We start from the raw sequence: 72,089 nt of genomic DNA, 5'->3' as shown, positions 1-72,089 counted from the left end.
TTGTGCAAAATTTCAAGACCCGAGACTAAACGAGTAATTATTTGTGCTAAAATGAACATAAAAACAAATATTTAAAGCTTAAAACGTGTAAACCGGCAAAACTCGCATAAGCGAGCTGACTGGTATATAGAAACCTAAAAATGAACCATTTTCATAAAACTAAGTAAAATAAGTAAAAATAAATCATCCGAAAATAATTTGGATAATTTGGGTAATTTTACCCGATTTTACTGTTTCCGGCACCTAAATGACGGAAACGGGCCCCGCGGCCAAACGGGGTGTCAAACCGAGCTCTAAATTCATCACTTTAACTAAAATAACAGTCAAACACCATTTTTGGGTTAAGTGTGAATAAATTCATTTTTTAAACTAAAAACGGATGACCGTGCTAGGCACGCAAATCAAGGAAAACATAAAAATGATAATTTTGGCCGTCCGACTCTAAGTAGTGGCACAATCTGAGTCCTTAGGAGTGTCACGGGGTTAACATTGTCCCCGGATCGAGTACAGTACTGGGTTAACAATGTCCCCAGATGTACCGATTAATACGGATTTAGTTTATGGGAATTATATAGTGACGACTAGATATTATATTACAGATCCAGGCACGTAGCTGTTCATTGTATTACCCACAAACTCACAAAAAGGTGAGTTTTCACGAGCCCCTTTTAATGAACTGTTTTAAATATTTTCCCGGGGCGGAAAGCATGATTGTGTTAAATTATCTAAGTACATACCGATCGTATGGAAACACTTGTATATTTTTATATATATATATGGTATGATGCATAGAATAGATAATTTGTTTATCGGGTGGAATTGTTCTGGGGTAACTTAGTTCCCAGAGGGTTATTGGATATATTTCTGGGTTAACAGTGTTCCCAGAGGGTATTGGATATGTTTCTGGGTTAACAGTGTCCCCAGAGGTTATTGGATATGGTTCTGGGTTAACAGTGTCCCCAGAGGGTATTGGATATGGTTCTGGGTTAACAGTGTCCCCAGAGGGTATTTGATATGTGCTGGGTTAACAGTTTCCCCAGGGGTTATTTGATATGTACTGGGTTAACAGTATCCCCAGGGGTTATTTGATATGTACTGGGTTAACAGTGTCCCCAGGGGTTATTGGATATGTTCTGGGTTAACAGTGTCCCCAGGGGTCATTTATTGTGTTTTTGGCTTTATAGAGTTTTCATTAACGGGCTTAGCATAATTTCATCATTAACATATGATTTTTATACTGATCTATGGTTTATTTAAATTAGTGAAACTCACCAACTATTCGTAGTTGATCCGTTTTCTTTACATGCTTTCTAGGTATGCCCAGGTTGGAATGATTGATATGTGCTTAACTATCTGTGCTACCTGTTGGAAGCTTGCTGCTCTGTATTTTGTAATGAATATATATTAATGTCTTATTGGTAATATATGTGTGTAACACCTAGACAGTAACGCAACTCGCAACAATGTAATATGTTATAAATTAATGTAGTGGTATTTTCTTTATAAGCAATGCTGTTGATATCAGATGTGTCTGTTGCATCCCGTGTACGTTTCCGCTGCGGTTACGGGGTGTTACACATTTTCTTCTCTTCTTCTTCCATCTCTTTGTATTTCTTGATCTGATCACGACCCTCATACTCAGCAGTAGGTGGAATGTAACCATCTTGTATGCACACCCACATCTTAGCATCTTGGTACTTGACATATTGTTCAAAACGATCTTTCCACGCTACATAATCAGTTTTCTTAAGCATCTTAGGTGCCTTTGTAGCCGAACCCGCTTCTACTTCCATCTTTACCAGTTCGGTAATGTTTATCGAAGACATCTTTCACAAAACTCAAAGAAATCCGAAAATCAAAAATTTTATTTTCAAACACCACTGTAGGCGAAGTTGTGGATAACTTCGCTTAAGACTTAACTTCGCGTGAATTTGTAACTTCGCTCACTTTCTTTAATTCGCCGGGTTGGCGAAGTTGAGAATAACTTCGCTTAAGTTGAGCGAACTTGGGAGGTAGGCGAAGTTGTGGGTAACTTCGCTTGAGGTAAGCGAACTTGAAGAGGTAGGCGAATTTGTGGATAACTTCGCTTAACCTTATATCTTCGTCGAAACCCTACTAACAGTAACGGCAACTTCACCTGATGAACACGAACTTTCTGCAGATTAGATTTCTGGGTTTTTCGAGGTTTGTGAAGGTGTTATGGGTTGTTTATGATTGTAGGAGGTGAGTATAGCACAAAAACTCAGAAAACTCGTCCCGCGAATAGTCGAACGGAACGATTTCTACACCCGCGTGATAATCCCGAACCACACAATCGAGCAAATGCTCTGATATTAAAAGTCTTAAACACCCGATTTCAAACTTGTTATTACGTGATAGTAATTTACTTGAACGTCAAAAACTTCATAAAATCATGTGTTACGGAGTCCTCGATCTCCAAAATCATCATCTTGTAAGTCCACCGCCCCGGGGCGTCGCCGATCGATACGAGATCCGCACGAGGTCTAGGAGTGCGGAATCCTCCTAGTCTCGTTTATGGTGTAGAAGATGAAGAACACGATTACACACAAACACATACACGAACAAACACACGAATGGAATAAACACATCTGCAGATCTTTTATAATAACTGAAACACTTACATACCAAACATGAAAACAAAGACACGGCCGACCCGAGGTGAGCTCTACCTCGGGTCGTCCCACACGACTCTCACTCTTGGTTTCTCTCTAGACAAATAAACTGATCACTAAACTCACTCAACTTTCTGGATTACCAACCTAAACAAGACACAGCCGATATATATAATCACAACTTCACGAGCTTGGGCTTGGGCCAGTAGGCGAAGTTGTTACAACTTCGCCTATGGCGAAGTTGTTCTAACTTCGCCTATGGCAGAAGTTGTTACAACTTCGCCTATGGCGAAGTTGTTACAACTTCGCCTATGGCGAAGTTGCTCTAACTTCGTACTTCCACAACGCTGAACAGAATTGCATAGCGACGGTCACAAAACATGCACTAACAGACTCCCCTTTGACCGTTGCTCTCAATTCTAACAAACACAAAAGATCATCTGTTACAAAACATGCACCAACAGACTCCCTCTTAACTGATGATCTTCTGTTTGTTCTTCAACCAGCCGTGTCTGAAACTGTCTTGTAGCTTCACAAATCTACCAATCACCCAGCGTCTTCCATATCAGATCTCCCCTTCAGTGTAAGCTTCTCCGACAATATAGATTGAGGTCTTTGAGATGCATGCATCCTCGTGCCTAATTAATCATCTCAACCAATCACGTGAGTCCTTCTGACTTCACAACACGTGATGTTCTTCTAACTTCACCAACACGTGAAGTTGGGCTCCCTCCACAACTTCACCAACAAGTCGGCATACGATAAGGTTTAATCTTCAACTACTAAACATCAAGTGATCAATTTCATCACAAAACCACCTTGACAGAATCTAACACACATGACCATTAATTAATCCGAAGCATCTTCAATCACCAGGGATAACGATCAAGAACATAAACACTTTAATTCCCGATTAAATCCAACTTGTTCCAGAATTTTCACTTTAATAAATAAGCATCACGTTTCAGGATCCAATTCTCGAACGCCTTGAAAATAACATAAATAATATGCTCTGACCGCAATCCAGTAATGACGAAAACCTTCAGTTCAATTTGACTTTCTTCAGTTGATCAACCTCGAACAACAACAATTTCATTGCCCACAAACACCCAAATATGTGTCAATATCCAGTTTCAATCAATATCCCATTCACAAACTCAAATCCATATCCAGAGTTGACACGTATTTGTTCACACGTAAGACCCAGAGATAACAAGTTTCACTCGTTGACGGAACAACATCTCCGGTCTCACAATAATCGTGTACACCTGGCCATACAGACGAAAACTCCAAAACAATTTTTTTTTTTTTTTTTTTTTTTGTTTTTTTTTTCTCGTTAACTTCGCCTAAAGTCAACTTCGCCTGTCAATAACTTCGCCTGACTGATAAGCGAACTTGTGAGGTAGGCGAAGTTGTGGATAACTTCGCTTAACCTTATATCTTCGCCGAAACCCTACAAACAGTAGCGGCAACTTCGCCTGAACCCCATAACTTCGCCTGCGGCCCTGATCGGCCAGAAACGATCAGAAACGTGCCAGAAACACCAAAACGCAGATCTCGAACCATAGCATAAGAGCCTAAGGCTCTGATACCACTTGTAAGTTCCCAGCCGGATCTACACGAGATATCGCGTTCTACATAGGTGCGGAATCCCTACGTAAGACGTTACGAGTATAGAAAACAATACGAGCTAACACACGATACGATAATCAAACACACGTTGTATTCCAACCGTAAACACGTGATACTATGATCAATGAATACAAACTCTCTGACTCGAATACACGAATAAACTGGAATTCTTATGAATAAGCCGTAAACAAAACAGCTTATATAGACACGACAACTTCGCCTGGCATGTTCAGGCGAAGTTGTCCCTAACTTCGCTTGTCTAACAAGTTCGCCCATATAAGCGAACTTGTTAGCAACTTCGCTTACATACAAAACTCAAATCTAACTAACACGATTACAGACACTCGACACTGAACTACTGACATCATGCACCAACACTTCTCCTCCACCTAAGACGGGAAAACCATCATCTCCACCACCAGAGACTGAAAAACCACCATCTCCTCCTCCGACAGCCATTCAATCCGATGCTGCGCCGGGTTCCAAGGGAAAGGAACCTGTTAGAGATGCTGACATGCCACTATCTCAGGAGCTGCCTCATCCAACTCCGTCTTCTCCCCCACTGCCTCCTCCTCATTTCACCTTTTCTTCTCTTCGCCCGCAAGCAGGTAGTGGGGAAACTTCTCGCTCCCCGTTTTCAAGTGAAGATTATTATGGGGTACCCAATCCTGGGGAGGATGACCACCTCTACATACCACGTTGGACTTTGGCGCAAGGGCCCCGATTCACAGACCCAGATGTTTGCGCTGAATTCGTCAATCGTGGTGTGCCACTGACGAGCGTGCTTTCCAGCGCGGTCATGCTCGCCAAGATGTTGCTTTTGATTTTAATTCTGCCCTAGCCAATGCTGTAGCCAGCGGGAAAGAAATTTTGAGGGAATGGCGGTCGATGGTGAAAGGTGGGGTGAAATGTCCCGAGACACCGACAAAGCCAAGAAGGCAGCCGAGAGCTGTGATGTGCTAAAAACAGTCAATTAAATATTAACTAATTAAACAAGTAATAAAAACTGGACCTAAGACTCAACTAAACAAAACACCGGCAAGTGAACCGATCAATTGTATTAAAGCTAAGTAAGTCCGGAATATCGAACCCACATGACTCTATAAATTACGTAAATTAACTAATTAGACTCGACTTACGACACGACTATTTATTATTAATGTTTTAAGGGGGTTTTTAAACTAATATTAAACTAAGAAATTAAATAAACAAGTAAACTAGAAACAAGCAATAAATCACAAGATCGAAACCAATAAGAGAAGGAATCTACCTATGTAAGAATCCCATGCATCAACAATCATCAAGCAATGGACAACTCACATGATATGGAAACTGATTTCTAAATATATTCATCTAACAAACCCTAAAGGACCCTTGACCAAATCAAACTAAATCCCAAAGAATAATTATTAGATTATTAAGAAATCAGTTGGATTGATTTCCTCAAAGTCGTCAATTAGAGTTAATTAATAGTATCATAGGCAAGCAATCTCACAAAACACTAAACCCTAGATAACTTGATAAGCTAAACACGACATCATGAACAAGGATCAACACTCTAACCTAGAATGCGATTGACCAAGACACATGAATAACTCCTCACCTCACAGCTATTGGAATTTAGCAGAACGTTCAAAATCCTAATCAACGATCAACAAACTTCTATGATCTAGTAGGCCTATTCAATCACAATAATCAAAACACCAAGTAATTGATTAAACATGAACCCTAATATCTAAAGAACACAATCAATAGAAAACAAGACCCATGTGAAGCAATAGTTAATAATCAACCAAGATAATAAACACTCATATGCATCATGAAAGCAAAATCAAGTCTTTACTATTAATATAACAAAACCATAATAAAAACAATCTTCCAAAGCAAAAATCAAGCGTCAAACATATCAAACCTAGGTAGACATGAAGTCTAGCCTAGAATCATTCTTAAAATTAATCCCAAACAAGTATTAAAAACAAAGAAGAAAGACATGATAGAAATAATGAACAAGGAATGAAAGTTAGAGCTATAAAACCCTTGGTAGTTGATCCTTGAACACCTCCTTGAAAGACTTCTTGATCCTCCTTCTTCCTAGCCTCTAAAACACCTTCAAAAACCCTTTTTCCTTCTCAAAATCCGCTGAAATAGTTGATATCCTCGTTTAGGTTTATTATAATATGTATTTATAATGCGAGTTTGGCCTTAATTTGCAAAAACTGCTGAACAGAAGGGGTAGGCGCTGGGCGGAGCGGCACACACAGGGAGGACTCCACGAATTTTCTTTTTATTTTATTGCTAAATCATGCTAGATTTCTTTCTTGAACTCCAAGCAACGATAGGAAGCTTCTAGGCCTTTTTTTCCTTGACTCACATGCCACAATCTATATGAAAACAAATCACAACACTAAGTGAACCAAATCATATAATCATTGACGAGCAAACACGAACTTTAAACTTCACATGAAATGATAGAAAGAATTAGATTTAACATGAAAGACACCAAAAGATTTTAAAACACGATAAACATATAATAAACTTGAATCAAAACCTAAATTAATAAAAGATAACAAAACACGAACTAAACCGAACTCAAAACATTAAATATACACAACTTTACAAGGGATTCGAGATGTATAAATAGATGTATATCAAGCAGCGTCTAAAAGATAACACTACAGAGTGGAAGCTGAAAGACGCAAATATTGCCCTCAAAGCTTAAAAAGATAGACATACTGTTGTTGCACACCAATGGGAAGAGGCGTGCAAAAAACATAATGTCATCCTTGAAGCTGCTCGGGCTGAAATGCAACGTAAGGGGGAAGATCTGGCCAAAGCTCTGGAAGCAAACCCTGCCTTGGAAGATCAAGTCACCCTCCAATGTGTTATTGTTCAAAGCCACGAGGAGGAATCCAAGATGCGAAAGGAGTAGGCAGAGGTGATGGAGCAAAGGGTTGTGGACATGAAGGCCGCGCATGATGCCCTCTTGAAAGATCATGAGGAATCGAAAGCTCGTTCGGCCAAGTACTTAGAAGACAACTTGAAGATGGCCGACGGGTACCGTGAGCTTCAAAAGAAAACCAAGCAGACCGAGGAAGAGCGCCAGTGGATCTTGGATGAAGGTCTTGCCTTGGTAATTTTTCTTCTTTTTGTGTTATGTTTTTTGCTTTGCCGCTAAACCTTTTACTGATGTGTATGACTGTTTTCACCTTTACAAGTTATCAAGCACATCAAGGAGGGACCCGAGTAGACGGATAGCTTGGCTATTCTGCTCAACACTTTCTCTCAGTCTGGTCGCTTGATTGGCTTTATGCAAAGCATGGAATATGCGCAAGCCAGTCGCTCAATGGAGGAGCACCCGCTGCATGGACTGGACGTCGCAAAAGAATATGAGATGCGCCTGAACGAATATGACAACTTGTCATTTCCTCTTCAGGCCATGCTCCCTGAATCCGCGGAGGCGGGTGATGGCGTCCACCGTTTGAAGGAATACTTGCAAGATACATCTGAAGAGACACCATCCACTCCTCTTTACTCTCCTATGCTAAATACTCCAACTTCCAAGTCTCAAGGCCTCAAGGACACATCTGCCCCAGCTCCATAGAGTAGTTTAAGATATTTTTGTAATTCATATATTTTGTAATCCTCTTTTGATGTATATAAGAAGTTTCATCTTTTACACTTTGTCTTATACATAATATAAGTGTTAGCCTGTGGGATCTTTTTAGTTTTCAATAAAGGATTACGCTAAATTTATTTTAAGGACACGCGGGTCCCTTCTGGCATGCAGACCAGGAAATTTTTTTTAAGGACACGCGGGTCCTTTCTGGCACGCAGGCCAGGAAATTATTTTTAAGGACACGCGGGTCCCTTCTGGCACGCAGGCCTAGAAATTTTCTTTAACGAAAAGCGAGTCCCTTCTGGCACGCAGGCCAAGAAATTTCTCTTTTACACAAGACTTGTACATAGGTTTAATCCAGTTCTTTAATAGAAAAAACATGCAAGCCTAAGTATATTACAAATGATGACATAAGATGTCTTTTCTACTAGTCTATCAGGGCACGCAGGCAAAACGAAAAGTAAGTAATAAAGGATCTTTGCTTAAATGTAGCATTTCTTTAGTTGTGCAACGTTCCAAGTTCTAGGAATTTTTGTCCCAATTAATTTCTCTAACTTATATGTATGCTTTGATAATACTTCTTTTACTTTATAAGGGCCTTCCCAAGTTGGGGCCACTTTACCCAGAGGTTCTTGATCGGACACTACGTTATTGCGGAAGACAAAATCTCCCGCATCGAAAGTACCCTTTTGAAACCTTGAGTCATAATATTTTTGTAACTATCGTTTATAATTATGCTCTCGGATCAAGGCCAATTCCTTCCTTTCTTCAAGGAGTCTAAGTTCATCCGCAACTCTTTGTCATTGTTATTGTTTATCAACATTTGTGCGGATGGAACTCCAATTTCAGCTGGAATCATGGCCTCAGTACCATAGGTCAGACTAAACGGTGTTTCAGAGTTGCTTGATTTTTTCTGGGTGCGGAAAGCCCAAAGTACATGGGGCAATTCGTCAACCCATCCTGTTCGTTTAGTTCCCAATCTAGCCTTGATTCCATCTTTAATGGTTCTGTTGGCTCTTTCAACTTGACTGTTGGCTTGCGAGTGGGATATAGAAGTAAATACTTGGGTGACCTGAAGTTCTTTCAGCCACGCTTGTAAGCCTTTATCCGCAAACTGTGTTCCGTTATCACTGAATAGCTCTTGCGGGAGGTCGAAGCGGCATATAAGAAACTCCCACAAAAATTTCTTGATGTTTAATGCAGTGATGGAGGCAACTGGCTTGGCTTCTACCCATTTAGTGAAATAATCAATAGCCACAATCAGAAATTTGAAGCTTCCTGTGGCTTCTGGGAATGGACCCATGATATCAATCTCCCACTTCTGGAACGGCCACGCAGATGTCACCGGCACTAACTCATATTTTGGACGCAAGGTATTGGGGGCATGGCACTGGCATGAATCGCATTTCCTGATTTCTTGCTCTACGTCCATGTGCGTCCTCGGCCAATAATACCCTGTGTTCATGAGTTTGGCCACAGCCATTCTTGGACCCGCGTGAAGACCACAAATGCCTTTATGAACTTCCCTTATCAAGTAGTTTGCATCCTCAACGTCCAAACATCTTAGGAGTGGGCCAAGGAGGGATCTGCGGTATAAGATACCTTCTTGTACCTGGTAGTTCAAGGCTTTGTGTCTGATCTTCTGGGCCGCGGCTTTTTCTTCCGGGAGAATTCCTGATGTTTATTTAAGCCATGATTGGCGTCATCCAGGATTCAACACCGGTTTGTATAACTAGGACTTGATGTTGCGGGACAGAGGGTCGATCAAGAACTTCACTGTGGATGTCTTTGCAAAATGTTCGAAATTTGTTGAGGCTAATAGAGCATATGCTGATTTGTTTTCACTTTGTTTGATGTGGATGACTTTTCAAGATGAAAATTGAAGGATCAAGTTCTTTTCTTACGATAAGTACGAAGCCATCACATCGTTCTTCACTTCGTATATCCCATTAATTTATCCTGCTATCAGCATGGAATCCACTCGTGCTTCCAAATTTTTTACCCCAAGTTTCTTAGCCATTCGAAGGCCTGTTAGGAAAGCTTCATACTCTGCCTCGTTGTTGGTACTTTTGAAGTACAACTTTATGGTATAAGCAAATTCATGGCCTTCAGGATTAACCAATCTGAGGCCTGCGCCTGACCCTTCGTTGCTTGAAGCCCCGTCTGTGAACAGGGACCAAACTTGGTCTCGTTCAGGAGGTATCGGAGGTTGATGTTCAATCGGTCATTCCTCCTCTTTGTTTTGCGGGACTTCCATAGCAAAATTAGCCAGCACTTGGCCCTTGATCGCGGGTATAGGTCTATACTCAATCGCATGCTCTCCCAATTCTATAGCCCCCTTGGCTAGTCTCCCGGACAGTTCCCGTTTGCTTAACACATTATTTAACTTGTAGCCTGTTAGCACATTGATGGGGTGACCTTGAAAATATCTGCGAAGACGCCTTGCGGCATAGACCAGTGCCAGAACCAGCTTCTCAAGCATTGAATATCTGGTTTCTGGTCCTGTCAACGTTCTACTGACATAATAAATTAGCGTTTGTAGGTTTTTCCTATCTGTTAGTAGCACGGCCCCAATGGCAATATCAGATGCTGACAAGTACATTGGCAAAGGCTCTCCCGCATGCGGTGTTGTTAGGGTAGGAAATTCCATCAAACACTGTTTAACTTCTAAGAACGCTTTTTCTGCTTCCACAATCCACTCGAAGTGTGCTTTCTTAAGACAATTTCTCAAGGTTGACACAAATGGGTAAGACTTAGCTGCGGGATTGGCTAGTAATCTGTTTAACGTAACAAGCCTTCCATTAAGTGTCTGTACTTATTTGAGGGAAGAAGGTGAAGGCATGCGGGCCACTACCTGAACCTTGTCTGGATTGGCATTGAAACCTGCACCCGTGACTATCACGCCCAAGAATTTTCCTTCTTCCATCCCAAAGGAACACTTGCTGGGGTTGAGTTTCATGTTGATCTTTCTCAAAGTATCGAATGTTTCTTCTGTATCCCTCAGCATCTGGTCTTACTCGATGCTTTTTATGACCAAGTCGTCCATGTAGACTTCCAAGTTTCGCCCGATTTGATATTTGAAGTCCTCATCCATCAATCGTTGATACGTAGCACCCGTGTTCTTTAATTCAAAAGGCATCATTTTGTAACAGAATGTGCCCTGATCAGTGCGGAACGCTGTTTTTATCCTAATCACCTACCGCCATGCGAATCTGGTGGTTGCCTTTGTAGGCGTCGAGGAAACATTTGAACTTGGACGGGGCTATTGCATCAACTTTGAGATCAATCTCAGGTAACATATAACAGTCCTTCGGGCATGCTTTGTTTAAATCTTTGAAATCTATGCACATCCGCCATGTTCCATTGCTTTTGGGAACAATGATCGGATTAGCAACCCAAGTCTGATACTGGATTTCGCAGATGATTCCAGCATTTAACAAGTCTTGAACCTGTTCATTCATAGATTTGGTCTGCTCAGGACCCATCTTTCGTTCCTTTTGTACAATTGGCGTGAATGCTGGATTCACCCACAACTTATGTTCCGTAATTCTCCGCGGAACACTAGTCATGTCCGCGGGTTGCCAAGCAAAAATGTCAATATTTTTTGTTAATAGTTGCTTCAAGAATGTCCTTACTATCTCGATAGCAGGCCCAATTGTTATTGTTTGGTCTGGAAACTTCTTGTTCAGCATCCACTTCTCTGGTTCTGTTCTTTCGACTTGTTTCGGTATCTTACTTGGTTTTGAACTTTCCGTTGCGAAGCAATGACGGTTTATGTGGATGATTGCAACCCCAGTGCGAGTCGGGACCCCTACCGCACCATGAGCTGTGGAGGGGTGAGCATTGAAGTCACCAATTGCCTCACGCCCCAAAATAATGTCATGCTTTGACTTAACCGGTAAAACCAAGAATTCAACATCTTCAGTTCGTGAATGTTTTCCGTCACTGAGTGTGATAGAAAAATAAATTACTCCTCGTGGATGCATCACTTCGCCTCAAAGCCGGATACAGGTGCATGAATTGGTTTCAGCCTCACCTTGTCTTCCTCGTCGAGTTGTTCAAAACACTACTCGTACATTATGTCTGATGTACTTCCAGTATCAAAGAATACATAATGTGAACGATAATGGCCAATGAAGGCAGTGATTATCAGTGGGCTTTTGTAGCATGGTCCCACTCTGACCCGCGGGAAAACTACGGGATCACTCTTCCATTCTTCTTCATTAATTTCTCTCCTCTTTCCTCCAACTACACGCCCTCCTTGAATCATGTGAACATTCAAGTCTCTGACCTGCTTTTTAGGCTGGCCTAGGTTGTCTTGGGAGGAAGCTTTATTAAACCCTTGTCTCAAATTTTTGACTAAGTGTCCAAGCTTTCCAGACTTGACTGCTACTTCAATTTCACTTTTTAAGGCCAAACATTCATTCGTATTATGACCGATGTCATCATGATACGTGCAATGCTTCTTAGGATTGAGATATGATCTTTTCATGATTGGCTAAGGCCTTTTGAACTTCACGTTCTCAGTAGTTAAGATCTCAGAGGGAGTCTTTGTCAACGAGGTGTAATTGTTGTTATTCTGGGATGAAGTACCTGCTTTGTTCTTGTTACCAATCAGTGACCTTGCATCAAACTGTTTTGAGTTATCCGCAACGGGCTAAAGTCTTGACCAAATTGTTCCCTTGACATGTCTGTTCGCCCACGGATTTTGAAATTCCACCTTTAAGTTTTCCTTCGGGCTGTCAGACCTTAAGGTCTTTTCAGTTCTTGCAAACAATTTCGCGGTAGACATGATTTCATCCCAGGTCTTGGGCATTCCATCTCTACTAGTAAGTGTGTGGATCAATGCGTTGCTCCGCACATTCTTGCGGAAGGCTCCCCTCAGCATGTCTTCACTGATTCCTCCAATGTTAAGACTTTCATCGTTAAACCGAGAAATGAAGTCTTCAATAGACTCATTAACCCGCCTAACGACATCCAATATCTCAGAAGGATCACGGATATGTTTCTTTTGCTGACTGAAATGTTGAGAAAATTTGGCCACCAAGTCATCCTAACTCTTGATTTGCCCATCTGGCAATTTTTCAAACCATTCGCGTGCTGCCCCAAGTCAATGTTAACGCAAACATGTGGCACCAGTAGGGGAGAGTCCAGCCGCTGACTCCTCTCACTGCCACAAAATTCAGCAAGTGATCATTGGGATCAATCATGCCATTATATTTACCTAAGGAAGTAGGATTTTTTGCGTTAACTGGGAACTGAGTTGTGGCGATATGCGCTATGAATTTAGACTCCTCGGCAAATGCTGCGGGACGATACGGTTTTGTAAAGTCTTCTTTCGCATCACTGTGGTACTCAGTATGACGAACTACCGAACGCGGGCGACTAGTTCCCCCTCGTCCATGAACTCTGTTATCTCCACTGAAATAATTGACTTCACTTGGACGGTATGTTGGATCATAACTTTCATAATCATCTCTGTAGGAGGGCATGCGAATGATCATGTAGGGACGATCACACCTCCTCCATTCAAATTTTTCCCCAGGAAGCCTCTCTATCTGAAGGCTATCGCGCATCTGACTCCTCCGCACCGTTGTGGGAGGAGATGGAGATCTCCTGGGAGTCTCGTCATAGGCCAAAGTAAGGGCATGAACTCGCTCTTCACGAACTATGCGCTCCTATTCAGCTATCGCATTTGCTTGTTGAATCCGTAACCATTCCTCAGGAGATTGAATCCCTTCGGATTTGAGGCTACGACAGTCAGATCTCGCTGGTTCAAAATGGTCAAATCCATCTTCCAAACCTAATTCTATACGAGCCTGGCGAGATTCAACCGTGACATGTCCTAAGTCACCTGGAGTAGGACCTCCTGGTGCTTCAACATCGACAATACGTCTAACGGTTTCCGGAGTTTCCATCGGCCCTTGGTGAGATTGACTCATATCGTTCGAACCAACAAAAAACAATCACAATTCTAGCAAAAGCACGAATGGCGCCAATGAAGAAACACAGACCTAATCCCCTTTACAGGTCTTAGATCCGATGATTCCACAGGGTATGAGTCACAATTACCAAACTAACGATACGAGTCCGATCTCTCCAAGTCCAGTGACAGAAACCTGCAAAACAGCCATCGTGAGCTCGTTACGGGAAGGACAAGAGGAGGGGGTCTTCCCGTAAGCCCCCTCCTGCGTGAGAATAAGTACTATTCCGGTGAAGATAAAGTACTTAGAGTATTTAGAGTAAATAGTGGGGAGTGGATCTTCTTATTTCATGGAGATTGTGGAGTATTTATAGCCGAAGGATGTGAGAATGTAATTGGTTCAGCTGTCCTTTTCTAGAAGATGCTCTCATAACCGCCTAGACATGTGTCCTCATGTGATAGGTATAGCTATACGACCCATGTGCATGGTTGTAACAACCTGGACACATGTCCTTCTGTGAAAGGACGAGATAAACCTGTCCATGTGCATGGTTGTAACAACATGGCCAGTTGTCCTCTTTCTATTAGCTGAAGGGTCACGTGTTTTCCAAGAAAAGATCTTGGTAGATCTTCTAGAAGGAAGTTGGTTAAATACAGATGTCCTATGACGTTGCCTTCTGGCCATCTTTGCGGGTGGGAACAGTACTCTGCGGATGACTTCTTAGGGCGTCTAGGTCTTCCCGCACATAGTCTTTAGGATGTAATATTGTTCTTCATTTGCCTTTGAATTGTGCGGGTGATTTATATGTCCCGCGGGTGACATATGAGGGGGTCTCCTCTGACCCGCGGGTAATATTTAAGGGTATTTGGGTCTTTTTGATACCCTACCTCTATAAGATTGATACACATCTGATTGATAGTCATATACCAGACACAATATATCCAGTCCCAATCCGATTAAGATACTATGGTCTAATTTGACCCGACAAACCGAGTATGGTATCATACCTCTTAATAAATATCAACTCAAAACGAATTTGGATGAAACAATATTAAATATAAATAGTTAAATTGAGATATAAGAGAAAGCATGCAAAGATGTTGTAATATGTAAGCAATGAAAGTGCGAGCATCTTCGTGCATGGTGAGCCGGCGTTGAAGTGGGGTCAGCTTTGATGGTCCGCGTGCAATTTAGTTGCATTCACGGTTGGCCGCCAGCTTATACGCTTAACATTTTTTATACCCTTGTTGCCTTTTATATATACTTTTAATAATTATTATGTGTATATAGTTAGATGAAATAATTTAGCGGTCTTCACTATTTTATTTGTACAATATAGTTTTTAATGATTTAAATCATGGTCCATCTATCGTATGACTTTGTACCACACATTACTTTCTTTAATCAAGTAGTTATGTTGCAAAAGACAATCTAACTGGATCATAATAATCGTAGTTTTCTCATTTACTTCTGATTTCCACTCAATTCTAATATGTTTCTCCACTTCATCCATAACCATTCATGTAAGCGAAATCGATTAAAAATCATATGAAAATCTATAACAATTATGCAAGTGAGATTATCTTAACAATCAAAATATGAAGTTATGGGTTTCACTAGTTAAATTGCCGGTGTAGACTAATAACAACAAATAAGTTACCGTATGTCCGTATGTAGACAATTTTAAATAAAAAAAAAATTTGTTAGTGACCAAGGTAACTTGGATAAGTAAAGACTTAGGTATGGTACCTATGAGCTAAAATAATAAAGTTACTACTGATAAGAGTTTCGGTTGATATTTTCATTAATATAGTTGGTTAATTTATTTATCTTTTTCCGAATGATGGTATATTATAAAAAAGGTGAATCAGCCCAAATAAACTTAGAATCTTTATTTTTTCACAATCTTGTTCGGACATGTGTTTATGTTGTCAAATATCTTTTTGTTTATTGCTTTTCATAAGCTCCAAATCGTGACCAGTAATATTGATTGAATTATTGAGATATGCGGATGTTGTTGATTGAATTGTGGTTCTATAAAGTCGGCGCGCTACGGGAAAAACATAAAAATGCGGTAGTTTGCACCAGATTGAAATACTTTGCCAAACCATATTGGCCCACGAACATGTTATTAACCAGTGCTCCACCCGTGTCGTTGTGTTCCAAGCATAACGAACAAGTAACCGTCCTCAAACGCATGCGTCTTCGCCCAAGGGTTCTTCTAATAGCAATTCTTTCTTGTTGGCTTTCCAAATAAAAATTTATTTTTTTTGGAACTCATTCTGGCCACTCCTGCATGTTTTGATTTTCTACCACCTGTTGTGATGGTTCCTTGCCAATAAAAGGGAAATAGTTGGTCTGTTTAAAGACACGAAACTATAACTTCGTTTTTTATTCAGAATATATTCTCATCTTGCAAAACTCTTATGTTTTATCATATAATAATTTCCTAAACTTGAAATACTTTAATTTGATAACGAGAATTTATTCACAACTCATAAAACTATCCAGGGCTATTGGGGAATACAAAACCTAGACAAAGTAATATGAGTATATATGAAACTAAATCAAAACGTTGCTATCTACTTTTATAAGCTTCTTAAATACAGAAAATGTACTTTGTAACTTGTAACTTTGTTTGTGGTCAACCTATACGAAGTTCGTCATTTATAAACATAGCACAATAACATATACTTGCATTTTAGACAACCAAAAATCCAGAATGGAGATACGTGTGCCGACTTCAAAAGAAGTTTTTGCTGATTGTCTTAGTGATAACCCGAAGTCTACTTGACTACTTCTTTTTTTCTTTAAGCAAATTTATTTCCAATCAAAATCCATTTATCTTATATTTGTAAGAATTTAAACTCACCACCTCTATCTTCATTTTAAAAGGACTGCAACCATGACTATACCACTAAACCATTAAGTCATGGTAACCGATAAACCGAAGACTACTAAAATAAGAACGTTAGGCCAAGTTGTAAATATTAATCACATTTTGAAATATCATAGACCTCTCTTTAAAGTCTTGTTTTTACAATTTGTTTTTATTTTTTTTACAAATTGTAATCGGTACAACGAAATCAAACCATTTTTTTTAAGATTGAACATAAATCAACCATTATTAATGGCTATTGGTTTATAATATTCTCAAGTGTCATATGTTGGCTGATAACATTCTTAATTTTCACTTTGTCACCCATCACTCCTAACTTTAACACTATTTGTTTTTGTCACTCCCTCGCTAACGAACGACTAATGTCGTTAGTGGAGATGCTATTGTGGACGTTATGTGCTTGATCTGGCCTGCTTACATGGAAATTACACTACTAAAAATATCAATCTAAACACACAAGCGACAGAAGAGAAGAAGAGTCGCCTTTCCTACGACTCTCCGGTGACGGCATACGACACTACTCCAATGGCACTCCAGGTACACGGAAGCGCTACTGGTGCTCTAGACTTGATCTACCGTTTTGTGAATTGGCTCTGATTTGAATTATTACAACTCTCCAACAAACCTAACAACGGCAATGGTTGGGGTTTCGTTGAGATTCGAGGCAACAGAGGTAGGATAATTGTTGTAATAGCCGGTATAAGTGATGAACTTATGGTTCCGGCGACATATAGGCTCTTTCCAGCCGTATACGTTTTCCAGTAAGCCAATATTTCCGACAAACCTCGACTATCCGTCAAGGGCGGTATGTTCTGATGAGTATTGGGTCGTTTTCAGTGACACTAAACTACTCCCGCTAGAACTAGTGTGAAACCCTTCAGGAAATCTTCGGATTTCTGACTAGCAACAAAATGATTAGAGAAAACAGACCTTGAAAAGATTGGGGTAAAAAAAGGTAGAGAAATTAGAGCTTGAAGGTGGTTATTGAAATTATATTTTTTTATAGGGTAATTACCGTATAAGCAGGCCAGATCAAGCACATAACGTCCACATCAGCAGCACATAACGTCCACATCAGCATCTCCACTAACAACGTTAGTCGACCGTTAGCAAGGAAGTGACAAAAACAAATATGATCAAAGCTGGGAGTGGTAGATGACAAAGTAAAAGTTAGAAGTATTATCAGCCAACATGTGAAACTAGGGATGAGATTAGGACTGTACCCGTACCTTTACTTGTACCTATACCCGAAAGTACCCGTACCTAAAATCAGTATATCTTGGTACCCATACTCGTACCCAAATTATATGGTACATGTACGGGTACACGTACTTTGTGTACGGTACTCCCTTTGGTACCCCTTTGTTCTTTCTTTTAAAATATCCACAAAATTAGGTCACGATATGATACCGACAATCAATTATCTATAATACTAAAACCGTAATACAATAACGAGAACCATAATACCGCAACCAAAACATAATACCAAAACTAAAAATATAACAAATCAACCATAATATAAAATTCATTCTCTTTTCCTTTTATTTGTTTATTGTTTCCTTAATTTCTATAGAAAAACAAGAGAGAAAATTAATACATGTTATTTAATGATATACACAATTAGACATACATGAAATAAAAATATACGAATACACAATATGAATACACACATATAGATTGAGAATGAAGTTATTCAACTAATATAGAAAATCCCGCTTGAAAGTTAAGTTATGAATGCTGGAAACCTAATAAAACCCCTAACATATTCTAAACGAGTACCAGTACCCGTAATACCCGTACATGTACCCGAAAGTACACATATCTATAATCTGTAATTCTAGGTACCCATACCAGTACCCAATAAACAAGTACTAAACATGTACGGTTACGGGTATTCGGGAAAAAATGTTCATCCCTAAGTGAAACTTGTGTGTATTAAAAACCTTTATCCCATTTCTTATTCTCTAAACATAAACCCAAATTAATAACTAATTTAAATTTAACATAACAGTAATAACTTTGACCTTTCTCTTTCTCTTTCTCTCTCTAAATATAATTAAAAACATTAAAATATAAATGGGACAATAAATAATAAAGACGGTTATTTATAAAGGGAAAAAAGACATAATTATTTGCTATAAGAAAAGACATCATTATTCCATATAAAAACAATAATGGATATCAAAACAATAAATAGTTTTTGTAATCATTTAATTATATAGTTTATACTCATATGTAAATGTTTAATGTCTCGTAAGGGGCATTTTATCACACCCTTATGGTGGAAATGTCGGGCGTGAACTGATTGTCACAGCTCTCAAGGTTACTATTATGAAACATTATAAGTTTCAATATCTATTTAATAATTTCATATAAAACAATTACAGTTAAGTAAAACAAGTATAACGAAATTACAACAATGATTAATTAAGTTTGTATCCTAAAAAGCATCTCTACATGATCTTCATCTTGCTAAACAACCAAGCTGATAACCTACAAATACGTATAAAATATATTTTTGTCAACAACACATGTTGAGTGAATAACATACCAGTTTAAGACACATCAGTAATAGTATATATAATATATAAAAAAAGATGCAAACTGTTCCTGTGAATTAAACAGTCAAACCATAGCATATAAAACAACCAATCAAACCATAAAAAAGGGCTAAACCGTTGCCATGCGAATGTGCATTGGTTACCAAAAATGAGATGTCAGTGAAACCATTGTCAATGCGTCGGATGCTGGCTACTACGACGGTCGTATGATCATACTAGACTGTGAATATGTTGGAACTCTCCAAATGCTATTCAAGTAAGCAAGTAAGCAAATAGTAAGTTAGGCATAAACTGATATACACACATAGATTAAACAGTTGCGTTTTTGAATACTTGATAAATAATTTGATAAATGGTACGCAAGTGTCCCCAAAACATTTGAAAACAAGTAAAATAGGGGAGTGATTACTCATCATGATGAGTGGAACACGACACAATGAGGATGATGAACCATTCAGTATTTACCGCCAATGATTCCTAGTTTAAATAATATAATATTATGAATTAATTGTAAGTTACATAATAACATATATCACAGATTCGGGTTTCGACATGAATTGAGTTATGATTTGTGATTAGAATGTTCATTGATTGATCGATTGAACTCTACGGATACTGTTATGGTGAAATCATTATTATTAGCCTAAATAAATAAATATGAGCTGAAATAATTATATGACTATTTAAACAACATTTAATTAAATATAATGCAATTATAGATGTGTACAACTATAAATATAACTCGTAATATATTAAATAATTTAAGACAAATGTTAAAATATATATATTTATCATACAATATATCTTGGACTATTTAACGAATCAAATTTTATAAATATAATTAATACGTTTAAAATACAATTGTTACAATTTTTAAAGAATAATATATATATATAATATTTTATACATAAAATTAATATAAGCAAAATCATAAAGATGTTCAACGACAATAAAATCTAATAATGATGTCGGGTTCTAGTAAAATAACGATGGTTTATTATTATTAAACTATACTTATAATACCTACATACACATATCTATATATCTATATATACACGTAAACGAAAACTTCTAATGAGAATTATGGATAAGAACGTAATCTCAAAAATGTTGGTTTTGATAAAAATAATGTTAATTTGATACTTATTATTAATAAACAAGAAAAAAAACATTATAAAGAAAATAAAAACTAAAAACTTGGGCTGCCGGGACTCAAACCGGCGCCAGCAGCCAAGTCACCAAGAACACGCAAATAAACAAACCATCTGCTCTACAATGAATGTTGAGCAATAAACGAAAAAGAATTATTATATGCATACACGAATTCGCCCAGCTACAATTCAAAACCCTAGCTTATTCAATCAATCAATCCGTTAATTGTTTGTTCAATTCAGATTAGGGTTAATGATTTATGTATAAAATATTTTATACATAAAATTAATATAAGCAAAATCATAAAGATGTTCAACGACAATAAAATCTAATAATGATGCCGGGTTCTAGTAAAATAACGATGGTTTATTATTATTAAACTATACTTATAATACCTACATACACATATCTATATATATATACACGTAAACGAAAACTTCTAGTGAGAATTATGGATAAGAACGTAATCTCAAAAATGTTGGTTTTGATAAAAATAATGTTAATTTGATATTTAATATTAATAAATAAGAAAAAAAACATTATAAAGAAAATAAAAACTAAAAACTTGGGCTGTCGGGACTCGAATCGGTGCCGGCAGCCAAGTCACCAAGAACACGCAAACAAACAAACCATCTGCTCTACAATGAATGTTGAGCAATAAACGAAAAAGAATTATTATATGCATACACGAATTCGCCCATCTACAATTCAAAACCCTAGCTTATTCAATCAATCAATCCATTAATTGTTTGTTCAATTCAGATTAGGGTTAATGATTTACATGTTAGCGCGAACTGTTTACATAAATCAATTACATGATTATACTTCAAATCGATGGTGGACGGCAAGACCTAAGCGACGGCCAAGAACGCGGAGATTAGATAAGTTGTAGGTTATTTAAGTCGATTAAGCATGGGGTTTTGATTCGAGAGGGTTAGAAAGAGGTTTAATTGAAGTATCATCGTGTCTATATGGTATATCGCATATCGATGAGGACGGATTTTAGTTATTATCGAGTATAAGATCGATTTTTGATTAGTTTTTTAAATTATATCATCGGTGTGAGTCATAATACACTCATAAACGATTTGATAACATCAATTCCGAATTAAGATGCGAAGATTAAGCTACAAGAATGCGAAATGGGTCGCGGGTTGGGTTCAAAACGGGTTTGGGTCGGATCCAGGTTCAACAGATTTGGATAATAGTAGGAGTTATAATAATATAGTATTTGCATTTTAGCCCCTAGAGATTCAAAATGGAAACATGATTGGGTAAAGGTTATAGTTTGGGTAATTTTTGCCAAAATATGAAAGTATTTTTATATAATTAATTAAACCATAATATAATAAAAATTAACTTACTCGATACACGTGATATTTTACGGATAAAATTTCCCGAACAATAAAAACGGTCGGGTTATGATTAGTTAATATTAATTTGGAAAAACCGAGTTGTTACACATTTTCCGTCATATTATCATTATTTCTTTTAGTAAAAATATGTGTAAAGATATGCGTAGTGGATGGACTACAAATTGGGCGAATTCTGACACGTGACGCCGAGTCAGCAAATGTTAGGAATTTGTTTTTGTGGTGTAATGGTTTTGTAGCACCTTCGGTGCCACGTCACCCTTTTTTTATTATTTTATTTTTGTAATTAAAGTAAATAAACAAAAACCATTTAAGTTATTAAAATTTATTAAATTAACTAAATAAAAGAAATATAAAATATAATCAAAATAAAAAACACACCAAAAATAAATAAAAAATACATATAAAAATACTAATATTCGTCTTCTTCCTCGTCTTCCTCATCGTCTTCATCTCCTCCCCATCCTCGTTTTCCTCCTCGTCTTCGTATTCGTCCTCTACTTCAACAGGAGGATTATCCCACACGTGTTGAACCAAATCCGCCTTAAGTTGGTTATGTATCTCACTTGATGTTTACTCGTGAAGGTTTTGCGTTCGTTGCTCTGCGGTTGGCGGAGGAAACTGTTCTTGAACGCTTTCTGGTATATAGTGTTGACATATTGCTTTGCCAGTGTCTTATAAAATCATATTATGCAATATGATACACGTATACATGGCATCGCTCATTTTTGTCATCGTCCATACACGACATGGGTTTTTTCACATAATGCCAACGTTTTTTTAGAACCCCGAAACACCTCTCGATATCCCTTCGCGAGGACCCTTGCTTTTTCTTAAAGTATTCTCTTTTTTCTTCGATCGGGTCTTGAAACGTTTTGACGATGATCGAGTACTCTGGATATATCCCATCTCCCAAATCATATCTGTGACAATAGAAGGTGTCGTTGGCATAAAACGGTAAAACCGGCATGCTTCGGCTGATGTAATACTCTAGCACGGCGGATGCGTCGAGAACATTTATGTCGTTGTTGGAACCGACGGAGCCGAAGTAGGCCGACCATATCCAAAGGTCGTGTGAACAAATTGCTTGAAGACTAACCATTGGCACTCCATGGTAACCACGAGTGTATTGACCTCGCCATGCGGTTGGACAGTTGCCCCATTCCCAATGCATGCAATCTATACTCCCGATCATGTCGGGAAAAGAATGTTTGTTTTCGTGTACATCGTATATGCGAGTCAGATCGTTTGAAGTTGGAATCCTCGGATAATGACCAGCGTATAATTGTATTATTCCTATACAAATAAATTATTAAAAAATATCTATATTATAAACAATAATTAATGTAAACAATTTAAATTTTACCGATGCAAAATTTCTCCAACACGTCTCGCGTCGTTTTCTCAGCTATCTTTAAATACTCGTCGTTGATGTCAGTCGTGTTGCCGTATGGCGAGTATGCGTAGCGCCGAAGTACACTTTTGGATGGCGGTGAATCTTAAATATCCTCTTGCGTCGGGTTTTTGTTGAAAATGCGTATACTCTCGCTCCAAATCTCCCACGATGAGCAAATATAAACGCTTAGACATTCGAAAACGACGTTGAAACATAGCGTCGTTATATGTAGGTGTGTCGTTGAAGTAGTCCTTCATCAAACGAGTGTTCGCTTCGGTACGATCCCGATGGATATACGATCGCCTACGTGGCAACGAAGAGCTTGTAGAGCCAGACGCTATCGCATTGGCGATGACCCGCATTTCGTTTATGACATCTTTTGTCTCCTCAGACACTCGTTGTTGCACTTGACAAATTCTCTGACTCTCCTTAATTACTTGAACCCAAATTTCGGAAGAGTTCGGGTTATTGGGGGAATCCATTTTGAGATAGAATAAAATGAAAATGTGAAGAAGTATGAAATGGTGAAAATGGTTGAATTAGTTTGGTATTTGTGTTTGAGTATGTGTATGATATGGTGAAAAATAGGTTGAATTGGTTTGGTATTTATATTAAGTTTTAATTAATTTTTTTATTTTATTTTTTAAATTATGACCGTTCAACGGTCAAAACATTTAAATATTATTATTTTCTTTTCGCCGGGGGGGGGGGGGGCGGTGTTGTAGCCCCTATTGTCACACCCCCTTCTAGGGCCTAGGAGCGTGACCCAACAGTTGGTATCGTGATTGTAAATATACACATACGGTCGTACTCCCTGCAGGAGAGCGTCCTACGACCAAGGGTGGTGCGATTATACCCATATATCGCATAGTACCACCTATGTAAGGATCCAGACATATGTATACCGCAGCCTGAGGGCTAGGTTTATACCCATAGTTATAACGGTTTTAGGAACACATAGTTCCTTGTAAACAATTTCATATAACAAGTTGACTCTTTTGAAAACAAGTTTAAAAGTTTGGGGGCGTATTCACCTTGTCTCTTTAGGATCGGCTTCACTCACCGTCCAAGGGTCTTTCCCTTTCTTTTATCTCGAACCTATAGTTACGAGTATAAATGTTTGTTAGTCGGATACACGATCCGGCTTAAGACCTTTAGTCTTATATCTCAATCCTCGATTGAACCTCTAGTTCAATTCTTATTTACTTGAAAACCTCTTGTTTAAAAGTAAATTATAAACCTTTAGTTTATATGAAAATCCGACGGTTCTTCTTCTCCAAGAAACGTAATCTTTTTATTATTTAAGAATACTCTTTATTCTTTAAATAATATATTCATAACAAAGAATATAATCATATATACTTACACACATATATATGTATCATAATATTCAATAATCAAACTTTCATTCGTTTCTTTGTTATGTTTTCTTTTCTTTTCTTTTATCGAGGTATCGAGTATAACCTCGACTTAAGGCTTAAGCCTTTAATATAATATTGAATTATATTAAGTTAGATATTACGCCTAACCTCAAGTGGCGTACAGAAACTCTAGAGAAATGAGCACCACTCGACGCCGCTTTACTTTTCTCAACTTTGATATGCCAACTTCAACACTCGTCGACACGTCTTTTGGGACTTTTTCCCATTACAACAATGCCTTCTTGATGAATGAGGGTGGAAGGCGGCACAAATTTCAAGGAATCGTTGATACACAGTTGAAGGTTCGGGACACGTTTTACGAGGAAACAAGGCACGTTTATCGAGGCAAATCGAGTATATGATTGTGGTATTGTTGAGAGATGTTAGAGAGAGAAAGGAGAACAGATTTTGGTGTGCCAAGAGTGAGATCCCGACCTTACTATTTATAGGCAAAATCTGGTATCCCATCGCGTACCGCGCCCGACTCCAAAGCACCCCGTCGCGTACCGCGACGTAGGGTTGATGACACAGAGGTGTAGGCCTGCCACGTGTCGACACGTGGCAGTCACCGCTCCACGTGGCAATACGTGGCACACGTGTCACACTGTGTCAGACTCCCCATCGCGTACCGCGATGGGAGTCTCTTCTGACCTGTCGCGTACCGCGATGGGTCAGGAAAATTAGATTTTACAATTTAGACCCTCTACTTTGGAATTTGACAATTTTAGTCCCTAAACTTTGGAAAGTTGATACTTTGAACTCGAAATTTTCACGGTGTTACACCTATCGCCTAGTACGCTTAGTCTAAATGTTAATGTCTTTTTAATCATTACATCTTCAAGTCATACATGGCGTTATTGTATAATTGTCCACGCCCCTTCACATACCTAAGCCTAGGGATGGATGAGCAAATTCGGTACCGGTACCGAAATCGGAACCGATTTGGTACCGTCAGTGCCAAATCGGTACCAATGTTGTAAGTTTCGGGATCGGTACGGTACCGATATTTCCCGATTTTTTACCTTCGGTACCGGTATAATCCCGGTACCATACCGGCACCGAACCAAATATTTCTGTACCGGTACTGGTACTAAAAATTTGTGATTTTCGGGATCGGTATTTTCGATACTGGTACCGGTACGGTACCATGCTCATCCCTACCTAAGCCCAAGGGATGGTGTAGAGTTTTGTCCACCCATATAATGCCTTTATCAGACTATGTGTAGTCAAAACGTCCCACCCTTAGGCATTTTGCGCCACGTGGCATCCCCGTCATCAATAGAGAGTTTTGAAAAAAAGTGACGTAGTGGACAAAACGTCATAACTCTCCTACAATAATTACATTTATTCTCCTCTCCCCACCCCCCCCCCCCCCCACACACACACACAATTTTATCAAAATTCGTGCCACCTTCGCGTTTTCTGGAACCCCCCCCCCCCCCAAAAAAAAAAACGCCACCCCTAAAACGCCTAGGGGCGGTGTTCCCTGATGTTATGGAGGAAAACGCTTGAATACCGCCACCACTACGAGTGGTCTTACAAATGGTACATAAACCGCTCCTAATTTGTTTTTACCTTATAGAGCACTCTTTTTAGAATGATGGTTATGTTATAAAAAAAACACAACAAAAGGAGGACCAACACAACGGCATGTCAAACAGATCGTAACAAAAAATAAGACCCAACTAAACTAATACAAAAGCCTCAACCAGTGAGCCAATCCGAACTGCCTTATACCACAAACACATAGACTTAACCAACATCCGGACGTGAAAAGTGATTGGACCTTGATTTTCCCCAGATGGATCTTTGTAATACCAAGTAGATTATGATTTGGAAACTTGAATTATCAGTAGACTAACACAGTCATACATACCAAGAGAAACAAGAATTACCTTATCATATATATACAAATCTAGAAACCCTGTAACTTGAAAAAGGAGGAGCTATCGTCCACACCATGTTCTTTCCCCATCTCTTTTTCATCTTCATTTATATTCACAGGTGGATTCAACATCTCATCTCCCTTATGTTTCATTTCCAAACTCATCATTTACCTTCACAAGTGTAAGAGTCCACCCACTTATTTCTTTCACTATTACTTCAAAAGGAGTTCCATCAATCATCAAACTAACCTTTTCCATAAAACATTGTGAGAAATTAACTCCATTTGTTTTTTCTTTTCTTAACAGTCACTGTGCCCAAAGCACAAGTCCCAAATTCCGTTTTCAACTTTGCTCCTTTTCATCATTAATCAATCTCTTCTTCATTTTCAATACAACCCAAATCCCATTTTCACTTTATGCATTCGAAAAGGAATCATCATAAACTAAAATTTTTGGAGAAAATGGTTTGCCCACCAGATGTTTGACAAAATGCCTCAATGAAATAATCATTTTTTTTTTGTGTTTGAAGAGGGGAGGGAAATGAGTGGTTGCTCTCCTCTTACCTCTTACGTTCGGGTGTTCATTCCTCAAACTCAACTCAAGTTTTGTTTATTATTATTATTATTATTATTATTATTATTATTATTTTTCTTTTGGTGTGGTTCGTGGCTACCGGGGTGTTTTGTTGGGCGGGGTGGTATGACCGGGGTTATTGATGAGGGTGTTTGGCCATGTCCGTTTAGAGGCTTCCATTGTTGCCCGGATGGATTACCGGGGTCAATTTTCATCTCAAGTAATCCTACTCAATTTTCATCTTTATTCACTTGTTTTCAACTTTCTGATATATATCCGAGTTGAATATTTATTTGTACAGATATATAATAATTTAAGAAAATGTCTGGCGAAAACGACGAATCAATGGTTCAGTCAACCAACTTCAACGAGAGCGAGCGTGATATGGACTCCGATCACTCTGGATTCGACATGAAGAGCATGCTCTGGCACGGTGGGTCCGCCTGGGACGCATGGTTCAGCTGCTCTTCAAATCAAGTAACACGTCCACTACATACACATATTAATAAAATACAAAAGAAAGTGATGGATTTATTTTTATTATTATGCAGGTGGCACAAGTGTTGTTAACGTTTTCGCAACTGGGAATGGCGTCAGGGATTGTTTTACAAGTCTTCTATGGGCTTTTGGGCAGCTGGACTGCGTACCTTATCAGTGTGCTTTATGTCGAGTATAGATCTAGAAAGGAGAAGGAAAATGTTAATTTTAAAAACCATGTTATACAGGTAATTATTCATTTCCTTCTTTCATTAATTTATTACTATATGTTTTGTTAAATGTGACACTAACTGGTTATGATTATTAAATAATTGTAGTGGTTTGAAGTTCTTGATGGACTGTTGGGACCTTACTGGAAAGCAATTGGATTAGTTTTTAATTGCACTTTTCTTTTATTCGGCTCTGTTATTCAACTCATAGCTTGTGCAAGGTTTAATTATCTTTTATTATTTTTCTACACATCTTATTTATTTTTTAAGATTCCAATTAAATTGTTGATTGTAAAAAATACCATTAGTTTTGAACTTTTTTTAATTTGGTCAAAATTGGATCTGATTTTGAGTGTTTTTGGATATGAACTGACAGTAACATATACTACATAAATGATAATCTGGACAAGAGGACATGGACGTACATCTTTGGAGCATGTTGTGCGACCACCGTATTCATCCCGTCGTTTCATAACTACCGGATTTGGTCTTTTCTAGGACTCGGGATGACCACTTACACGGCTTGGTACATGGCGATTGCGGCTCTAATTCATGGCCAGGTGCATCTCTACTCTTTCTTTTTCTAGAACCTCTCAATGTTTTGATGCTTGATGTATAATTAATTGTCATGATCTAATTTGGTGAAAAATGGTGGTTTAGGATGATGGGGTCGAGCACTCCGGTCCGACGAAGCTGGTGTTGTATTTCACCGGAGCTACCAATATCTTGTACACCTTTGGTGGACATGCCGTCACAGTGTAAGTGCCACTGTCACATTCAGTAAACTTATATAAACCGTAACTTTTCACTTATCATATGGGCCCTTATTAAACTTTATTTTATTTTTATACAAGTTTGTTTAATCTGTAAGTGATTTATAATGTCAACATTTTTGTTATTATGTTTTGATTTAAAGGGAAATTATGCACGCTATGTGGAAGCCCCGAAAGTTTAAATATATTTACTTTCTTGCGACATTGTATGTTTTCACATTAACTCTTCCGTCGTCTGCTGCGGTGTACTGGGCGTTTGGTGATCAGCTTCTCAACCACTCCAACGCCTTCTCCCTCCTTCCCAAGACCAGGTGGCGTGACGCTGCTTCATTCTCATGCTCATTCATCAGGTAACTCCTTAACTTTTAGTTTTTTATTTTTTTATTTTAGCTTCCTTGGGTAATAAAGTTATAGAGAATTATATGAAATAAAAATAGTAAGGAATACATATATTCGGTAATTTGAAAGGGCACTTTTTATTTTTTTGTTAAAATTATAAACATGATTATCAGGCCAGGTGATGATATACTTGATCATCAGTCTCATCATTTCCATATAAATATTTTATCTGAATTGTATGTTAAAGTGACCTTTTAGTATTTACATGGCTATCCTTTTTGCCATACGGGGTTGTTGCTTACACTTTTAAACTTTTAGTAATGGACGTACAGTTTATTACTTTTGGATTCGCTTGTACACCATTGTACTTTGTGTGGGAGAAGGTAATCGGAATGCACGACACAAAGAGCATCTTTTTACGCGCAGTAGCGAGGCTGCCCGTGGTCATACCCATATGGTTCTTGGCCATTATATTCCCCTTCTTTGGACCCATTAATTCCGCCGTTGGGGCACTCTTGGTCAGCTTCACGGTCTACATCATCCCAGCCCTAGCCCATATGCTCACTTACCGAACAGCCGCTGCTCGCCAGGTAATATTTACACTAATGCACAACACATTTTATAACTCTCTAGTTATCTCGGTTTGGTTTTTTATAATGTCGGTTTATTTTTCAGAATGCGGCTGAGAAGCCGCCTCGTTTCATGTCGAGCTGGGCGGCAATGTACGTGCTCAACGCGTTTGTAGTCGTGTGGGTCCTAGTGGTCGGGTTTGGATTTGGTGGATGGGCAAGTATGACCAACTTTATAAGACAGGTTGATACGTTCGGTCTTTTTGCCAAGTGTTATCAATGCAAGCCTGCGGGGCCAGCACCGGCGGCGACACATTAGTTTGACTCGATCGAGATTAACTGAGTTGACTCAGTAGGGTTAGGTTTTTATATTTTTCATGCTTCATATGATTGTGATATAGATGGGGAGCATAAATCATTTTCCCATACATGTGATGTGACTTGGCTTGTCTTTTATTTGTTTCCTCTTTTATAATGTAGATTGAAAGTGTGATAATTGAGTATCCCATGATTCCTTGTCTTGTTGGATTATATTTTTCCATGTTTTAAAAGTTTATATAAAAAATTTGTATAACTTCATATGTACCTAATGTATATAAAACTGTTATATAACTTTAGAAGTCCTTCAATTTTAACCATCTATATTATACAAAAGATGTCGACCGTCTGTCTCTTAATAATTTACTCTTAGTTAAATGTGTCACATTTTTTTTCTACCGGCTCCTAAACTACACCTATACCTATTGCCTATTAGATCCATATAAAACCTTATTGTGGTGATCAAACACCCACCTTCTAGATGAGATGGGCATCAAGGCGAAGTAGGTTGAAAGTTCTAGTTGTACATGACTGATAAAAAACATATGATTATTAATAATTATATTTATGTGTGTATAATTATGTTAATACATAAGTGTGTGTGTATGTGTATTACATATTATATGTTTAGTTTTTGTATCATAATTATCTATATAATATTATTTATTATATTAGATAAAATGTTATATTTACTCGTTTAAGCTTGTGGCCTAGTTAGTCAAGATGGAAATATAAGCATCTTAAGGTTCACATGACTCTTCGGTGTACAATTGACTCATCTACAATATTACTGGGATACAGGCTTATGAATGGAAGATGTTGACATTACTAAATAAAGAGTATTTACATGTTTTGAGTCAGAGACCAAATTCCTTGACTTCACATGGGTGCCACGTGACCTTCTTTACTCTATATTCTCATACTCTCCTTTACTTCAAATCAAATCAATCATGGCACATGATTCTCAAATCAGTGAACATGAATGACTCTTCACCCATTCAATAGTCCCTCAATTTAGGGATCTCTTACAAAAAATGTATTACAAGTTACACAAAGATCATGTATACTATAGTTACATACATATTGATTTTGACTTTTAAGATTTGAATATATTGCTCAATATTGCCCTTGGATTATGAAATTGGAAGCAAAATCCTATGGTTTTTCTTATTTGGGAGTTATCGCGTGCAAAGAAAACAAAATGTAAACAAGATTCGTTTCAATAAACATTTGATGAGCACATGGTATGATAAATATACATACTTCAACAAAAGTATCTATAATCGACTGAATTTGTAAGACCACAAAGTTTATCTTCTCAAAACTACAAGCATATACTGAATTTATAAGAGCACCTTTACATCTATTTTTAATAATTAAACTTATATCTATCTATAATATATATAAACGAAACCTTTAAAAGCTTTCTGGTTGTTCCCTACACTCTCTCAAGCCACCATATTGCATTATTTGTAGATGGAGGTTTCTCATGCATTTGAACCGAATTCACGGGTATGGGTCTCACCAAACCCAAATAGTCCTTAAGCAAGTTATTGTTGGGTTTCAACGGTGGTTCGGAACGAAAACGGTCAAACTTTTTAACCCGTTTTAGTTAATTATTTCGTTTAATAATTATTAATCAATATTAATAATTTATATATATAAACGAATGATAAAACGCAGCGGAAAATAAAAGATTAAAGCGAACTGGAAACCCGAACCCGGATCCGGTTACAAAATATACGAGCACGACAAAACGAATAATAAATATAAAACAAACAACCATAGAACTAGTTAAGTTATTGTACCTCGGTTATCGAAACCGGGAAGATACCGAAGGCTTAACGAAACTTGCTAGACGAACGACACAACCAAAGTCCGATTATTCCGGCAACGGCGGCGGCTCACGGCGGCGGTGGCGGCGGGAATCGGAGATGGTCAGTAGCTGTGAACCAGCAGTGACAATGGTGATGCACGACAAAAGCCGCAGCTAACAACAAGCTCCGGGAACTAAGATCCGGTGACCAAACGGGTCACCGGAAAAACGTTTATGGCGCCGGAGAAAGACAACGGCGGCAGAACACGGAGGTCGGCGAAGAATAGCAGCAGCACCCAATAACAATAGGTCACCGGAATCCTTATTTCCGGAAAAACGAACTCACCGGAATCTCAAAAGGTCGCCGGAAAAACGAGCTTGACTTGCGGTGAGGTGTTTAACAACACGTATGGGTTGTAAGGGGCGGCAGAGGTGGATGCGGTGATCAAAAGGGAGTGAGTGGTGGCCGGAAAATGTTTGAATGGTGGCTAGGGTTTATCTTATGTTAGGATTAGGTTAAAAACCTTAAGTATTATATAGTATACTATATATAGTAAATGGTTTAGGGTTTAACCAAATATAAACCCATTGGGCTTCAAGCCCAATGATCAAGATAAAGCCTAATCCACCATTATAGCATATTAATGATTGTGTCGGGCCCGGTTAACATTTAAGCGGGTTTATATTTTCGTTACCCCCGGTGTAACTCATACCGGATCATATTCGGGTCGGTCCGCGTTGACTTGACCCGAACCGACCATTAAATCCAACAGTCTCCCACTTGGACGGATTTGGGTCAAGTATCACAACGCTAACAGCCAGAGGCGTTCTAGCTATACATAGCTGTCCCCAACCAAATACGACATTTTTAAATCCATAACCAAAGTATCTTGGAATACCTTATTGGAAGATAATGAATTTATAGTAATCGTTGTCATCTATCCTTTCTGTATAAGACATCAATTGAACAATGAGACATGGATCAAATCAATCTCATATAATGTTCAATTATTGTAGTTCTCGATATAGAGTCAAAGTGGTCCATTCAAACACACAGTAAGTTTGGGTGAGGCCTCACACTTTACCAGTTTAAATCAATGAGGGCGCCAATATGTCTAATTGTTACATTTTAATGTAAGAGTACAGAATCCCAACTTGACTACATACAACTCTCACTGAACTCCAAAACATTCCCAATCAATGCCTTTATGGCTGGCAGTTACGCAACAGCGCTTGACATGATCAAAGAATATTCCTCGGTAAACGAAAGTTCTAATATGTATCTCAGGTCTAAGGATACTAAATGAGCATACTATTATCAAAACATCTTATGAGCAAGATCCATGAAGATGATTTGATGCGAGTTACATCCAATGTCATTCATAATGAGGTCTGTGAGTTTGGAAGTCAACTGCTTGAGTCCAAAGTCAGAATAGTCTTAATTCAGAATCGTTCCCACGAGCCTGACCGATTACGGATAATTTAGAATACAATATTCATGGATTAAACGTATTAAAATGAACACCGTTGTATTATTCAACGTTTGCAGTTAACCATTAAATCAAAAGTGAACAGAGAAGTACAACTGATTAAACGTTCATACATCCAAATACTAAATCAAAATAAATCACTAGCAAGTCTAAGCCTGATAGTATCTTTATGCTTGTCCTGAGTAACCGGGTTAGTGAACAAGTCAGCTAGATTTTGATCTGTGTCTACTTTGCTTACTATGATGTCACATTGTTCCAGTATTTTTCGTACATAGTGAAACTAAAAATGTGCTTGGCCATGTGATGAATATTGGGCTCTTTGGCTTGAGCAATAGCACCTGTGTTATCACATATCACGTCGATCATTTTCCTAAACATGGAATTAGATCGAGGTTAGCTATGAATTTCTTCATCCAAGCAGATTATGAGCGAGAAGCATCTCGGTCATTTTGGAATTTAGCGTCAGTGTAACATCTTACAGTGAGCTCCTCTTCCACTCCCCCAAACACGCTATGGTACGTCAGGTCTAGTTCATAATATAGCGTACATGACATAGCCAATCGCTGAAGCATATGAAATTGCTTGCATATGCTTTGTCTCAATGTACGTTTTCGGAGATTGCGAATTGCTAATACGGTTCTTTTAGCAATGGAACAGCTCCTATCTTGGATTTTTCCATTGAGAAGGGTACCATTACTTTGTCTATGTAAGTACTTTGACTTAGCCCTAGAATCTGCTTAGATCTATCTTTATAGATTTTTATTCTCAGAATATATGCGGCTTCTCCAAGATCTTTCATTGCAAAACAAGATTCCAACCAGTGCTTAACTTCCTTAAGCATAGAAATGTTGTTCCCAATGTTCAGTATATCATCCACATACAAGATGAGGAATGATATAGTGCTCCCACTAGCCTTTCTATAAACACAAGGCTCATCTTCATTTTTGATAAAATCAAACTCTTTGTTTTTCTCATCAAAGTGAAGATTCCAGCTTCGAGATGCCTGCTTAAAATCCACTTGCTCCCTATTGCCCGACCTTCGGGGGGTAGCTCAATCAAGTTTCAGACTTGATTGCCATGAATAGATTGCATCTCGGCGTTCATGGCTTCACGCCGTATCTCAGATTCCAGATCCAAGATTGCAGATTTGTAGTTAGTAGGTTTGTCGCTATACTTGGCTACTAATAAGACTTCTGGACCATCCAGATGCCATAGGTATCTAGGATTTGGTGCGGGAGTCCTACTACTTCTGCGAGCGCTTGTGTTCATGTCTGATGTATCAGCAACAATAACTTGTTGATCTACAACTTCCTCGGCGGTTGTTTGTGGTTCTTGAATTTCTCCAAGATCGAAAATGTAATCTCCAGTTCCTTGATCGAGAAATTCTTTCTCGAGGAAGTGGTCCTTCCTCTTGATAGAAATCATATTTGTATCAGGATGAAAGAAGTAATAACCGCTTTGGTTATAGAATCCGACGAATGCGGGAGGCGGTCATAAGGGCGATACTCCAAAAGGAGTGAGGCAAGTTAGTTCTATAAATCATCGTTCGAACCATGTTTAGCAGAGTTCGATTCTTCCTCTCGCTCACGCCATTACGTTGGGGTGTGCCAGATGGAGTGAGTTGTGAAACAATTCCACTCTCTTTTAGATGAGCGATGAACTCTAAGCTGAGATACTCTCCACCTCGATCTGATCAAAGTATCTTAATGGTTTTACCAAGTTGGTTTTCCACTCCGTTTTGAAACTGTTTGAACCTTTCAAAAGTTTCATGCTTGTGTTTCATAAGATACACATAAGCGTATTGACTAGAATCGTCGATAAAAGAAACGAAATATCTTTCATGGTTTCTAGATATAGCTCTAAAAGGTCCACATACATCAGTATGTATGAGTCCTAACAGATCTCTTTCTCGTTCACTTTTATGAGTGAAGGAGTCTTTGGCGAGTTTGCCAGCTAAGCAAGACTCACAATTGTTAAAAAAGTCTGGTCCTGTGGATTCAAGAATCCCTTCGGATTGGAGTCTTTTAACTCTTGTCTTGCTTATGTGGTCAAGTCGGCAATGCCATAGAAATGTATCATTGATGCCAGATCGGATACATTTTGAAAGATTATATATACGTTATTATTAGTTTGAACATCAATCTCATATATATCATTTCGAGGTTTAGCCTCAAAATAAAAGATATCATTTAAGTAAGCAGAAATAGCAATGCCATTAAAAGCGTACTTAAAACCTTGTTCAAACAATAACGAAACTGAAATGATGTTTCTGGTCAAACTAGTAGCATACAAACAATTATTCAAATGAAAAACTAGGTCAGATGGACAAGTAAAATGAAATACTCCAGTTGCCAGAACTGGTACTCTCTTCTCATCTCCAGCGATGAGTTCCATGTTGACTTTATTTTGTTCCCTCCACTTCTCATGCTCCTGCAAGACATTAACGATGTGGAAACCACATCCGGTATCAAATACCCATGTGTTGCTAGAGACAGTGAAAAGTTTAATAACGTATATGGAAATACCTCGAGAAGAGCCTTCACCATTGGCTCTCTTCATCTTGATCTCAGTAAGGTACTCGGGACAGTTTCGCATCCAGTGTCCCATTTGGTTGCATCAGTAGCACTGGCGCTCCTCAGGAGGCGGCGGTGGTATCTTTGGAACCCCCTTGTTAGCATTGGTGGCACTAAGGGCAGCAATGGTAACATTCTTTTTGCCTTTACCCTTATAACCCCAGTTCTTGGGATTAGGCTTCTTGACACCAGCAGATCGAATCATCAGAACTTGATTGGTCCTAGAAGGAATGTTCATCTCAGCCGTCTTGAGCATGTTATGAAGCTCTGGCACTGTCTTCACCCAACCATTCATGTTGAAATTCATTACGAACTGGTCGTATGAGTTGGGGAGAGAGTTGAGGATGAAATCAGATGCCATCTCATCAGGCATGGGATAATCAAGTTTCTTGAGTTGATCGATGTTCCCCTTCATCTTAAGAACATGCCCAAAGACGAGAGACCCTTCTACCATCTTGCAACTTATGAGTTGTTTCATGGTGTCGAAACGTTCTTGATGGGCTTGTTTCTGGAACATGCCCTTGAGTTGCTCAAGCATCTCATAGGCACCAAAGTCTTCCAAGCCTTTAGCAAGCTTAGAAGTCATGGTGGCTAGCATAATGCAGGAGACATCAGCCGAGTCATCCTTATGCTTCTCAAGAACTTTTCGATCAGCGGTTGTGTTGTTTTCATGCTCGGTTGGAACAGGTCCATCGAGAACATACAAGCGCTTTGCCATAGTGAGAACAAGTCTCAAGTTGTGGTGCCATTCGATGAAGTTGGTACCGTTCAGTTCATCCTTCTCAATGATAGTCTTAAGGGCGTAGGGTGAGCTTTCGTTTGATGACATCTGATTAATTAAGCAAAAGTAAATTTAATAAGTATTTTCAACGTTGTAGTCCTATTATTAATGACCCAATAACATTAATGAAATAGGAGCATGAGAATCCGGCTTCCAGTCATTAAAGGAAGCTGTAGCACACAACATTAATAAGTGGTTAGGCAGACTGACAACGATTGCCAATTGTGAATAGAGCACAACTCTCGGTTATGAGGCCTATAGAGACAACGATTGTCTGTATAGATACGTTTAGCCTCATCTTTGCCCACTTTAAGTCTCCAGACAGATTTAGCACGTAACAGGAGAGTAAAGTAATAGTTGTCCTATTATAGTGACGTGTGAAAGGGCCGGATGTGTCAACGAAACGCTTTCACCTTGATGGGATAGGCTAGAAAACAAGTGTGGTGTTGTAGCTCCAAACACTCGAAATTTCGCATTATGCCTCAAGTGTGACTTGTAGTAGGATTGGCAAAAACTATTGGTTTTTAAAGTGGGATTAATTTTAAAATTACCAAATAGAGTAAAAGTTAAATTTTACTATATTTATTATCGTGACGATTTGATGAACCCTTTCATCTCTCAGGACACTTAGTTTTAAATAACCTATTAAAAACTAAGTTTGTCGCGATAAATAACCAATTTTAAGTTAATAGAAAATCTATTAAGTTATTAGTTTTGGAAATCAAAACGCTTTTAATTTGCAAAACTTACTTGGTTAATAAAATGTTTATTTTCAAATTTATTTGGTATTAAGTCGTTGATATTATAATTCTATTATAAACAATCCAAGCAACCACAATAGCAAATAAAAATATGTAAATCCTTATGGCCAAAAAGGTGATCGGTCTCGCTAAAGCCAATTAGGGAGACCGATCGGGTCAAGGGGTTCACAACACAAAACAACCACAAGGATGGACTTCTTCATGCATCCAGTCATCTTGCCCGAACTCCCACTAACTCCAAGAAATCCTTGAGCTCATCCTCGGTTATCTTCGCGTCTTCTTAATTACAAATTTATAAACTAACAATAATTTGCCCTATTACAAATTTGAACCATCTGTATGGCCAAAAGAAAACCGAAAAATAAATAATAACCGTTTACAACTTTTGAACCATCCATATGGCCAAAACAAGCTCAACAATCAAACACAACCAAACAAACATAGGTCGGGGCCGGATTTACATATTCAAAGTAAATAAATTTCGGGTCGTTTTTGACTTGGTCAAATAAAATAAACAAAATTTTTGACGAAATCTAAAATTACCCGAAAATAAATCTAGATCAAAAACTTTAAACGATTTAAAGTTTAAGATGTAGATCCGGTTTTAAACGAACCGGGATCGACTCGTACGTTGTAACCGCGGATCTGATACCACTGTTGGGTTTCAACGGTGGCTCGGAACGAAAACGGTCAAACTTTTTAACCCGTTTTAGTTAATTATTTCGTTTAATAATTATTAATCAATATTAATAATTTATATATATAAACGAATGATAAAACGCAGCGGAAAATAAAAGATTAAAGCGAACCGGAAACCCGAACCCAGATCCGGTTACAACATATACGAGCACGACAAAATGAATAATAAATATAAAACAAACAACCATAGAACTAGTTAAGTTATTGTACCTCGGTTATCGAAACCGGGAAGACACCGAGGGTTTAACGAAACGTGCTAGACGAACGACACAACCAAAGTCCGATTATTCCGGCAACGGCGGCGGCTCACGGCGGCGGTGGCGGCGGGAATCGAAGATGGTCAGCAGCTGTGAACCAGCAGTGGCAATGGTGATGCACGACAAAAGCCGCAGCTAACAACAAGCTCCGGGAACTAAGATCCGGTGACCAAACGGGTCACCGGAAAAACGTTTATGGCGCCGGAGAAAGACAAAGACGGCGGAACACGGAGGTCGGCGAAGAGTAGCAGCAGCACCCAATAACAATAGGTCATCGGAATCCTTATTGCCGGAAAAACGAACTCACCGGAATCTCAAAAGGTCGCCGGAAAAACGAGCTTGACTTGCGGTGAGGTGTTTAAAAACATGTATGGGTTGTAAGGGGCGACAGAGGTGGATGCGGTGACCAAAAGGGAGTGAGTGGTGACTGGTGGATGACGGCTTCCGGGCGCCGAAAAATGTTTGAATGGTGGCTAGGGTTTATCTTATGTTAGGATTAGGTTAAAAACCTTAAGTATATATAGTATACTATATATAGTAAATGGTTTAGGGTTTAACCAAATATAAGCCCATTGGGCTTCAAGCCCAATGATCAAGATAAAGCCTAATCCACCATTATAGCATATTAATGATTATGTCGGGCCCGGTTAACATTTAAGCGGGTTTATATTTTCGTTACCCCCGGTGTAACTCATACCGGATCATATTCGGGTCGGTCCGCATTGACTTGACCCGAACCGACCATTAAATCCAACAGTTATAACATCTCATTAACTTAAAAACTAATCTCATCAAGTATTTGATAAGAAAATCCTATAATATAGGGATATAATAACATTAATATTTGATTTTTTTTTAAATATGTTATTTATAATTAAGAAACAATTTTATAGTAAAAAATAAGCGGGTCACGGGTCTCACCAAACCAATATTGCTTTTAAACCGGGTTATAACATCTCATTAATTTGCGAAAGCCTTTCATTGTCAAATCCAAGTATATTATTAACTTCCTTACGATAAATAAAACTGAAATATAAAAATTATATATAAATATTAGAAACGAATAAAATAAAACAATCCCCGTAATACGGGGATAAAATCTAGTGTGTGTGTGTGTGTGTGTGTATAGAGTGGTTAACGTACATTAATACCCTATCGTACATTACGTACGCGAGGATCTGGAGCGTCTAATATAACGCGATGGTATATTTGTAACTAAAACGAAATTGAAGATACACCGGTTATCCAAAGGGCAATTCCATCCAAAAGATATTTCAATCTAAACCTCCTTTCCCCAAATCAGTTTCCCAATTTCCCCAAATCAGTAATCAGTTTTCCCCAAATCCGTTCGGCAATACGTTCTTCAATTAACATTCTTACACTAACTCGACTACTTCCAAAATCATAAAACAACATTCAAAATCAATTGTAAGAAACAAACAAATTATTACAAATGGAGCTGAATGCAAGCTCGTGCGCAAATGCGACTTCAAACAAGCTGATTATTAAGGTTAATAAAGAACAACGGTCGAAAGAGAACCACGACAGACCTCAAAAAACAATAAAAATTAGGTAATTATTAGGTATGTTAACTGTAAGTAAACATATTAGACTAAATTGAGTATGTGAACTGTATTGCATTAGGTTATTTCAAACTGAACGTGTTAGTGTATATGGTTTTTTTTTTTGCTTGAACGTATTAGGTTAATTTAAAAATGTTTAAACTAATTTTAGTAGACCATTCGGAACATAACATATTAGGGTTGACATCTCAAATTTGTTTATCACTGGAACGTATTAGGTTTGAACTTTTTAGACATCCAAAACGTATTTGCATAAGCTGTTTCTAATTATTATTATATTCGGAATAGAACGTATTAATGTTGAAATTTTGTGGTAGAAGTTCTGAGATAACTAAAACGTATTAGAAAACAATGATTATAGGCAGAACGTATTAGCATAAGTTTTAAATTAGTGTTGTAACAAAACGTATTGGAAAACACTAATCATATTTTTTGTTAAATTAATTGTATAGATGTTAAAAAGACAAAAAGGACTGAAGAACCAATTGATGAAAAAGAGCTTAAACCTGCAAGAAAGAAAGTTAAAAGAAAACAAGCTGGAGAAAGAAATTCAAACTCAGACTTTGAAACGTCAATCAAGACATTGAAATTTAAAAAGAAAAAGGTGGAACACAAACAACAGGCTGATAAGAAAGAAAAGGAAAAACAAGTCGAGAAAGAAAATTCTGATTCAGACTTTGAAACACCGAAGAAAAAGGCAAAAAACCAACCCCTCGTACAACACGTTGTAGAAAATGTAAGGCCCTGTTACCGGTAACCCTACTTTGGTGTTGGATTTACTCATAAACACGGTTCTTAATATCAGAGTTAATTAAAACATTCGCGGAACATTAAACTTCAACCATAATATATTACATAATCTTCAAATCTTGTCTTATAAAAACATTCATGGTCATTTAAAACAAAACAAGGTCTTTAAAACATCACAACATTTCTTCGAGATGCCAGTCTCTTCGATTCCATGTCATGTGTCTTCAATCATGCTAGCTGCCTCAACCTATTTGCCTGCGTGCATACTAAAAGTCAGCTACGCTGAGTGAGTTCTAGTTAATCACATAACTTACTTTACATACACATACACGTGCCCGTAGGTACGCATTACATACTTAACCTGTCCATCAATCTTTTATACACATACATATCTAACCTTACGTTATAAAGAGCATTCGCCCTACATACCTCGGATATTATTAGGGTCCGATACCCTCCATCCTCGGATATTATTAGGGTCCGGTGCCCTCCATCCTCGGATATTATTAGGGTCCGGTACCCTTCATCCTCGGATATTATTAGGGTCCAGTACCCTCCATCCTCGGATATTATTAGGGTCCGGTACCCTTTCTTCCATCCCTCCTTAACATACTTTCTATATACATAATATTAACTTTGGCACATACATACATCTTTCATTCTTCATATTACAACATCCATATAACACCAACCATTTCCTGGCAGTACATGCAATTCCGAAGATCGTTCATGTACCGGCAAGAAACCATTCATACATTTCACATAATACATATATGGCATACACTTATCACTTAGGATAAGTGTATTATCTAATCACATCGAGTATGCACACAACCCCGAAAACATAATAAGAAATGGGGCTAGAAACTCACCTGAAGTTGGTTACGTTCACCGTTAATGGTAATTCCTTTCTTGAGCTGTGCACGGCTAACTGTATAATATTTACATGTATCAATTAACTATTCTATCTCATATCATATTTCTATCTTTTTCATAACCCACAACGAACTGGGGTCCGGGTGCAGCGCTCTTGGCAGCGGGGTCTAGGGGCGGCAGCCCCTAGCAGGGTCCAAGGGGCAGAGCCCCTGACTGGGTTCGAGCTGCCAGGTTAGCTTGAAAAAATTTTATTTCCATTAACTGTCGTAACACATTTTCCATTAAGATTTTGAATCATTGATTAATTTGCTAACTCAAAAGTTCAAGGGCCTAATTGTAATTAATTTATTCTTTTATAAGTCCGGGGACTGTTCTGTCATTTTATCAAAGTTCTAATTCGTTATTCAGTTCTTAACGAATGGGAGTTCATAGCGAATTAACTATTATAACGAATCTGGCCTTGTAACGAATTAGACCTCATAACGAACTGGTCCTTATGACGAATTGGACCTTATAACGAACTTGTCCTTATGACGAATTGGACCTTATAACGAATCAGTTCATGTAGCGAATCAGTCCATGTAACGAATTGGACTTTTTAATTCGTTATCTCAGTTAACGAATGGTCATAGCGAAGTGGAAGTTAGTTCGTTATATTACCCTTAACGAATCTGAGCACGAACTAAGTCTAGTTTGTTATGCTCCCTTATACGAATCAGCTAACGAATCACCTATTAATTCGTTTGGCTCCGCTAGCGAACTAGGGTTAGGTCAGAGAATGTCAGAACATTCTCTGACATTTCCCTTAACCTCGTGCCACTTTCCGGTGCCGCCATTGCCGGAAAGCCGCCGGAAAAACACGAACTCACCGGAAAAAACGAGTTTTAACTCGTTTTTCACCGTTTTTTCGCCCCGTTCAATCCAGATCTGAGCTAGGGTGATCCCTAAGCTCATCATAGGTTCGGTTTATACCCGATTCCACCAGGATCTCGTGATTTAAACGGTTTAACGGTGTCGGCTCGTCGTTTCGCAACTATATCTAACGGGTTAAGCTCATATAATATTAAACTATCATTACCTCGGGTCGGTGCTCGGTTTCCTTCTTGATTTCGGCTAGGGATAAGGAAGAACTAGAGAGAAATCTTAAGTGTGTTTTTTTGGGTGGTGTATGGAATATGTGTGAATGTGGATTAAGTGATGATTAATGGTATTTATATTTAGGGGTCATGGGCTTAAGCCCATGGTCTTTCCTTCTTCTTTCATACCCCAAGTCCATAACCCATATCCATTTACCCAACACTAGCCCAACTCATACTCTATTTATCTAAACCGATAACGACCCACTATAAAATAGACAAAGTTTATTTTATTAATATAACCGAAAGTAGGATGTTACAGAAAACCATTCCAAAAATATATAGATACAAAGATTTGGATGAGGTGTGCACCAGGTAATATTTTTGAAGCAATCAAAGTAATGAATGGAGAAGGAAAAAAGTGTGTTGAAGAAATGAGATTTGGATCATTGTTAACAATGAATATTATAACCGTTCCCAGTCAATTGGCATATTGGTTTGTTATGAACTATGATCCTGACCTTAAATGAATTAAACATGGGAAACCATATTGTTAAGATAACACCACAAGTAGTTCATGAGGTTTTTGGAATACCAATAGGTGGAGAAACAGTGGTGGAAAAGAATAGACCAAAAGTAGGCTCAAGTGTTGGTACCGATATGTTCAGAAATCAATTCGACAATTCAAGGATAAGTATTCAAGGTAAGTGAAACCAGAACTTAATTGCAACAGAAAACTTGCTTTGTTTTTTATTTTTGCTTGGCCAGTTATGTATGGTTTATGTTATGAGATATTTTTAGTAGGCAAGGTTTTTTTAAGTTTATGTACATTGATTTCATTGAAGCAATAACATAGACATTACATAGATAAAGTTTTCACTAACAGTTTACATTAGCTTAGGTAGTTATAGGATAGCGTTTGGCTTCACGACGTTTTGTTGTCATGCCTTCGACTAAATGTGTTTTCAAAATGATTGATTGTTGTTTGCCGGCTTGCTTTATTTGATCTAATTGTGGATCATGCTTCCTAGCAACTGAAGTCTTTCAGCTAGTCTGTCCTGCAATGCATTGGTATGAGTGTTTTATTTTGTTGTTTTCTGTTTACCTTCAGTGGCCCAAAAAAATGTTACGTTTGTGGGGCGGGTTCAGTTCTTCGCCTCCTTTGCTAGCGGTGTTTCTTGTTCTGCACCTGCTGTTGGTTAAGCCCTTTTGTTGCATTCTTTTGTGGGTGTTGTTGTTGGTAGTTTTGTAACCGGTTGTTTGTTGCTGAGCGATGCGGCCGGTGCCTCTGTTATACGTGTGACAATTGCGGTGTTTGGTTTCCTGTTGATATCTTTGTGTTGTTGCAAGCGGAACTTTTTTCTAATTTGCTGGAATGGTTCTGGGAAGGTAGTGGCATCAGTGTAGCCTTCTTTTTGAATGAGATCATCGCAACTTTGACCTATGAGTGACGTCATCATGTCATCGAAAAAAGTTGTGGTTTTTCCAGACGCGTCCTCTATGGTTGCTGATACGTAGTACCTTTATATATGGAAGGTAGGTTTGTTAGAAAGTTTATGAGCCGTATTTGTTTATTAAAGATATACTGTATACCTTGATATGATGTTGGTGACGATTTCCTGATCTTCGCATATGTAGAAGTCCTTCTTTTCGCCGACTTGCTTTCCTTTGTCAGGTGTATCAACCTCTGTTTTGAATGCTCTATTTTTGCACAGGTTGCATGATTTGTAGTACCAGGTTTTGTTGTTAGCAACATTGATTTCCGTTATTGTTCCGATGCAGGTAACCTGTTTCCTCTATGCCAATTAAAAAATTGGGTAGTGTTACTTTTGTTTTAATCACTTGATTTTATATTATAAAACTGTTGCAAATAACGTACCGTTGTGTTTGTGTTGAACAGTTCCATTGCTTCAGTTATGGACAGTTTGGTTCTTGCTCCTGGGCCGGGTGGACGTATAGAGTTGTTGCGGTTGTGTGCCCTAGTTCCTTGTACCTGTAAGTGGTTAGAGTTGTATAACAACTGTATAAGAATATTTTATAATGATACCAAAAATTGTTATTAGCAAAGAATACCGATGATTATATATCAGTATGAATATCAGTGTATACACGGGTCTCAAGCTAGTTATGTGTGTGCGTGTGTGTGCGTGTGTGTGTGTATAATATATATACAATGCTTACCAAGTAGTAACCAGAAAGCCCGGAACCGAACCTACAAACGAACTTTTCCGTTAAAACAAACTTTTCTGGTATAGGAAATTCAAAATGGATCTGCATTCTTTTAGAGTGTTATGGATTATTTATTTGGTCACAAAGTTAATGATTTTTGTCGAGAAATTTGAAGTGGTGATTTTGGTATGATGTTTTATGAATCTTAACGAAAATAATCCGTTATAGTGCCAAAACTTCAAGAAAAATCATGAACTTAGGTTTCGAAATATAGAAAAATCTACAAATTTGGTATTTATAAATTTTGGAGTTGTTTTAATAACTGTTTTCGATTATATATACAAAATAAGCCTAAATTTGTAAAGCTACAGGAAAGTCCAGTATGGAACCACCATACCAAAGTGTTTCGTTAAGCTGATAAAGAAAACTGAAAGGCAAAGAATATGTGTTTCTAATTTAAATTATGTAAAGACAACTTAAAACACCAAGGCACATGGCGACACCTACCATAATAAACATAAATATTATCTAAATAGTCTAAGTGATATCCTTACATATATTCGACCACAACTTTAACTAATACTTTGATTGACAAAAACTTTAATAAACGACCAGAGTAATCCCGAAAGCTCGGTACGGGACCACTAAGAAGAGATTTTTCGTTTAACCGATTTTTTTCGGTATGTAAGTGTGGTTCAGACACATCCCAACCAGCACCAAATCGAAGATTTTCATTATCTAAACCGAAAGGCTGGTCCTGAACCAACAACCACAAATTTTTCATTTAGCTAAACATTTTCCTTCAACCAGGTTAACCGGTAGTGTGGTACAAAATAAGCCCGATACCGAACCATCAAAACCGTGTTTTTTTCGGTATACAAACCTCTAAATAGACCTAAAGTACTATAAAATAAATACAACAATCCCTAAAATGTAAACTATCTGATAACGAAAAATGGCGAACATAACACGAAGTGAGCGTACCAGTTGATTAATTGTGTCAGTTCTGGGATAGGAGGATTTATGAAGATTGTGGTGGAAGGAGTTGAGTTGAGCTGTTTGGGTTAATGAAACTGATCATTCTTTATGAATAATGTAGTTTGATGTTTTAAAGTTGAAAGTAAGCACTTAAGCAGTTTTCTTTGTTTGATTTTTTAGGATACTTACGGGATAGTTGCTGCACTTTTGTTGATGTTACTGCGATGATGACGGGTGGTTCTTCAGATGCTATCGAGCAATTTCGGGCCATAATGTCACAAGGATTGAGTTGTCACTGGTAAAAAGTAAAGGGTTGTTAGCTTTGGTGTGGAATTTATATTTGTAGTACTAAGCTTAGTTAATTACCTGTCATTGTTTATAGTCAGCAACGTTTTGACATTGTCTTCGTTGTCTGGTATATTTGACACGTGTACAAGACATCCTATAAGTTATATGGCCGATTGTGTTAGTGTATTGTTGTTGTTTAGTATTAAGCATTGATTTGCTTTTAGTTAAAAACGGGTAGGATATTAAACTAATTGTAGTTTCGATAAGTTTTGATTGAGATATATATGATATTAGGTGATACCTATCAAATTACAGAAATTTCAACACTTGTGGAGAAATTTAGTAACTTGACTGGTAATGAGTACCCGATATCCAATGAGTAAGTGATATAGTTTTACAATCGAGTATGCGACTAAGGTTATCAAAACTCGTTCATTACCGATACGTCGATACCCGGCCCATTGTAAACAATAAACCCATAATGGGTTTTGATAAATTTCAGTCTACACATTTGGAACCAAAACCAAATGTTCTTTTACTTCTTTTAAACCTGCCATGTGGTACCTGCTAGTAGGTTGTGGTTGTTTACACGGGTAAGAAGCATGTTGTGTGGCATGAAGTTAAAGTGGTAGTTTGGAATGTCTTCTTTCTTTATCTGAACTGCTGATGTGTATTTGGCCAGTCTAATTGACGCCTCATGGTTAAATGTCCTCATAGTGTATCGATTTCCGGTGCAGATGTAGTTTTGTATGCGATAGCATCGACCAATGTGAAGTGAGTTGATGAGGAAGTCCATGTTTTGAGCAGCTGCTACAGCTTCAATGGCGTCACCCTGGAACCGATTTTAAACATAGAAATTTGTCATTAGCAAATGAGTTTTGTTCCTACTAAGAAGTTCGTAAATAATTTGTCTTACGTTTATATCTGCTAGTTGGAAACATGTTTCTGGCCGCTTGAATGGCTGCCATGTGTTGAGTATTCTTATCTCAAGCGGTGCACCATTGCTTTTGTTATGGATGTCTCGTATTTTCTGGATCCTCATGTTTTCGTGGAGTGCTTATCAATCTTCTACTGCATGTAAACAACAAATATCATATGGTTTTATTAAATATAACGATTATTATGAATGTTTTTGTAATTAAGGAGAAATGTAAGTTTAAAAAATAAGGCATGATTTACAGTAGTGTGTTGTTTTAGAAGTTTGCTATTACCTAGGTTCTATTGATTTCATCAAGGAAATCATAGTATACCATATTTTTCGTTTCGTTGTTGTTTTTGTTTTCTTGGGGTTTTATTAGTATATTTAGTGCATCGGGTGATGTTGCACTTAAGAGTGCGACGTATAATTAGCCATGGCTAAAAACGGGTTGTGGTAGGTAGATACCGATTTTGTTTAACGATTGACCTTGTCTTTTGTTAATACTCATTGCATAGCATAGCTTGATTGGAAACTGTTTTCTTTTGAAGATGAATGGTTTTTCTTTGTCGTTGTGGGAAATACAGATTTTGGGTATATAAAGTTTGTGGCCTATTTATGTGCCCGTTATTACTCGAGCTTCGATCAATCTAGGTAGGAGCTGAGTTATCATACGTCGGGTTCCGTTGCATAATCCTTTTTTTTGTTGATGTTTCTTAACAGAATTATGGGAGCGTTAACTTTCAGTTTTAATTCATGTGGTGGGAATCCGGAAATGTTAAGTGTAGTAAGATTCTCGGTTGGGTATAATGTTTCAAGATCTGTATAGTTTTTGGTGTGGAACTGCCAGATCAGTGTTGTGGTACGTGGTTGGTGTGCCTGGTAACATATTTAGAATGACATCATTGATCAAGTCAACTGTATGAATTTTGGGGCAAACTATTGCTTTTTATGCAAGATCTGAAGGGGTCGGTGATTTAAGGGTATGATCGTCGTATATGAATCATACAAGTTTCAGAACAGAGTCTTTCTCATATGGGATGATGTATCTTTCTGTGATGTGAAAGCTATTTGAATCATCATTCTTTTCATCGTCTGGAAAGCCACATAAGCCGTTGCCTATGTCTGACAACCAATTTGAGAGATCTGTGATTTCATTTGCTTTGTCTGGGCTGATGTTCGGAAGGAGAACACATATGTTTTGGGTAAGCCTAAAATACTTGAATTTGCACCATAAATATGATCGAGGCAAGGAAGACTATATGATTTCTGACTTTGAAGCGTTTCATTTAACAATAGGAGGGGCATGTCTAAAATCACTGCCTAAAAGTATTGACTTTCCACCGAATGGATCTTTGTTGTTATTAAGTATATCTTTTAGCGTCCTATCTAGTGCTTCAAAGCACTTATATTACTCATAGGTGCTTCGTCCCATATGATCAGCGTTGTTTCCACTAAAAGTTGAGACAATTGAGTGTTTTTGCTGATATTGCAATTCGATTCATTAGTTAGGTCGATTGGTATTTTGAATCATGAATGTGTCGTCCGACCAGATGGGAGAAGTAATGAGGCAATACCGGATGCTGCAACTGAGGCAATACCGGATGCTGCAACTGGTTAATACAAGAACTTCTTTCCGGTACCTCCATGTCCATACAAAAATGCTAGTACTTGATTGTTTGCCTTTAAAGATGTAGTTACGTAGTCATAGACCTCTCGTTGTTGTGGGTGCAAACTTTGTATGTAGAAAATGTGTTGTTGTGCAAGCTCTTCTCGATCATAATTCTTTTCTTCCATAAGTAGCATGTTTTGTAGACTACAAATTAATTTTTCATTGGACATAGGAAGACCATACTTCTTAAGAGATGAGTCAGTCGCGTATGAATTTAATATAAATTCAAGCTCATACAAGACGTATTGGCGCAATGTTTCTTCTGGAACACAATCATGTGTTTCAACAGCAAAGGTTTCGATGTTTCTAGTGAAGTCTTCGGCCATTGACGTCCATTGATTCTCCCACAATCTAACCGGACTCGACACCTCACAGTGAAGTAATATGTGGGCAAAAAGCATGCGTAGTTCTTTAGGTGTCGACCATGACCTAGCTTCATCAAAAGCGAGCAACCATTCATTGTCATCCACAAGCAAGCCCAATTTCTCACATGCTGCTCTATAAGTGTTGTGTATGGTTCCGTTGGCGGTTCGTACATCGGTAAAGGATGTACATCCAACTTTGTGATTCAGTAGCATGCGAAGGTAGAAAGTTTCACCACAAGAAGGATGTATGCATACAAGTCTGCCAATGGTTGTTACTGATTTGTCTAAGCGCCGTATCTAACATTTCCCATTTTCATACCATCTAAATTCATATAGATAATCGATGTACCAAATATGACAGCCACTGGTATTGTGTTCATTATTCGCAAACCATTATGTTAGTGCAGTGCGCCTGGCTTACGGGTAGTTGACAATATTTTCTAGCTGTTGTTGGTCTCTGAAATTGATAATCTGCATGTTTTCGAGGTGCACAACTAATGTATGAATTGCGGGGTATCTATGGTGTATAGCGAAATTTAGTATTCTCCAGGAAGCTTCATGAGGGCATATATACCTACCATCAACAAAGCTATCTATTTCGTTGACGTTAGATGGCGTGGAACTCTGTGTGGGCTGAGCATATGGGTCACTTTGAGTTACTTTAAAGCGAACACAGTCGATACCTTTAGTTATATATTTGAATAAGTATTTAATCAACATGGTGCTTTAAAATACAAGCAAAGTTGTTTGTTGTAAGGGACAACATAAGCGTTATCAAGATCAACACCATTTTTTTACGCAAAACCCATTGACAGGCCTCTTATAGTGTACATATCCGTTCTTGTCAAATATGGTTCTAGGCTGATAACGCTTTGGGAAGCTTTTAGAACATGTACCCCCTTTCATACATACTGCGTTAGGTTTTGCTAACCCACAAGGCCCATGCATCATTGACTCTGTAACAATTTTGTATAACTCAGGTTCAGTGTTAGGATCTGGTACAACTACGGAAATGTGATGATCAAGATCCTCGGGCAAAATAATCTTATCCGCTAGGGAAACTAAATAAGCATGTGGCAGTGTGGCAAGCCTCGTTTCTGAAACTCAATCGTGTATAGATCTGAAGGAGAACACTCTTATGAATGTGAGTTTGCGGTGTAACGCACATATATTATCGTCTCAGATAAGAAGGTAAATTAGATGACAGAATCTTAACAGCAATTACTGCACCAAACGGTTGTGTACGTTTGAGATACAAATGGAAGGCCTCAAACTTTAACTAGAAGATTCTGCAAATAATGCAGGTCGGTCTTGCGGCTTCAGATGCGGAAACTGATTCATGAAGCGAACAATTTCCGGCCACTTGACGCTGCAGGTAAAGGTTATGAAATACTGTGGATTTCCGTACACACGACATATCGCAAACGCATCGTGGTAGTGTTTGTACATATATCTTAGACCACCGGTAAAAGATGACGGTAATATTACACGTTTGCCGACACTATACCCCTTGGTGTCTCCTTTAGCCATAGCATCATATACTCCTTGAAAAAACTCGCTTCTAAAAAAATTCTAATTTTAGCGGATGTAATCTAGTTGGCTTAGCTCAATACATATATAAGCATCTACCAAATACTGCTGACAAAGACGACCGCTTCTCAAAATTACTGAATAGTAAGAATGCCTATTGTGTATGATAGCTATAGTACATGTTCATTATCAGGTTCTTATTTGTAGTATCACCATTACATGTAAGACGCATTTCAGGAGACCAGCCATGTTCACCGTAAATGAACAATAGTGGATACTGTAACGGCATGTACAAACTGTTTAGCTTATTTATACGCTGTGGATGACTATCTCTTTGGTGTACAACAATATCAAAATCGTCAGCACCCATTACGATTTCATGTACAATTGCTCCTATAGTTTTAGGTGCAGGCTTATCGTATGACGGTTGCGTAACAGAATTGTAAAGGCATACATGAAAATCAGGAACGTTGTTCGAAGAACAAAGATACCGAACAGTACGAAACAACTTCACTAATTCATTGTGATAATACAAAATGCGAACTATGGATCGTATTATGTGCTCCTTTAGGTCACCGTCTTCGCGTTGATTAAATTGCCGCAGTCTGTTACGTGTCTCATTGGCGGTATCGTACACATACATCTTCAAAAACTTGGAGGCTAATCATTATCCAGACACATACTGCCAAGCCAATGGGAAATTTGACCCCGCACCCTGAAGACATATGGGGCCGAACCGCTATTTACTGAACGGTCAACCTTCGCACCAAATGAAGTCATTGAAAACATTGAGTTGTAGGCGCATACGTTTTCAAGATAATCTTGTTGCGCAATAAGGTTTTTCATTTGTAGGCGAGCCAGAACGAAGGGGTAAACGAACACGGCCACCTTTACGACACTGACTATACCTAGGCCTTCTACTAAACGGGCCCGAACTAAGTCTTTCAACATTCCAGAAAATAGCACCACAAAAGTCACATGACAAAGTACAGTCTCCCAGATCGTTAAAGGACGAACTGACTGAAGTCGACCCGGATAAAGAAACGCAAGGGTTAGACGGATTACGCAGATTGTTACGTGCATAAGTAAACAAAGACGAAGTGAGGCTGACTGCACCCAAACACAAAAAGTAGACGTAAAAACGTTGAACCACATACGCTCATTGCATCGTGTTAACACACAAAAATTAGACCGGATCATAAAGTATAAAAAAAATAACTAAGCCAACTTAACATCTATACGTTGCGAAGGGGCTGTTAAACGGGAAAATAGACATAACGTTCAACCACACACATGCATTGTAGCGTGTTAACTCGTTAAATTCAAGCTTAAACGTTAAACAAAAAAAGGTAAAAGATGAAAAATATAAGGCACCAAAGTTGAAAGTGGAAAAATGTTGACAACTAAAACTAAAATGTGACATATTTGTACTATGAAAAAGTGTAGGGACCAAAAGTAAAAAAAATAAAAGTTATATTAAAAAAGAATATTACATTGTACACACTTGGATGCACAATGTACAAAAGATTAAAGCATAATTCTCTCACTTTATTATTATATAAATTTGTTAATTGCCATACGTGAATATGCATAAAAGAATACAAGTTATACGTAGAAAATTACAAGGAGGATGGGTGAATAGTTTTTCTTATCTTTTAATCCGATTTTAACGAGCTAATGACTTTGGTAAACTCTTTTCACTACGTATACTAATAAACACAAATAAGTAAATATTTATGGGTTAGAGATGACACAGCCGAATTTGTAGAGGTTCAAGTGATTGTTAACTAATTTACTCTGCGTCCTCTCCTCGATACTCAATCGAGAGTTTTCGTCACTAATCTTATCCCTGAATGGAAAGGATTACCAATACAAAAGTCTCACTCTTAAAAGGAAGTGGTCACATTCTTCATCAAGCACACCAAGTACTTAGCTTTGCAATTTCTTCTAATCTCACTATATCAAGATAGTGAGCCTTTACCTAATAACTAATTAACGCTATATTAAGATAGAGTTCCCAACCCAACCCGATACAAAACAACTTTATATCAAGATAGTGTGTTACCCTCACAAATCACCAACTAATGACGATTCCTCACTTATCAAAACATTAGAACAACTGCTATTGTTAACCATTCAGATTGCAGTTAAGATGGTTGGATAATATATCAAGATAGTGAGTCTTTACCTAATAACTAATTAACGCTATATTAAGATAGAGTTCCCAACCCAACCCGATACAAAACAACTTTATATCAAGATAGTGTGTTCCCCTCACAAATCACCAACTAATGACGATTCCTCACTTATCAAAACATTAGAACAACTGCTATTGTTAACCCTTCATATTACAGATAAAATGGTTGGATAATAGCTTAGAAAAGCTCTTTTGTTCGCTCTACACGTCTCATCTCATCTCTATATAACTGAAGCTTGATTAGACTTGAATAATGGAAAAGATTAACCTTGAGTAGGCGTGTTGCTGAGGCATTCAGATAACAAGCACATCCAAAAGCACGTAAATGATCATATGTAGAATGTCATAGATAAATGGCGGCAATGGGGAGTGGTAATTTAGAAGTTTGGTGTGCAAACTATTAGATATGTTGCTACTTGGAGTACTTCAACCAAATTTTCTTAAGGTAACGAAGCATATGTGAGGAGGGTAAGCCTGATCTCATTTAGTTGACGAATCATGCATTCTAATTTCCCATTTTGTTGGGAAGTTTGGGAGCATGAAAATAAGAATTGTAGCCATTTAGAGTTGGCTAGATTTTTGAAATTGCGATTGTCAAGCCTAGATCACACTGAAAATTTTTATATTTATTTGGAATTGTGTAAGAATAAATTTATGAAAGAGTTAAGTGGCATTTTCGTACCTGTGGTTTGTTCAATTAAGCAACTTTAGTACCGTTTTTGAATTTATTGCAACTGGCTACCTCAAGTTTCAAAAACATGCCATTTTGATACTTTTTTCTAACTTCGTTTATTTTGACCGTTAAGTCAGGGGTAAACTGGTAATTTCCCTTTATTTTTTTAATATTTTCTTTTCTTTCAATCTAATTCCCCCATTTGTTTTTACCTCATAACCTTAACATCACCCAGATAGTCAAATCATCGATCCTTCAAAGCCTTAATTACCACTGGATTAGCAGAAGTCCTTTGTTAACTCAGAGAACATACAGTCACATCCTAAACCAATAGTTCCAGCATTACAACTCAATTGTTTACATATTGGGGGGAAATCAGTTTGGGACTTGGGGGGTTTCAATAACTGTAGGTTTAACAACTCTGCAACAAGACTAAAATTAACATAAATCTTACAATTACAGTGTTGATTAGGAACGATTTGATTGTGATCTTCCTCTAAATTCGCAACGCCATGAGAATAGATCTAAGCTCCGTTATGTCTACGGTGCCCGCAAACGTTCAGTTCATGCTTGAACCTTTTGAAATCAAAGCCACACCTCGAGTTCAGATCATCTTCCACCAAATAGGTCTCTTCAAACTCCATTTATCCAGTTCGATTCGATTAAGTGTCCGAATTAGTTTACATGATATTGAAAATAAGAGATTAAATAAACGAATATGAAATAGATGAAGTGATGGATTCAACCGGAGAAGAGGACGACTTCTGTCGGAGCCCGTCGGAGTTAGACAACATCGATGAGCAGGGTTATGAAGGTAAAAAGAAATGGGGGAATTAGATTAAAAGAAAAGAAAATATTAAAAAAATAAAGAGAAATTACCATTTTATCCCTGATTTAACGGTCAAAATAGACGGAGTTAGAAAAAAGTATTAAAATGACATGTTTTTGAAACTTGAGGTGGCCAATTGCAATAAATTCAAAAACGGTACTAAAGTTGCGTAACTGAACAAACCACAGGTACAAAAATGACACTTAACTTTTTATAAAATTTAGCAAATTTTTCAAAGGTTTTCGATTTGAACTTATAAGGGATAAATTCAAGTATATTGGGTTTTGTCATCTACTAATACCATGTAATATTTAACGAGTGATATCACAAGTCACATTGAATAATATCAAAAGACAATAAAATTTGTGACACAAAAACCAAAAAGGGTAAACGTTCATTCTTGGAGAGTTGCATATATTTAAATTGCATTACAATATATTTAACATATATATATATATATATATATATATATATATGTGTGTGTGTGTTGACTAAAGTAAAAAGCTATAACCTAATTTTCATCTAATATAACGTTTGTTAGAGATGTGTATGGGTCGGTTTGGAGCGGTTTTGGATCAAACCTATAACCATAACCGATATATCGGTTAATTGATAACCATAACCATAACCATAACCATAACCGATCTATTAGGACGGTTTTGAAGGTTATCAAATCGTTTATGAGTCAGTTAACCGTGACCAAAACAATGTAACTAGGGCTAAAAGTTATATACTTTACTCATGTATAACGAAACATGATTTATAAACCACACTTTAATAGTTTTTATTTTAGTTTTCAATACATTTCTATTTATAAAAATAGTTTTAATAATGTATATATGAATTCTAACATTGGGCAAAGAATAACATGGAGAAGTGAATAATATGAGACAGAGTTTAACATGAACAACTTCAATTGACATAAAAAGTACTAGAGATAAGGAAAAAGAATGAGAAAGTGAAGAGTATGTTCTTTTTAATTTTTATAAATTCGTTTGACTTTATAAATCCGTTTATCATTTTGTAAATAACACATATAAATCCGTTTAGGATTTTTCAACAATACATATACCGATATACATTAGCTATTATAATTCATCTACAAGTACATATATCTCATTTCAGAGTCAAATAAATGGGGTGGTTCGGTTATGGCGGGTTTACAATTATCTTCAATCAAAACCGACTCGTATTTTGCGGTTTTCAAAAATCAATTAACCGACCCATCGGTTATGTCGGTTATTGGTTAAAATCGGTTAGGTTATGTCGGTTATAGTTTGATTAACGGTTATGGCGGTTATTTTGCTCACCCCTAACGTTTGTAGTAGTTAATAGACGTGCACAAAAAAACCGGTTCCGGACCCTAACTGATGGAACCGAACCAGAACCGGTTCCAATTCCTACCCGGTTGGCCCAAAACCCGGTTTGGGTATTTTTGTACCCGAAAATCGTACCCGGTTCTCATATTTGTATGTCCCCATCGGTTCCAACCCGGTTCCTAATTGTAACCAGTTCGGTTCCTACCCGAAAAAACCGGTTCCGGCGGGTTTTTTTTGAAAAGTCAAACACAGGTCAAACTAGCCGTTGGAACCGGTTCCAACGGTAATATAGCTGGTGGAACCGGTTTTTGAGACACAAAATAGCCGTTGTAACCGGTTTCAACGGTAATAGTGCCGTTGGAACCGGTTTTTGAGACAAATAATAGCCGTTGGAACCGGTTCCAACGGTAATATAGCCGTTGGAACCGGTTCTTGTAGCCCAAAAACTATATATAAGTTGTTTTCCATTACTTGTTTCACCACCAAACTCAAAAACAAACTAAAATACTACTCCTTTAGCAAACCCGTTCCGTTACCCGACCATCCAACTAAATATTATTATGGCACCCATCAAAAAAACTAACAAGAAGGCTAAGAAGAGTGTTTTTGTTGCCCCCGTTCCTGCTACGGAGGACCCAAGGGTTGTTACGGTAGTCAACCATAACCACAACGAAGACATATGGAAGAATTGGGATTTGATTGTGGATGACGAAGGTTATCAAAAGGCTCGTTGCAAACTATGTGGTTCACTATTAAAGCACGATTCCAACTCTACTTTGAGAAAGCACATCGAGAAGCCATATTGCAAGGCGTTGAAAGGGATTGGCGCGACCGATCAAATTGACTTGGGTAAAGATGGTACACTATTTCGTTACAACACGACTCAAGTTCAAGATAGAATGGCAATGTTCGTTATTAAACGAGGTTTGCCGTTTAACCACTTTGATGACCCGGATTTGACGTCGTTGATTCGAGAAACTCTACAACCGCGATACACACATGTAAGTCGTACTACATTAAGACGTCATTGTATCAGGTTGTGGGAGTGTGCTAAAAAAGAGTTAATCGAGTCTTTTCATTCTTTAGAAGCCATGGTTAGTTTAACTACCGATGTTTGGTCGGCACCACACGGGTTGCCCGAATCATACATATGTGTCACCGCTCATTGGGTTGATCCGGTGACATGGCAATTGATGAAACGCACCATCGCTTTTGAAAACTTCCCGTTCCCACATACCGCCGAAAAATTGTTTGAATTACTTGATGAAGTTATAACGACTTACAACTTGAGAAATAAAATATTTTCGATTTCGATTGACAACGCTTCAAACAATACTAAGGCGGCCGAAAAATTTATCATTAAATATTCACCACCTTGTTTCGGGGATTTTTTTCATGTTCGATGTGTTGCACATATCATCAACTTGGTTGTTCAAAAAGGTCTTGACAATGAAAACATTAGTGACGATTAAAATTCTTTAGACTTATGTTACAAGATGTCTTCAAAAGTGGTAAAAGAAGACATCTTGAATATAAGAACTATTGCAAGTCGGTTGAAAGAAAGTATTTGGGGCCGAATTGGGACGTTCCAACCCGTTGGAACTCAACTTGTCATATGCTAAAGTGTGCTTTTGCCCAACGCCAAACTTTACAAGCTTTTCATAACAATCTTGTTGAAGAACGCGAGGCCGATATGTTTCCGGAAAGTGTTTGGGTCCAAGTCGGTTATTTGTTGGAGTATCTTGACGTGTTCAAAGAGTCAACAACAAAATTATCGGGAGTCTATTACCCTACTAGTTGTTGGGTTTTGCAAGAATTATACTATATGTCTTGTGTTTTTAAAAGCTTTGCGGAGAAGAACAAACTCTTCAAGAATATTGTTGCGGTGATGAAGGAAAAGTTCATAAAATATTTTGAAAACTTACCGCCGGTCTTTACTTGTGCCGCCGCATTAAACCCTTATTGGAATATTAATGGGGTTGAGACAACGATTGAGGAAATATTCGACAACTTAGGTATGCACGAGATCGACCCGAAGTTGTCGACGGAAGCGAAGGAAAAGTTCAACAAAAACCTTCAAGACCTTTATGACCATTATTTTCAAATGTATGGTCCAAGCACGAGATCGTCTTTTGTGAAAAAAACAACAACTAGTAGGCTGTGCAATGACCCACTTATAAACTTGATGAATGGGATTCGTGAATCGGCATCTAAGAGGCAAAGAGGAAACACACCAACTAGCGAACTTGGTCGATATAGTGGAGCAAACTATGTTGAGGGCGCAACGGTCGACGAAATTCGCAATATTGATTTGTTGGCTTGGTGGAAAGGTAAACAAAACGAATTTCCCATTCTATCCGCCATGGCTCGTGATTTGCTTGCCGTACAAGCCTCAACGGTTGCTTCCGAATCGGTTTTTTCTCTTAGTGGGAGGATGTTATCTATGCGAAGAACAAAATTAACTCCCGAGTCTCTAGAGGTTTGCATTTGCCTAAAGGACCATTTGGATGCGGTGGATCGTGTACAACACAAGGCGAACTTTGAAGACGAAATACCAATAGAGCGTCATATTCATGATGAGGAGGCGGAGGACGGGGTTTCTTCCAATAACGAAGACGAGGGTGAAGACGAGAATGAAAACGAAGAAGAGTTGTAATTTGTGTTTTTTATTTGTTTTAGTAAAATTATTTGTAACTTGTTCAACTAATATTTAGTTTTGATTTGTTTAATTATAATTACGTTTGTTACTCATGATTAATTTTTTGTTACTTTTTTAATAACGACGAACATTTTATTTATTTAAACAATAACTATTACAAACATTATTAAAACATAAACGATAAAACATAACAACTAAAACTTAAAAAACAAAGTCCGTCGTTTTAATTCGGGAATACTTATTTTTGTGTTGTAGAGCCGGACGATTCTCCCACTTCCGCTTTTTTAGCATCCAAACTTCTTTTCTCTCGACAATACTTATTCGTATGTTTTCGTAATGTCGAGTTGGACCCTGCTTTAAGAAACTTCGAGCAATATTTGCAACGTGCCATCTCATGTGAGTCGGTCATTAGACACAAATCGTAATGAACCCAAACATCGGGGCATCTTGTTGTTTCGATCACCATAACAACGTCGTCATTAGTTGACATTTGTTGTCGGTTTAAGCTTAATTGTGTTTTGGAGTGTGTTTTATAGTTTTGGAAGTGGTTTAACAAGTACACACTCATACATTAATATTTATAGAATGAAAATTAGCTAAATATAGTAATAAAACCGGTTCCAATGGTCAAAAACGGCTATATAGCCGTTGAAACCGGTTTCTAACGGCTATAATGTTTGAATTTCAAAAAAAACCGGTGGAACCGGTTTTTAAGTAATAACCGGTCCCGGTTCCAACCCTACCCGGTTCCTAAAAGTTTGCATTTCTGGTCATCGGTTCGGGTCAGGAACCGAACCGGTTCCTGACTGGAACCGGTGTCATTTTCTACCCGGTGTAAAAAAACCGGTTCCGAACCGATTCGGGTTTTCAAGGTAAACCCGTTTTGTGCACGTCTAGTAGTTAAATCATATTAAATAACAAGTATAGGATCGGAATCAAAGTACAGTTTTATAATACTTTATTTACATTTGACTTTTGGATTATTATATTTTACTAACATTTATTTTTAGAGCATAGAACAAATACTTATAATTTTGGAGAAAAGATAGCCATTAAAAAAATAGGAGGAAAACTATAAACATAAAACTAAAAAAAATAAATATTTCTAAACCCTAAACCCAAACATAAAATAAATCCAAAACCCGGATCTACATAATACAAAATAACAAGCTGAACTTCTGATCGAGGCAGAAGCTCAAACAACAAAGAACAATTTTACACACAAAACAGTTGAGAATCCAAGCCCGAGACAAAAGAATCATAGGACAACACTATGTTACAAACACTAGTTCATTGCTGCATGAACATGGACATCCAAACCACCTACTGCAAAGGGATTATTAAAAAAGATAAATCCAGTTGCATCTCTCAAATGCTAAGAAATTTGATAAACTGAAGCATTACGGTGTACACCCGCCGCCTAATGATTGGTGGTATGAATGTCCTCAGAGCTAGCACTGCTGCTTGTTGCAAGAGGAGACTCTGAAGCACTTATGGTTCGGGTTTTAGCTGACTCTGGTCTCACACTATACACCGATGAAGCAGGAACTTTTGTGATTGATGCACGCATATTGCCGGGCATGCTTCGCCTAATATCCTGTATATAAGCATTGTTCATTTTCATATATGAATTCGATCTTATGTTGTAGAAGCATAAATATACAGACAAATTTGCATGTGATAAAAAGGAAATAGATAGAAGACTCATACCAAATGTCTCAAAGCCATATCGAACGATTTCTTAGACAATGACCTTCCAAATCCTGAGTTGTTTTGGGACACCGACAACTTCCCAGATGCATTATCCTGATCAGACTCGCGCTCTTCCCTTGGTGGATCCAGCTTTCTCATGTTCACAACCCTCTCAACCATTTGGGTCCCCATCAAAACCGGGTTTACATCATCGTCCCCATTCGAATAACCACGTCCTCTCGTCATCCCAGATTTCACACCACCACTGGATGCGTTTGATGATCGTAGTGTTGGTGTTGAAGATCTTGATGCTGACTTGGCAGGAGCAGTTACAGATGGTCGTTGAGTTGGGGTTGAGGATCTTGATGCTGACTTGGCTGAAGTGGTTACAGAGGGCCGTTGAGTAGGAGTTGAAGATCTTGATGCTGACTTGGGAGAAGCCGTTACAGTTGCAGATGGTCGTTGAGTTGGAGTTGAAGACCTTGTTGCTGACTTGGCAGAAGAAGGTCGTTGAGTAGGGGTTGAAGATCTTGATGCTGACTTCGAGGAAGCAGTTACGGAGGCCTGTTGATTTGGTGTTGAAGATCTTGATGCTGACTTGGCAGAAAACAGTTACAGGGGGCCGCTGAGTCGGGGTTGAAGATCTTGATGCTGACTTGGCAGAAACAGTTACAGAGGGCCGTTGAGTTGGGGTTGAAGATCTTGATGCTGACTTGACATTGGCAGAAGCAGTTACAGAAGGTCGTTGAATTGGGGTTGAAGATCTTGATGCTGACTTGACAGATGCAGTTACAGAGGGTCGTTGAATAGGGGTTGATGATCTCGATGCTGACTTGACAAGTATGGGTGGTCGGGGTGTTGGGGTTGTGGACCTTTTTATCGGGCCCGCTGGCTTTGTTGGTCGCATTAATGGAGCCTTTCTTGATGGCGATGGTCGCCTGATGGTACTAGCAGGTTTAACACCATTGGAGGATGATACACTGGTTGTTGAAGTAACATCTGTAGTGGGGTTTCCTAGCTACATGGATGACATAAAGATTGTTACTAAAACAATATGTGGTGTTTGAAACATTAACATACATTAAAAAATATATATATATAATCAGAGGCTTACTTTAGACTCTAGAGAAATAGATTGACCATTAGATATCAGAGTCTGATCAGTAAGAGTTATCTGCTCTTCGATTTCCAACGAGGGTACCGGGTGACGTGGTGGGGAAAGGAGCCTGAGTTCAAAACATATTGTTTATTCACTTTTCAATATCGTTATTGTATTAGTATTTGTAAAACAATATACATTAGGCACATTAATTTATGAAAAACTATTTGATTTGGTCAAATGTCTAAACCCTTCAATAAAGGTAAACTTTAAAGTAATGCAGATAACAAAAACAATATAATAAATGATTTGTGATGATCAAACTGCTATAAGTATAATAGTTCCCATGTTTAGTTGGCACCTGCGTATGAGCATAGAACTCTTTTTGGACCTAAATGGAGTACACACAATGACACAAATATTACAAACTTCTATTTGATGAGCAAAGCTTACATGATAACAGTACATGTTACTAACTTTGTGTGGTCCATTTCTGAAAAGAACTGGACAGCATATGGGTCATGACAAAAGTAATCATTTGTTTTTCCAGAGCAACAATGGCTATTTCCAGAGAGCCTAGGTCTGCATATCATGCATGAAAGGTGGTACCTTTCACTGGATTTAGTCATTTCAACTCTGGAAAAAAGGGATGCCCTTACAAATTTATGAAAGAAGCTACAAGGCTTACCAATCATAGTCCGTGATGTTGTTCATGGAATTCAATAAGTCCTCAGCAGCACCAGAATCTTGACCATGTATTATTGATTTCGTTTCAGGCTTCAATTGGTACTCAGATGCAGAGTCTGCACATATATTATTAAACTGTCAATGTCATTTTAACAGAAAAGCATTTATGCTACCAGACAACCTCAAAGTGTATCTAAATAACTAAATTGATGAAATTTATAAAAACTATATACATTTGGCAGTGTTAAACGATTACACACCTCTGTACAAAGTATAACTCAATTAAAAGGTCACGTTTCGTTTCCATGTGGCTTCTTTTGATCGGAATAGTCTTTATAGAGACGTGCCCACGGTTAACCGGTTATAGTTAAAAACAAATTGGTCAAATTGCTGGTTAGGTGAATAAGTGAGTCAAAGTTACAATTTAAGAGGTGTTCCCTTATTTATAACAAATGTACGCATCAGTGAAACATACGATACAATAAAGATAGTACAATCTAATAAAAATGGTAATTGAAACGAGGATTATGTGGGGCGTCCGACCCACATTTTGCTTAGGATTCCCTAGTAACGATCAAGATGGTGATCACTGATTGCTAAAGTGGGTCATTCTTTATATGCTGTACCCTTGTTACTTGTACCATTTAATGGTCCCACTACAACTAAGAAAGGTTGAGGATAAACACAGGCATAACTCCACTTACTACTTCTCAAGCATATTCTTATTGGTACTTAAGTTCAAAAGCCATCAAGTTTAACTTTTGATAAAAGTGGTTTAGTGTTTTAATTAAAAAAAAAACAATATGGTTTATAGACTTGTTAAAACCTTTGATACCTGCATGAAACTTTTTAGCATAAAAGCATAATTGGATTAATGTTACAATTCAGTTTCACATGAATTTAAATAATCTCACATTCAAAAAGGTTCTCTTTTGGTTTTTGAAACTTATACACAGTATTTTACAAATTTGATTTAACGTTGATTCATTAACTTAAAACTATCACAGCCTAAATCACACCAATCTTTTTGCAGGGAGGTAGGGAACTCCAGCATATTTCTTGCTTTTGTCACTCAGACAATGCTTAATAGTGAAGCTGGAACTAGGGATACAGTACAGCTGAAGAAACCACAAAGTTTGATTTAAAGATATGGTAGAATTATATACTTCTAGTTTATTACTTTTGTAGGGGTGATATCCGATACAAATAAAATTAACATATTAAACATACAAATAACTAAAGTAATTACAGTTTTAAACTACATGTCTACAGTAATTATATTATAAAAAATAATATAGTGTAATAATAATTACTCTAGTTATATCTACAGTTGTCACGATAAAAGTCATTTGTATTTGATCCAAACCCTACTTTCGTATATGTTAACACGGACAAATCTACAATATAATTAAACTTTTTTTTTAAAGAAGTAGCAGCTAATATTCATTTTTTCTCACGAATCTAATTCGATAAATTCAGGAACAAATACGGAGTGGAGACGGACTAAACCTAGCAATCAGATGCAGCATAAAAGGAACAATATATAAAATGAATTACCGAATGCAAGTTGAATCTGATTTGATTTGTGAAGAAGATCGAGATTCAAACTAACTCCGTTAAAATCGACAAAGGATAGTTCGTCGGTGTTGTTCTTCTCCTTTAACTCTCCGGAGGTCATGTCCTCTTGTCTAAACTCAACAGACGCCTGCAAAACCTCAATCTATTATTAACTAAATCTGAGTTTTTCTAATGTTAAATTAAATAATAAAAAGCAGGTGAAAGAAAGAGAGTGATTGAAGGAAGAACTTACAGCCATTGAATGAATAAATTAAGTATGCGGCGAAGAATCTGAGTTCAATTTGGGGAAGGAAGATCTTGAGAGATGGAGCTGAGTTGAACAACACGGAGAATTTGATTATTACTAGTATTATTTTTTTAAGATTGGATTTCTTTTCTTTTCTTTTCTCTCACATAGAATACAAGTGTTTGAGGTCATGTGGAGCGGGGTTAATTATACATATATATGCTCTGTCTGTCCACGTGACAGACAGGAGAGGAGAGAGGGAAGACGCCATATTTTGAATTCAATTTGCTGGATATTGATTCGCTCTATCTCGGATTACGTTTTAAATTACGAAATTCATTTTTATTTAATCCTAATCCTAAACTCATTAATTAATATAACAGCCTCGGTAACAAAACCCGCTCCCTAGACTTGCGAGTCGAAAACAATTGAGCCGGTATCGATTTGGTTCGTACCAGAAATCAGGACCGGCCTAAGGGTCTGGCAGGGTAGTCGATGGTCATATGCCCAAAATTTTTATTAAAAAAAGATATATGTATTTTTATGAAAAAAAAAATATATGTATAATCAATGTTTCAACACAATTACGTAACCACTAGCTTGGTCTAGTGGTAAAGAGATATGACAACTAACCAACAGATTGTGGGTTAGTCTTATTTGATACGTTTTTAAGTTTATTTTTGTACAAAAGTTTTTTATATAACTCAAATCATAACCAAGTAAGAGCATTCTCATCCCATTCTGTATAATTATGTGTAACGATTCCGACGAAACCAGGTATACCCTAACCGGTAGACAATAGTTACGTTATATTTAATGTCGGGTACATGAATTACCATAGTAATGATACGAGAATACATGGTTCACTGTATCGATTGTACGTGAATATACAATTTATCGTATTGAACATGCGATTAATCGATCGATAGTTATTGAAACCCGAACGAACCGAGGGTTCAATTATAGACGAGATATATGATATTTAGTGATTTTACTAAGCATTAATGCTTCGGGATAAGTAAAGTACGGCACAGAAAAAGAATTTCGATTTAATGGTACGTTGGTACGTTAAACGAAACCTTTAATACCAAACCGAGCAAGAGACGATCAATCAAGCCGAAAAAGATGCGCAATTATTAATAATATGATGTTTTAAGTTAATGAAAGTCATGGTTTAAGTTTTTTAAAGTTTTTAAATCGGTTTTAAATAAATTTCTTTTTTTTAAGCCGAAAACGACCGTTTTAGCCTCGTTTTAAGCCGAATTAAACATTTAACCGAAAAACGAACTGAACCAGATTATCCAAAACATTATCCGGATTCTCAATATCCAAACATGTGGCTAAGAATGAAAAGGTGGGTCCCACCCCACCCCTCCATGAACTCCGATCGGAACCCCCCCCCCATAAACCCCATTCCATTTATTTTTTTTACCAAGCATTTCCATATTATCCATCTTCTCTTCCACTCCATGATCTAAAAACCCGAGTTTGTAGCAAGAAAAACAAGGTAAAAAGTTGAGTTATTTACGTTTCCATCTTCGTTTCTTGAGTTTATTTGCAAGAAAATGGGGTTTCAAAGATGAAAACCGATTCTTGCATGATCAAGTGATGTATACGGGTTATACAAGGGGTCTTGGTCCAAGAAAGGAGTTAAACGAACCAAAAACGAATTTTTACGGTTTAAACTTTAGTTTTGAAACAATAACCGAAACTATAGTGTAAGAGGCTTGATCGTGAGTGTAACTTGCTTGGTATTGTGGAATGTTGGTTGTAGGTTCTGTATTTAGTGGTAGATAAGGCGGAAAAACGAGTTTGTAGCTTGTAGTGGCGGAGATCGAAAGGTATATTTGGTTTATGTTCGGTTATGGAATTTTGGACAGATTATGGATGTTTAGAGTTGGGTCATGATATTTTACAGGGATGATCTACACATGAAAATATGAGTTCTGTGAATTTTTGGTAATTTTTGGACAAAGGATGAATATTTGGTGAATTTAATGCTCGGTTTTGGCCAAAATTGGTGAAAAATAGTTAAATATCATGAAAAATTCTGGAAAATTGCAGATAAGCTTTATATAACATGTAAAAGTCACACACAAAATTTTAGGTCAGTTGGAGAAGTCTAAGTAGGCTTCCCGGTTAAATGAGTTCTAGGGCTTTCTAGCTCGGTTTTATTGAAAATGGCATGTAAAGAGAGATTTTGGTTCTGCAAAAATTACAGGGGACTATGTGGATGGCAAGGGTCATCCAGGAAAAATTTGGGATTTTTCTAAGGTCGTTTGGTATTTACGACATATTTAGTGTTTAAATGTTGTTTAAAAATAGATAAATAAATTTTAAATATAAAAATTAATTCTGGAAATATTTTTATAAATTTCCGCACTGTCAAAATGTTATTTGTGCAAAATCTCAAGATCCGAGGATGAACGGATATTTATTTGGAATAAAAGTGAACTTTTATAATATAAAACGCGTAAACCAGCAAAGTTCGGGTAGACGAGCTGACTGGTGTATAAAAACCCTAAAAATGAACTATTTTCATATAATTAAGTTAAACAAGTAAAAATAAATCATCCGAAAATAATTCGGATGATTTGAGTAATTTTATCCGATAAAACAGTTTCCGGTGCACTAAAGAACGGAAACGGGTCCCGCGGCCAATCGGGGCGTTTAAACCGAGCTCTAATTTCACAACTTTAATTAAATTATCAGTCAACCACTATTTTCGGGTCGTGTGTGACCAAACTCATTTTTGAAACGTAAAAACGGATAACCGTGCTAGGCACGCAAAACGGGAAAAACGACTAATAGAAAATTGACTAGTGAACTCTAAACGATATCACAATCTGAGTCCGGAGAAGTGTGTCTGGGTTAACATTGCCCCCGGAATGGGTACAGTACTGGGTTAACAGTGTCCTCAGATGTACCGGTTGATACGGTTAAAGATTATATAAACAATAATTGTATAATAACGATCGTAGGGATCATAATACAGATTGGACGTGTTAACTGATAATGATTGTTGTTACCTGCTTGCATGTGCTAAGGTGAGTTTCACAAGCCCCTTTTTCTGAATTGTTTTTAAATATTTTCCCGGGGCGGAAAGCATGTTACTATTGAAATGTTTAAGTACATACTGAACGCATGGATTTGCGTGTATTTATAAATATTTGGTTGTACGGGAATCGTACGGAATGGGTACAGTACTGGGTTAACAGTGTCCCCAGATGACCCTAGAAGTGTTTCTGGGTTAACATTGCCCCCAGAATGGGTACTGTACTGGGTTAACAGTGTCCCCAGATGTCCCTAGAAGTGTTTCTGGGTTAACATTGGCCCCGGAGTGGGTACTGTACTGGGTTAACAGTGTCCCCAGATGTCCCTAGAAGTGTTTCTGGATTAACATTGTCCCCGGAACAGGTACAGTACTGGTTTAACAGAGGTTTTACTTGTGGGCTCAGCATAATTACATCGATAATATTATATTATGATATGGATTTATCATGGTTTATTCAAATTGTGAAACTCACCAACTATTCGTAGTTGACCCGTTTTCTCACATGCTTTTCAGGTACAATTAAGATGAAGTGATTGCTTACGTGCTAAGTGCTTGATGTGTGTAAGATTTGCGTGCGGGATGTTAGGATACATTAAAATAAATTGAATTATGTATCGTATTGTATGATGTGTGTATCACCTAGACGGTAATGAAATAAGAGATAATGTAATTTGAAGTATATTAATGTATTCAGTTTTCTTTATAAACAATGTGGTTGATATCAGAGGTGTTTACGTTTCCGCTGCGGTTACGGGGTGTTACAGAAGTTGGTATCAGAGCCATTGGTTATAAAGAATTAGGATGTCTTTAAAAGATACCTAAAATATAACCAGTAGCTCAAGTATTATAGGATCTGAATTTCAACTAATAATTTATAGTGACGAGATCTGGATGAACTTGGATGGACAAGTGAGTTATTATTGTCCGGAACATAATAACAGACTTGTCCGCACGAGGGAATTCAGGGGAAGTCACGGGGAACGTTAATAGGTAAAAATGACAACATATGTGTAAAGTATATAATATTATTTATGTGTGCTAATGTGTATATATATATATATATATATATATATATATATATGTACGTATCTTGTGGGTACATGTATTGAGAAATAGGACCCGGATAAAGAACTGGGGGATGAAATAATAAAAGTACCGAAGATGCTGAAATTTCTAGAGCATCGGTTGATGATAAGTCTGACTTATCGGACCATAGTTATGATAGTACCAAGTTAGATCTCCCGTTTGACATTAACCAGAAATATCTAGTAACCGTCACTCCCAACCAAAATTAATGAATCCCTTACCCTACCAACACCGGTACCGTATATTCTAATAACCCCCTATGTTCACCCGAACCGCCGACCCTCACGTACGGATGGACTTGTACCTGAACCCATTCTTATTCCATTAAGGTAAATAAATAAATAAATAAATAAAAAATAAAAAAAAATAATAATAATAAATTTGATAATAAATGAGCAGATAAAAATAATATATGGAAATATATATATGTATTTCTCACTCTCAAACATATGAGACATACCACCTCCAGATCGAGAATTACCGATTTTAGCAAACCTAGAACGCCTGAGGACATTGACTGAGCAAGTGATAGAGTTTCCTATAATAGTAATTGATAATATTTGAAGGCAACATGGGTTGCGCGATTACCTTGAACCTTGCAACTCCCTATGTTATCCTAACACCCGTTAGATGCCTATACCCATGTATACTCGAATAGAATGATTACCCATACACAAAGAGGTGTTGGAATCATTATAGCATAGTTGGTTGTTCGTTCGTAGGTGGTATACCGTGTATGCCGAATATACGAATGGACACGGATATTATAACTCCGTGGTACGTAATCGTTTGGTGCTCACGGTAAGCATGTATCGATTATGCTGACATGCAGAAGGATATTGAAATCAAGTATATTAAACATTAATCTTTGTTGAGAAAGATCTATATGTCAGTTTGTGACAAGGATTATGAAACATATTTAAACGTTAACCGACGTCAGGTTAAGTCCATATGTTATTATATTTGTGGGACATATATACTAGATACTGGTATGTGTAATATGTATGATAATATTTGGTGTGTATGTGTACCTGCGGTTATGATTGAGCTGGTAACGAGTTATACGGTGAGATTAGTATTGATTACTGCGTACGGGATGGGTACGGCAGAATGACATATAAAGAGTAACTCCAATGATGGAGATTGATATGATTCAGTTGATTGCTCAAAGATAGCAGATGATGATACCGAATGTCGTATCACAGATCACTGCTAGTGTTGATGCAAATGTGATTGCAGAATTACAGATCGAGCAATCACATGAATATGAATATTTCAATTCTTAGTGGTATTACTAAGAGTGATAATGTCCCACCGAATCCTATTAATGAATTATATTCGATATGAAGAATACTATTATGACTACAAGTATTAGTTATAAACTAAACGTGAATAGTAGACGTAATGAATTAGATCCGGTATAAGGATATGTTTGTTGGTTGTGTTAAGGAAATTATTAATAGTTTACTGATGGTAAAGGGAGGAATAGATTAGCGAGTGGATAGGAAAGACGAAATGGTTAAGGATATTGGCAAGAGTCTAGAACATTGTGTAGTGAAATATGCTACAGATATGTTGGTAGATTATGTTGTATCGTGATGGAACACGATGGTACAAAATTATAGTTAGAAAATTATTACTCAGATGATATGGTCGGAATTTAAAATTCTTGGGCTAGAGCACTTTTATTCGAGTAATTAAGTTCAGAGATTGGAAACTGAGCTATGGAAGATAGAAATATATTGTGCTGATCATTCAGAACACGCTAATCGTTTGAAGGAATTGTCATGTCTGGTAACATGGCTAATTACTCTTGAAACTAAGCGAAGTGAGCGCTATATTGGGGACTAACTCCATCGATAAGGAGTATAGTCAATCCTGTAAAATATACAACCTTTGGAAGGGTTGTGTCACAAGCCAGCATTGATATATTTGACTCTGTGGGAAGCGGACTGGAAAGACGTTAGGTGAGACGTCGAGTGTTAAGGAAGAGAAATGATAAAGGTATAGTGCAAGATAGGCTTTTGAATAAGTAGGTATGTCCTACAACCCAGAATTATACCAAGACTAATTCTGGTGTGAAAACATGAACCGCATGAAGGGTTCTTCCCTGAATGTGGAAAATATGGTTATCGGCAGGAAGAAGAATGTCGAGTGATAGTAGGCCACAGGTGTGGTAAAGATGGACGTAATGCCCCAATTGTAGAACCAATTGAAGCCATGTGAACCGGCAACCCCAACCCATTCGTGTACAACCACTCCGAACCCAACAGCTTCAATAACAATCCATCCAAAGAAATCAAATTATGCCAAACAGTTGTGCTTGCTATGAATGTGGCAGTACAGAACGTTTCAAGAGAAATTGCCCAAGGTTGAACCAAGGTGTCGTTGGAAGACGAACCTCATGACAAGCATCAACCTCTGATCAAGCAAGGAGCCGTGCTTTTGTGAGCAATTCGAATAAAGCAAGTCATGATCCAAAGGTGGTGTTAAGTGTGTTGTAGTTTTAAATCAATAGGCTTCGGTGATATTTTTACGGTCGCCGATAGAAGTTAGTTCCTGTTAACCTCCTACCATTTGGAAAGTTACCGATTAGTGGAACTACAGAACCCTATACTGTAGAATCGCTAACGGTAAATCCCTGATGGTTAACTAAATTGTTCGGAATTGTCCTATTATTCTGAACGATTAACCTTTCCTTATTGACCTACGACCAGTAAAGTTAAGAAGTTTTGACGTAATAGTTAACATGGATTGGTTAACTCAACATGAAGCTGAAATTAAATATGAAAAGAAGATGATTAGAAGCTCTCTTTCGGACGATGAAGCGATTAGATACAGAGAAAAGTGTATGATTTAAAGAAAACATATAGAAGATATCCCGGTGGTACGCGAATTTCCACAAGTTTTCCCAGAAGAACTTCCTGGATTACCGCCAACCCAACGGGTCAAATTCAGAATCGATTTAATGCCTCAAGCTGGCCCTGTTGCTAAAGCACCCTACCGACTTACACCAACTGAAATGCAAGAATTATTGGATAAGGTTTTATACGACCTAGTTAGTCACCATGGGGTGCACCAGTGTTATTTGAGAAATGAAGGACGGAAGTGTTAGGATATGTATTGATTAGGGAGAATTGAATAAAGTGATGATCAAGAATAGGTATTCACTTCTTCGAAGTAAATGATCTATTTAACCAACTGCAAGGGGCGATTTATTTTTAGAAAATTGATCTTAGATATAGCTATCACCAAATGAAAAATCCATGAGGAGGACGTTGCAACAACAGCGTTTCGGACTCGCTACGGCCATTACGAGTTCTTAGTTATGCCTTTCAGGCTAACAAATGCGCCGGCAGTGTTCATGGAACTCATGAACCGAGTCTGTAAACCTTATTTTGACAAATTTGTCATAGCACTCATTGATGATATTTTGATATATTTGCAACGTAAAGAAGAGCACGGACGACGGTTAAGGAAAATTGTGGAAGTGTTAAAGCAAGAGGAGTTGTACGCGAAGTTTTCGAGATGTGATTTTGAATACAGAAAGCATAATCCCTTGGTCATGTTGTAAAGCAACAAGGATTTCACAAAGATCCAAATAAGATAGAAACCATTAAAATTGGTAGTCACCCAAGGCACCAAAGGAAATGCGCCAATATTTAGGACTAGCCGGAGACTATCAGCGGTTTATTGAAGAATTTTTAGCATTACCCAACTCATAATCCTTTGTACGACGCAAATGTACAAATTTTATAGATGATAAAAGACCGCAATCTCATACTCAACAAAGATGGGTCGAGTTGTTAAGCGATTATGACTGTGACATCCGTTATCACCCCGGCAAGGCTAACGTCGTAGCCGATGCTTTGAGTAGGAAAGATCGGGTTAAGCCATTGCGAGTGCGAGCGCTAGGGATGATAGTCCAGTCGAACCTTTCGGACCTGGTTCGAGTCGCTCAACGTGAGGCGTTGAAAGAGGAACAATTGGAAAAGGAGGGACTTTACGGCAATGAGAAGAATTTCGAACAGCGCGTGGACGAAATTCTCTACTTCAAAAATCGGGTTTGGATCCCGACCCTCCATGACATTCGTGAATTAATCATGGACGAAGCGCATAGATCGAAATATTCCATACATCCGGGATCGGAATAGACTATTGATGATACGAATATCTGAAAGGATTTTATTAATGGCCGAGTTTGGAGAAAGATATGGTTACGTATGTTGGTGAATATTTAAGTTATGCAAGAGATAAGGCTGCACACCGAAAACCCTAGGGAACGCCACAACGACAGAAAATTCGCCAATGATAGTGGGAATAAATTACAATGGATTTCGAGACGCAAATTCCCAAGATATATCAAAGGCATGATGTAAATTGGGTAATCGCGGATCGATTAACCAATCCTCGCATTTCATCCCAATCCATGACGATTACCACAATGAATCCTCGCCCAAATTCATGATGGTGAAATGGTATCTCGTCGTGGAGTACCATTTTCAATTATCTCATATCGAAATAGTCATTCTACTTACATTATTGGAAGGCGGGGAAGGAAGCATCGAGAGCTTGAAGCTTTCTATGGGTGAAGTAATTATCACCAATTTGTTAAATTGAAAATGGGCGTCAATCAA

At 37.8% G+C, this 72,089-nt stretch overlaps 1 protein-coding gene and 2 pseudogenes across 2 annotated transcripts; 1 reads left to right on the top strand and 2 right to left on the bottom strand.

Annotated features, from left to right (window-relative positions):
- Positions 1-22,363: 22,363 nt before the first annotated feature.
- On the bottom strand, positions 22,364-23,699 carry LOC143550282 (uncharacterized; annotated as a pseudogene).
- A 3,684-nt stretch (positions 23,700-27,383) lies between these two features.
- Positions 27,384-29,938, top strand: LOC143550276 (auxin transporter-like protein 4; annotated as a pseudogene). The gene is made up of 8 exons (XR_013138297.1): positions 27,384-27,543; positions 27,618-27,791; positions 27,882-27,994; positions 28,150-28,333; positions 28,434-28,531; positions 28,690-28,896; positions 29,218-29,475; positions 29,561-29,938. The product of XR_013138297.1 is annotated as an auxin transporter-like protein 4 (transcript).
- A 29,814-nt stretch (positions 29,939-59,752) lies between these two features.
- On the bottom strand, positions 59,753-63,484 carry LOC143550280 (uncharacterized). Its single transcript, XM_077040958.1, has 5 exons — positions 63,318-63,484; positions 63,065-63,212; positions 61,509-61,623; positions 60,836-60,947; positions 59,753-60,739 (listed from the first exon to the last, which is right to left on the bottom strand). The coding sequence occupies exons 1-5, from the start codon at positions 63,321-63,323 to the stop codon at positions 59,930-59,932; spliced, it is 1,191 nt and encodes a 396-aa protein (XP_076897073.1). The 5' UTR covers positions 63,324-63,484; the 3' UTR covers positions 59,753-59,929.
- Between the last annotated feature and the right edge of the window lie 8,605 nt (positions 63,485-72,089).

Source organism: Bidens hawaiensis, unplaced genomic scaffold, assembly GCF_021521415.1.
Source record: "Bidens hawaiensis isolate Kalapana, Puna unplaced genomic scaffold, B.hawaiensis_p1.1 tig00015979_1, whole genome shotgun sequence".
Classification (NCBI taxonomy): Eukaryota; Viridiplantae; Streptophyta; class Magnoliopsida; order Asterales; family Asteraceae; genus Bidens; species Bidens hawaiensis.
The sequence above is the reverse complement of the archived record's forward strand: the minus strand, read 5'-3'. Positions and strand labels throughout refer to the sequence as shown.

Bases quoted from the DNA above. Each gene is read 5' to 3' on its own strand.
- LOC143550280 (XM_077040958.1), bottom strand. The intron at 60,948-61,508 runs GTAAGCCTTGTA...TTTTGAACTCAG, and splicing joins AACATCACGGACTATGATTG to GCTCCTTTCCCCACCACGTC. The intron at 60,740-60,835 runs GTAAGCCTCTGA...TCATCCATGTAG, and splicing joins CTATTTCTCTAGAGTCTAAA to CTAGGAAACCCCACTACAGA.